At 32.9% G+C, this 72,089-nt stretch overlaps 3 protein-coding genes and 1 non-coding gene across 4 annotated transcripts; 2 read left to right on the top strand and 2 right to left on the bottom strand.

The window, feature by feature from the left end:
* Positions 1 to 21,473: 21,473 nt before the first annotated feature.
* LOC25483543 (homeobox-leucine zipper protein HOX11) lies at positions 21,474 to 23,801 on the bottom strand. The gene is made up of 4 exons (XM_013612237.3): positions 23,281 to 23,801; positions 22,627 to 22,925; positions 22,449 to 22,528; positions 21,474 to 22,037 (listed from the first exon to the last, which is right to left on the bottom strand). The coding sequence occupies exons 1-4, from the start codon at positions 23,513 to 23,515 to the stop codon at positions 21,761 to 21,763; spliced, it is 891 nt and encodes a 296-aa protein (XP_013467691.1). The 5' UTR covers positions 23,516 to 23,801; the 3' UTR covers positions 21,474 to 21,760.
* Positions 23,802 to 48,042: 24,241 nt separating this feature from the next.
* On the top strand, positions 48,043 to 48,869 carry LOC25483540 (agamous-like MADS-box protein AGL29). Its single transcript, XM_013612234.3, has one exon. The coding sequence runs from the start codon at positions 48,202 to 48,204 to the stop codon at positions 48,709 to 48,711; it is 510 nt and encodes a 169-aa protein (XP_013467688.1). The 5' UTR covers positions 48,043 to 48,201; the 3' UTR covers positions 48,712 to 48,869.
* Positions 48,870 to 62,305: 13,436 nt separating this feature from the next.
* Positions 62,306 to 62,848, top strand: LOC120578220 (agamous-like MADS-box protein AGL29). Its single transcript, XM_039830626.1, has one exon. It carries the CDS (start codon positions 62,306 to 62,308, stop codon positions 62,846 to 62,848), a length of 543 nt encoding a protein of 180 aa, XP_039686560.1.
* Positions 62,849 to 69,086: 6,238 nt separating this feature from the next.
* On the bottom strand, positions 69,087 to 69,193 carry LOC112419590 (small nucleolar RNA R71). Its single transcript, XR_005643962.1, has one exon. It is a non-coding gene; the product is annotated as a small nucleolar RNA R71 (small nucleolar RNA).
* Between the last annotated feature and the right edge of the window lie 2,896 nt (positions 69,194 to 72,089).

The following is a 72,089-nucleotide window of genomic DNA, read 5'->3' as shown; positions in this document are numbered from 1 at the left end:
TTCAAAACCTTATAAAATAAGACAGTAACATAATACAGAAACAAAAGAAATATATTTATGCAAAACTTACAAAAGTTTAGAAGCACAGATACCAGAGGATTCGATCGAAACTTAATGCACAGCTATGGCATCCGGGTAGAGTGCAGATAAAACATTTAGGGAAACGTCGTGGTTATCCTTGCGGATTGAAACGTGGATAAAAAGTTTGTCGATTGTTTGGTGACAGTAATAGTTTGTCGATTGTTTGGTGACAGTAATGACCTACTAAATCCTTCTTATCCTCTCCGTTAATGAATGCAATTTCTTATTGTTATTTTAGGGTTTATTTAATTAATTTTTGTAATTATTCCTCAGCCAAGTGATCCTCCTTCTCCGTTTGAGAAGGTTTATCACTTGATTCCTGCTATCACACACACGTATGGAAAAGAATTTATCGACATCCGTGTCTTGAGGTTGTTCGATACATCCATGATTAACACAAAATTCAGGAAAGCTTTTCTTTTTAGGTTCAAGTTGGCGGACCCTTCCTCCCTTCATTGAACTCATTTCCACCTCCTTTCTTAAGTCAACCAACTTGGCTTAAGAAAGGAGATGGGAATGAGTTCAATGAAGGGGAGGAAGGGTCCGCCAACTTGACCTAGTAAGAAAAGTTTTCCTGAATTGTGTTAATATCGAACAACCCAAGACACGAATGTCGATAGATTCTTTTTCCATACGTGCGTGTGATAGCAGTAATCAAGTGATAAACCTTCTCAAAAGGAAAAGGTGGATCATTTCGCTGAGAAATAATTACAAAAATTAATTAAATAAATCTTAAAATAACAATAAGAAATTGCATTCATTAACGGAGAAAATAAGAAGGATTTAGTAGGTCATTACTGTCACCAAACAATCGACAAACTTTTTATCCATGTTTCAATCCGCAAGGATAACCACGACGTTTTTCTAAATGTTTTATGTGCACTCTACCGGATGCCATAGCTGTGCATTCAGTTTCGATCGAATACTCTGACATCTGTCTTCTAAACTTTTGTAAGTTTCACATAAATATATTTCTTTTGTTCCTGTATTATGTTACAGTCTTATTTTACTAAGGTTTTGAATATACTATTACAGGGACTTGGATGATAACACACGAGAGATAACTACAACAATCAACAACAGCTCACCGAGCTCGAATTCGGCTTCATAATTACAAACAACACAACAAATCCAGATCTAGTGCAGGCTTCACATGAAGAAATAAAAGAAGAAGAAGGGACTTGAAGTTTTCCGATGGTTTTTATCTCCAGATCTTAACAGATCCGAAAGAGGTAACCGTTTTTCTTCCTTCGTTCTATCTTCACTTGTGTTTCAAAAATATTTCAAAACTTGCATTCTAGATCTAGGTTTGTATGTGGTTTGTTTTGAAAATCTAAGCCCGGATTTGAATGAGGAAGAGGTAGAGGAAGCTTTTGATAAAAAAAAAATTCGAAAAAGGTAAAAAAATATAACTGCGGCATGGCGGCGCTTCGGCCAACCACCGCGCCGGAGGAGCTCCGGCCACCTCCTTCTCCGTCGCACCTGGTTTTAGAGAGAGGGAAGAGCAGAATGTTTTTTAGAGAGACGATTTTGAGTGAAAAATGAAGAAAAAAACCAGTGCAGCCCTTTTATAAAAGGTAATTGCACTTTTGGACCCCTATCTTTTCAAAAGTTGCGGTTATGGACCTCTAACTAATTTAAATACAAAATAGCCCCCTATGTTTTGATTATTTGGCAGTTTTGGACCCCTAAGGCAAAAAAAAATAAAAAAAAATGACACGTGGCACCTCACTTAAGGTGCCACGTCAGTGTTGACCGAGTCAACAATGGACTGGGGGTCCAAAACTGCCAAAAAATCAAAACATAGGGGGCTGTTTTGTATTTAAATTAGTTAGGGGTCCATAACCGCAACTTTTGGAAAGATAGGGGTCCAAAAGTGCAATTAAGCCTTTATAAAATTGTAACCGGTTCGGTTCGTCTGTGAACCGATCCAGGCTTGAACCGGACCGGTTCACTCTTCTTAAGCCCACCGGATCTGTTACTAGGCCTAGGCCCATTCCTGCTTGTTTGTCTTCCTTGCAATTTTGCTGTTTAAACCCCCCAGTAATGCTGTCTGCATCTCCCTTTCCTGAATACTCGTTTTTTACTAGTGACCATTTTAAAATTTAACCCTATGTTATTTTTAAACTCATAAATTTTTCACTATGTGTCACGCATTCTTAAAAACCTTAACCCTTATAACATGCATCGTGTAGTTAATTTCGGCTTTAATGTTTGTTTTCAAAACTTGCATTCCATGCATTTTTTTTAATATATACCTAATGTCATGCATTTTTAGTTGGTATTTGTTTTCGTATGTGATGTTCTTTTAAACCTGTTTGGTTCATGATCTAGTATTTCGGTATGTTTTATTTTTGCATCATCTCTAATATAATCTCATGCATCTTCAAATTTTTGTCATCCAATTTATCTTCATCCTCTTTAGTGTGTATAATAGGGATTGAATGTAACACGTGCATTTTTCTTTTCCGCATTTTATTATATCACGTCGTTGCGCTTAGTTTTTTTAGTTTGCGTTTAACTTAGAAAAATCATTTTTTCAAAATAATCAAATATGTCAAAACTTTAAAAATATTTTCTTGATAAACCTTGGTTTGTAATCCAAGTGTTTTCCTTTTTATTTTCTTAATCAAATGCTTAATTGAATTAATATTCATATTAGATTTGATTTTCTTGCAATTAAAATTAACCAACCTCACCTTGTTTTTTTTTTCTCATGCCTTGAGGCCTCTTATCTCTTCTTAAAACCATTTTCAAAAATATTAAAATCAATCTAACCCACCAAAAAGAATTTTTTTAGGTGAACTACATTGGTTTTGATCCCTTTTCTTTAAGGGTATGTAGGCAAAGGAGTTAATCCTTCCAAATCAAATAAAAATAACCAAAAACATACTTCTTCTCCGCCCATTCTTTCGCATAGTAGATTTTTTAGGTAATAATTTTCAAATAAGCAAATCAATTTAGCACAAGATAAATTAGGTAAGAGGTTCATATGAAATATCATAGACGCTTAGGGTGCTAGCACCTTCCCTTCGCGTAATCAACCCCCGAATCCAAAGTCTTAAGGGTTTTTACTCATTTTTTCCCTTTCCACGAATAAAAATCGAGAGTTCAAAGATTATCGATTCAAATCAATTAATGGTTTGATATCCGAAAATCACGAGCACAACCATAAATCCCTAAAGTCTTGATGTGGTAGGCCTTTTATTCTTATTATCATTTAATGTTGTGTAAATGATATTGCAAAAAGATAGTGATGATAACAACACTTAACATTCCCATTAAGAGATGGGACCTACGTGAAGTATTAGATGAAATATTTGTAGGATTCTATCATTTTAACGACACATAAAATAGTGGATCTACATGAAAAAAATTATCAATTTTCACTTCCGGTGGTAGGCCTATAATCCATATATTATCATAACTTATTCTTATTATAATAAGGTTCTCTTTGAAAAATTGTGGATAATTTAACCAACACATAATAAAAATTAGCTATATTAGTAAATATGCAAGTTTCACCCATAAACTACTATAACTCCACTTGCAAGTTTTTTTGTTTGTAAACTAGGGCGGATGCTAGGGTGGATGAGTGAAGTAGGTCATCCACGGTGGACGAGTAATGTGAACCGTCGGATAAGTGATGTTACGATACACTATCAGTAGAATATACATCTCTCTCTCCATCATCTATCTATGTTTCTGCTCCCTTTCTTCCAATTTATTTTAGTTACCAACTTTGGAATTTGAATCTTCCCTTTCTAAGATCTTATGTTACTATCATTATAAAAATATAAAAAGTTTTAATTTTTCATACCTCCAAATTGTCCATTAAAAAATATATTGGAATTCCTACCATGAATCCTTGTTGTAGAATCCCAACTAAAACCTATTGACTTCTGTGTTTTCTTCAATTAAGTTCAGTGATTCAACAATGATGAGTATCTTGTCCGGATCAAGTTATTCTAGATCAATCAATAGTCATGGATAATATGATCAAGTATTTATCTGTGATGGGAAGAGAGGGAATGTAAAGAGGATTTGGTTATGGTGTAGAAGGAAGAAAGGAACGGGTAAAGCATGGAAAGATGACAGAGATGGTGGAAAGAGAGAGAAAAGAAATGTATAACCTACTGATGGTGCATCATAACATCACTCATCCAACAGTTCACATCACTCATCCACCGTGGATGACCTACTTCACTCATCCACCCTAGCATCCGCCGTAAACTAGCTACCCTATGTGATAACACACGAAATACGTTGTCTAAGTAGCTTAATTTTCTTTTATTTTAGGATCATTTGTTTTGCATGATTACTGAATTTCCAATTCATTCAATTTCGTAGTGCTGCTGCCAAGTTGAAATTGTTGTTCCAATTTCATTCCTGGTTGGTGCGATTAACGAGAGTTTTTCTAACCCAATTCCAATCATTCAATTTTCTACCGCCGCGGCTGTTAGGTTTATTAGAGTATTATTCTTTTGCTATTTCTTAATATGAATTCATCGAAAATAGGTTTATATTGTTATGTCTGAGTAGTTTACATTGAGTCGAGAATGTGAAGGTCATCACACCAATGATACTCTGATGAATCGTATGTTATATAATTGAAACGAGAAATGTATTTTTAGTCTGAAATTTCTAAAAAAAAATAAATCAAATTAAAAGCTTCGCTACGAAAATAGGAACATAGAGATATTGTTTATGCGGCGAAAGAGCGGCAACGATATTGGACTCTAGAAAATTCGGAAATTAATTTTTAAATACAACGAAAGAGCGGCAACGATATTTTGCTCATGGACGGACCCATTATTGAACCATGTGTGGCTAAAGCCACACACCCATTTCCCAATTATAATAAAATAAATAAATAAAACACACATCTATACCAGAACACTTCTCTCTCGCGAAATAAATAGGTACAACACATTTACTATAATTTATAAGTTTTTGAAGTTGGTTTTGCTCTTACCGGTAGCAATTGCAACTGTTGAAAGTGTTTTTTAGCTATGAAAGTTGTGAATAGTCAACTTCGTAACAAAATGAGTGTTGTGTGACTAAATAATTATCTTAAAACTTATATAGAAAGAAATGTTCTTTTAATATTTAGCAATTATGTTATTTTAACTCATTTTCAACAAATGAATATGTACTTGCAGTGAATACAATATCTGAAACTAGGGTTTAGTATGTTTTTGTCACGCCCTGAGAATGATCTCAAGAGGGGTATTTATAGCCTTTCGTGGGCTTGAAATTATGTGACTTAGGCCCCAAGTAACTTGGGCCTAGGTTTAGAGCGTTTCAGATGTTTCTAGAAGCCTTCTGAGGCAGTGCTCTTAGAGGGACGCGCCTAAGGTCATTTGGACCCTTTTGGAGGACGTTGTGCCCTTAATTATATATTGACGCTCCACAACCCCCCAAGCACAAGTCTTGGGACAAGGCGAAGTGATTAATTATGAATTCGATGGTCCACAGTCCCCCCCAAGCACGAGTCTTAGGACAAGGTGAAGCGGTTAGTTGTAATGTTGCTTTTTGATATTGGAGTATGGGCGATATCTGTATTGTACAATACCTTCGGCGAGTTCATTGGTGTATGGCATGGGTGTGCCCTTTGCGGCACTACAGTACTCTGTATCTCTATTTAATGTAATATTTATTGGCGAGCTTTCAAGGTGCCCGAGTACTCTTATCTGTAACTTAATACTTGTGCTTTTTTCTTTCCTATCATCATCCTGCTTTGTTTTTCTAATGTTTCGTACTTCGTGCTTGATTAAATAATTTTTTTGTTGATTTCTTTTGGAAAGGATTTGTTTGTGGGAGGTTTCTTGAGACCCCTTTTTGGGAATACCTCATTACGAGTATTTTTGCGACCCTTTTTAGGGAAGACCTCGCTATGAGGTTTTTGGCGTCCATTTTTAATGAAGACTTCGTTGTAGGAAGTTTTTTTCGCCTTTTAGCTTTTAGCTTTTCTTTTTAGCATTTTATCTTTGGTTTTTCTTCTTAGCTTTTTCATCTTTAGCTCGTCTTTCAGCGTCAACTCTTCTTGGCCTTTTGGCCTTAGTTCACCTTTTGGTGCTAGCTTTCTTGGCTTTTTGGCCTTAGTTCTTCTTGACCTTTTGGTCTTAGTTCGCATGTAGCGTTATATCTTCTTGACCATGTGGGTCTTAGTTCTTCTGTGTTTTGGGCTTAGTTTGCTTGTGGCATTATATCTTCTTGACCCTGTGGGTCTTAGTTCTTCTTGACCTTTTGGTCTTAGTTCATCTGTGGCGTTATGTCTTCTTGATCCTGTGGGTCTTAGTTCTTCTTCACCTTTTAGTTCGCATGTTTAGCTTTTGTAGCTTTGCTTTCTTGAAAGTCAAGTAGGGAAGACAAGAGAATGATATTTTTGAGAAAGTAGGGTGTCTCGTTAAAAAACTGCAAAACAAATTTCAATGTTCGAAAAAGGTTAGGATAATTCCCCGTTTCATCTTCATGTTCTTAATGGCGGGACAATTGATTCCATATGCATTTCGTTTTTCACCTCTAAATTATGGCGTATTGTTTAGTGAGTTCTCTCCTTTTGTCAATTTCACCCTTGACTGACTTGTTTCCATCCCAAACTTGATTTATCTGAAATATAACAATACTTCTATACTTCCAAAGTAATCATAAAGAAAGGAGTACAGGTCGTATTTAATCATATTTTAGTTTGATCCTAGCTATTTCTTGTCATTCTTCTATTAATTCGTCCAAATCTTTTACTTTTTTCTTGCTCTTGCCGACACATTCTTTTATGTTATACACCTGCTCTGAACTCGGAACTAGATCACCTACTATATTATTTCTGATTCCTCCTCATGCTCATATTAAATATGAACTACCTCGTCCATATTTTAACTTGGCTTAAATATGCAATCCGTCCCTGTAATTTGGACGCGTTTTGATTTTCGTCCTTGTAAAAAAAAAAAATTAAAAACATCCCTGCAAATTTTTTTGTTTTAAAAAGGTCCCTGGCCCCACTTTTTTGCTGACATGGGATGGCTTTGGCCACGTGGTAGTTGCTGACTGTGCAACTTTTGCCACGTGGCAGTCCACGTCATTAATTTTTTTTTTAAAAAAATCTGAAAATTATTTTTTAAAATTAAAAAAACTGAAAATAAATTAAAAAATCATAAAAAAATTCCAATTTTTTTTTTGAAATATGAAGAAAAAAATTGGAAATTAGTGTTTTTAAAATCTAGAAATAAATTTTTGAAAAATAAAATTAAAAATTATATAATCTCAAAATTTATAACTTTTGAAAATATAATTTAATTTTCAGAATTAAAAAAAAATGAATTTTTGAAAATTTAATTTTCAGTTTTTTTAAATTTAAAGAAAATGAATTTTCAGAATTTTGAAAAAATTATATTTTTTTAACTAAAAATCGAAAATTTAATTTTCAATTTTGAATTTTATTATCAGAATTTTTTAATCTAAAAAAATGAATTTTCAGAATTTTGAAGAAGAAAATTAATTAAAAATCAAAAAATTTAATTTTCAGTTTTTTTTCCGAATTTTTTAATTTTTTATATTTATATATCGGATTTTTTAATTTAAAAAATGAATTTTTAGAATTTTGAAAAAAAATAAACAAAAATTAATTATGTGGCATGCCACGTCAGTGCCATGTGGCAAAAGTTGCACAGTCAGCAACGGCCACGTGGCCAAAACCATGCCATTTCAACTGAATAGTGGAGCCAGGGACCTTTTTAAAACAAAAAAATTTACAGGGACGGATTGCATATTTAAGTCTTTTTCGTTATCCTAATCATTGCGCCGTTAATCCAATATTTAAGTTTTTACTAAGGAGGCAGTTCAATTCGCAAAGTAAACGGTACATGAAAGGGGTTTCCTGAAAAGAGAGGTGAATCATTTGGACCACTTAAATACCAAAGTTTTCCTTGCTATAATCCCTCTTATATGACCTTTTAACAATGATACACCTTGTGCTCTACTCATCTTTCTTTTTCTGTGAAATTTCAACTAACCTACACGCTTCATTTTTTACTCTTTTTTCTACTCATTTGCCTATCGGAATAAATGCAAAATATTGTTGCTAGAAATATGGACCAGCGAGAAATAATAGCAAGTAAATTAAGTCAAAGCTAAATGTCCATATTTTATCCAAAACTGATTATCCACATATTCCATTATGTATATATACACCAAAAATAATTCCAAAACAAATGATATCACTTAAATCGTATGACCAGAAGTTTGATAAAATAATATGGATAGCTAGCTGTGATACTAGCATACTAGTCGAGATACCCATGCTACAGCATGGGTAGCGCGGCTTCGCTGCACGGCCGCGGCTCCGCCGCGTGTCGCGTTTCGGCTGCTCTTGGCATAGTGATTTTTTTTAACCATGGTGAAAATATGTAAAGTATTTAAAGCAGGGCCGCCTCTGGGGAGGTGCAAAACAGCTCTACAGAGCGCCTCCCCAATTTTGGGGCCCAAAATATTTTTTTTTAATATATAACACGCATTGAAATTTTAATATATAGGCATAGCATATAAATTCTTACAAATCAAATGTTGTTGCTTAGCGGTTAATTGTAGTAGTGTAGTGCTTTTTGTCTGCGGTTCAACTTCCATATAAGGCAAATGTCATTTTTTTTAATTGTATTATTCTTTTATCTCTTTTGGGCATAATTAAATGGATTTGAGGTCTATATGTCATCAATACTTTATCTTCTCCTTCCAATTCAATTCACTTCTTCCGCAAAAGTGTAACAACAAACATTATAATTATTCTATAAATAAATAAAACAATATGTCCTTTTTTTTTTAAAAAAAATTGTATTTTTTAGGGGCCTATTAAACAAATTTATATTAAATTTTAGTATTGATATTAAAAAAGCTAATAAATAAAAATAATCATAGTTTTTATTTACTAATACGTTTTAGTGTGAAAAATACTAATAAGCATCTTGTGAAAAATCATAATTAATGTATTATATAACATTGTTATCATCTACCAAAAAAAAAAATCATTGTTATCGTAAAATATATTTCATAAATAAACATATGCTAACATATTCCCGTAAAAAAAAATATAATGAGATATATTTTTGTTAACATATAGTCCATACACGCATATATATTTTATCAATATATATAGTTCTCATTAGATTTCGAAAATAAGAATATACTAATATAATCCCGTAAAACAAACATATACTCATATATATTTTTATTAATATATATTTAAATAGAGATATTAAAAAATACTAATTTTCTTTTGAAAGATTAAAAAATACTAATCATCGTATAAGATAAAAAGTGGTTCATACAACACAAATAGTCAAAAATAACCTTGAAAGTGTGAAGAGGAAAATTTACTGAAAGATTGGGCATGGATAAAAACGTAAAAATGGTAGTAACTTGCTATCATATATTGTAATAAGTAGATGCTCGTACCGGAGGAAATAAACACATCATGATATTTTGTTGAGAGCTAGTATTTAATTTTATCAAAAGAAAGATACTTAACTAATGAAGGGAATTACTATATGCTTACCGAGAAGTCAAAGTTTTAGTAGGCTAATTCTACCATATATACTTGACTACTAGTTAGTAGGATAGTAAAACAAACATATTTCCTAACTAAATATTTTGTTTGTCTTTTGGATCGTTAATGATGAAATTAGTTTGTTAATGTTGATTATAGTTAGTTTGACTGCAACGTGGTAGTTTAGGATTGAAATGACACTATTGAAATTTAACTATTATTGTTGAATAGTTAAAAAATGACACAATGTCAGTATGAAAAAAATCACTGTTTTTTTTTTTTTCTTTCTAAAATGTTGTACAGATGTCTCAGAGGCCTGACAGAATGAGGGGACTTTGTTTTGTAGAATTCTCAGGCCAAAAATATTAATATACATACTTGAACAAGTCACGTTAGCACTTTAAATCAATTATCAAACCCTAAAAGCAATCATGGTTCAGAATCAACGTTTGAATCAGTATTCCAAATTGGTTTCGAATGATATCCAATCTAATAAAATAAAAACCGATTAATCAGAAGCCAAAAATAGAAATCCCATGAGTGGTTTTAATTTTGAAACCAAATCAAAAGCAATATAGATCAGTATTGAATTTTGATAATGGAACTTACAACAAAACAAAACAATTTTTATATCAAATACGACTTAAAAAATCTGTCCATGAGAAAGCTAAATCAAAGACAAAATATTAACCCACTCCATGGACAAACAGACCGTGAAGCATAATGATTAAAGGAAAGATAAAGGAACTCTACCACCTTAAGAGGTGCACCGATTGATGATGTTCTATGGTTGAATGAGTCTCGGTTTTACGGGCCCATCGTTTTGGAGACGGCCGGAGATATTTTTTGTTTAATGAGTGCAAGTGCAGTGAGAGTACAATAACTGAAAAATTAGGGTTTAGTCTGTTTTTGTCATGCCCTGAGAACGATCTCAAGAGGGGTATTTATAGCCTTTCGTGAGCTTGTAATGATGTGAATTAGGCCCTAAGTAACTTGGGTCGTAAGTCAGGTTTAGAGCGTTCTAGATGTTTCTAGAAGCCTTCTGAGGCAGCGCCTTTAGAGGAGCGCCTAAGGCCATTTGGACCATTTTTGTGGGTGATGTGCCCTTAATTATATATTGACGGTCCATGATAAAAGACAATTTTCATTGTAAGCGTATTGCATCAAACAATGTTATTTCTTATATTTAATATAGTTTGCATTATTGTTTATTTGAAATTTTAGCCACACATATACCGAATGCCTAGATCCTCTCCTTTTTGCTTAGCAAATTATGGCGGTTTAATAACTCCATGAGAACAACCGATAATTTCTTCAAAATGAAGAAAAGAAATTTTCTTACCGAATTTCCATTTACCCAGCTAGTGTGGTCTTATGTTCGATTCTCCTCGGAATTAATTTAGAGAGAGAGAGAGAGAGAGAGAGAGAGAGAGAGAGAGAGATGATGTATCAAGTGAGAGGAGATTTTATGGTGAAAGATGAGAGGGTTAAATCATGACTCTTTGATCAATCTTTGCGGTGGTATTTAATTTTTTTATATTGCAGCTAATCTTTTCACCCCTGTCTTCTTACGTCTTCGCTTGACTGTTGCAATTTTTTTTTTCCTTTCTTTCACGAATTTGATTTTTCAAGATTTTAAAGCTATTTGAATCATCGAAATGTTGATTCAAAACATGAATCATGAAACAACTGAAGCTCAAATGAGAAACATGAAGATTTTAAACAAGAATGACATTTGGATATTTCCCTTTGTGATGGTGAAATGATTTTGGATCTAAAGCCCACAACCTCTCTTGTATCGACAAAAAGAGGGGCGAATGATACAAAAACTCTGTTGTGAGTTGTAATGGGAATAGGAAGAAAGGAGCAAGTGGAATGATGGAGAACGGGAAAAGAGATGGAGGGGCGAATAATACAGACGGGAGAGATCAAACATGTACAAACTTCATCTCAACCGTTAATATTGATTCAAGGGTTATAATTTAACCCTCTCATCTCTTATAATAAAAAATCTCTCACTTGATATGTCCTCGTATGTGTGTGTGTGTGTGATATTAACGTGTGTTCTTAGAGATAAAGCCCCCCCCCCCCCCCCCCACCCACCAAAGAAACCATGACCTGATCATAGCCTCTTGCGTTCGGCCTAACCCAAGTAAAACACCTACCAATAAAACGTTAAAAAAATCTCATCTAAGATAAAAAAGATCCTCAAATTCACGAATTTCGAACCTTTCCCTACACTATATTCTTCAGAAATACCCATCCATTTAGAATGATGCAATGAAGCAGCACGAAATTAAAATCCCCAACTAAATATCATAATTAAGTTCACGAATTTCCAATATGACTTGAACTATATATGTTATTGAGAAATTGTGTAGGAACGAACCTAACTATCATTCTTACAAACAATAAATTAAAACATGACATGTCATTTTTTTTTTCTTTTAACCATGATTGGTGGTGGTGAATACTAACTGCAAATAATGGTTGAGAGAGAGGAGTAGCAGTTATTTTTCATTTCTTAAATTATTTCCAAATTATTTTAAAATAAAAAAATGACGTGTCATGTTTTAATTTATTGTTTGTAAGAATGATATGTTAGGTTCGTTCCTACACAAGAATTTCTCTATGTTATTTATCCCAACTCCTTGGTTTATGCCAAGAGGGTCGACTCCGAGGCCTTGAAGATGTTATTCTTCAAGTCATATTTTGCAGACCTTTTTTTTAACTTTGATTCAATGCTTTTGTTTTTTTAATATGCAAACGTTCCAAATGAGTTACTATTCTATTGGTACAATATTTGGTTGCGTTTGTTTTATTGCATATGTTCGATTATGCTTCTTGTAATCCTACGGTTATGCTACTTTTTCACCAAGTCTTTTAAATGAGATTCAAATTGTTGTTATTGGTTGTGTGATTTGCTATGGTTTCGCTACATGTGTTTATTGGTCCCTGTTGGTTGTGTTTGAAGCCAAACCCAGGAGTTAGGTTTAGCTAGGTTAGCATTGTTTTTAGTGGTAGTTAGTTTTTAAGGGACTAAATTGATCTAGTTTAAGGGACTAAATTTACAATAAATTAGATCTTTCAGGGATTAATTAGATCTAGTTAAAGAACTATTTTGACATTAAGTAATATCTTCTTTTCGGAATCAAATTGAGATTAATTATATTTTGATTATTTAATATTCCTGTCATTTAAGTCTCTGCCAAATCAGCTGCATATGTGGCATTTACTTAGTTTAAAGGAATTATTGTTGAATCCTCAAATAGAGAAGAGTTTGTTGAAGTTACTCTCAAAACCTATGAAACATTTACTAAGGTACGAACATCATACACGAAAATGATCATAATAAATTGTCGGTGTCTAATAATGTTTCGAACTGACCGGTAAATGCTACATAACTCAAAGCAACCTAAGTTTTTGTTTTCTAAGAAAATATTATTATAAGATAGTTTCATAGGGAAAGGAATGACAAATATTTGTGGGAGGAGGAGCAGTGTGAAAGGAAGGGAGTAAAATCTCATATCAGCTTTTTTTTTTTTTTTAAAAATATAGTAATTTAAAGGAATGACAATATGGCATCACCTTTCAAAAAAAAAAAAAAAATATGGCATCATCATCATACACTAATTTAAAGGTTAAAAATTTCAACATACATATTCAACTTTCAAACAAATCACAATAAATATAAAAGAGTAAGTTAGCAAACATACTCCCATTTGCTTTTGATAAAAAACTCCATTGTGTCTTTAACAAACATTACTTTGATAAAAGGGTATTTCTGTAATTTGATTTTTCTAATATTTTTTTGTTTAAAACATTGTCTTTTTATTAACGTTTAATAGGTTTATGTTGTAAAAAAATCGTTTTAAGGTTTAATAAGTTTATGTCTCGTCAACATAGCTCAGTTGGTAGGACAATGCATTGTTATATGCAGGGGCCGGGTTCGAACTCCAACACTCCACTTATTCACCTTATAAGGTGAATTCTAGCCACTAGACTATTTGACAAAAAAAAAAAGTTTATGTCGTAAAAAATCGGTAAGAGCAGAACTGAAGATGAAATTGCCCTTGTTGTTTTTTATCTTTTTGTATCAAAGTTCTTTTTTTTTTTTTACTATCTTGTTGTTGTTCTTTATTTTTTTAAGTTGTTTTATTTTTACAATGAATAAAAGTTATTGTAGTTGGTCTTTCTTTATTTTCTTGCGACAAAAAATATAATACTGTGATAATAAAATTAACTGAAATTATAGACACACTCGTGTGCAAATTATTTTCACCGTGCATTTATCCTCCGACACTGCGTCGTGGAAATTCTGATCGGTGAAAATGTGAAAGCATAATTTCTAAAACAATTTCCTAGTTGCGTAAAAAAGAGTTATTTAGTTAGTAAAAATTGTTCTTGCTCTAATTCTCTAATGTTCTCATTATTTATAACCACCAATTAAGTTTGTTTCTCGTTTAATCTTTTCAACATGCTTACTATATGTATCCTTAAATGAAAATTGCTTTTTTGACAATGAATATTTTCTATTAACACAAGTAAATGACGCTTTTACCTCCAGCGGCAGTTAACAACCGTTAGGCCATGCGCCGACAGCTAACTGCCGCTGGCTTACAGCGGTTGTTAAATGCCGTTGCTTTTTGTTATATGAACAGAACAACATAGGAGTTTCCAAAACTTCATTGTTACGTTTTTTGCTTCCATAGGTGCGAATTTCACAAAGCATAAGCCATTCCAAGCCAATTTCAAGCACAAAATCAAGTAAGTTTTTTGAATTCTATTGCATTGCTATTTTGTGATTGATTTGTTAGTTTTTTTTTTTGTTAAATTGCGATTATAGAGGTTTATTGATTTTATGATGTTATGATAGTTTAGGTTGTTTGAATTGTTAGGTTTAGGTTAGAATTGTTTAGATTGTTAGAATTGTAGAATTGTTATGAAATTATGGTAGAATTTTTAGGATTAGATGAATTGTTGTATAATCGTTGCGATTAGTTTATATTTGTTATGAAATTTTGTTGTTATGAATTTGTGATAGAATTGTTACGATTAATTACGGTATAATTTTTAGGATTAGTTTAGGTTTTGATGAATTATTGTAGAATTGTTACGACATGATGTAGGTTTTGATCGCCGATTTGTTTATGTAGATATGTTTCAAAATCAGGGAAACGTTGAGGTGAACAAAAAGGAGGGTGACGACAAGAAGAATGAAAAATCGTCGATGACATGGCACGGAATCACATGTGATGGATCCGTCAAAAAGAATGATTTGAAGGTGCTGGTGTATAATCATTCGAGGTTGAGGAGGAGCGGGAGGACATGCTATTTTGGTCCTCAACCAAAAGCAGGTGCCCCAGGGATTGTCGAGGACAACCCAATTGACTTGTGTGATGAGGAAGATGATTGAATGTAATGGGTTGTAATATCTAATTGTTTTGGATCTTTTTTTTATGTTTTTTATGGTACATTTTGCTTGATGAATAAATAAATAAATTCGAAAAGTGAATAAATAAGATAATTATTGTTTCATTCAAAACAACATGTATTATGCATATTCAACTATATATGTTATCACATTACATTGCATTACATTACATTCCGGAATGTACCTTCCAATTGCAACAATTATCTTACCCTTGAATGGAGCAAATTCAAACTTGCTAAACAGCAGGACTCCAGCATGCGATGAACATCTTGAATGATGGTATTCAAGTGTCAAAAGACTGAGCTGCATTCCTTGACACTTGGATACCATTATTCAAGATGCTCATCGAATGTTGGATTCCTGTCGTTTAACAAGTTTGAATTACCCCATTCAAAGGAAAACAATTGTTGCAGTTGGACGTTTGTACCTCCCAACTACAACAATTGTGTTACCTTTGAATGGGGTAAATTCAAACTTGCCAAGCAGCACGACTCCAATATACGACCGACATTTCCAATGTTCCATTAAAAAATTAAATTCTTGTTAGGTTTGGTTTAAATGACGGTATTCAGGTGTCAAAAGAATGAGGTCCATTCCTTGACACTTCAATATCTTCATTTAAATCGGCCTAACAAGACTTTAATCTTTTGACAAGAAAAATGGGAATGCCGGTCGAATATTGTAGTCATGCCGTTTGGCAAGTTTGAATTACCCAATTCAAAGGAAGACAATTGTTGTAGCTGGAAGGTGCATTCATTCGGTACCTAATGACGATCTTCTGGAGGAATCAAACTTTTGATGATATCTTCAGTTTATCTCAGCAACGTTACCCGCATATCGATCCACTCGAACATAATGTGCTCCAAAAACATGCTCGTCACGTTTTCGTCGTTCGTTAATTCAACCCAAGTGAATGATACTCTCCCCTCGTCGAGCGTTGGACGTTTATACCGAACGTGTTTCACCTTCCTTGTGTCTTTGGGGTTGACTCCTTGGTTGAATTCAATCAGTTCATCCCTGAGACCTCTTAATGTTACACCAAGGCACCGAACCTTCAATCTCTGAGGTTCTCCGCCGTTGAATTGTGCATGAACGTCGATCCACCCAACCATTATTTCAAATCTACACAATTAGAAATTAAAAATAATCAATGAAAAACTCATTCAAACACTTGTAGTGAAAATTTGACATAAACCCTAAAAATCCTAAACAAACCCTAAAAATTTTATAAAATAAAAAAAATATATAAATTTAAGCAATATAACTTCATTATAACAGGTATTCATAATATATGTTAATAGCATTTCAGATCTAAAACATAACTATATTAAAAACAAGGCTTAATTGCACTTTTGGACCCCTATCTTTCCAAAAGTTGCGGTTATGGACCCCTAACTAATTTAAATACAAAACAGCCCCCTATGTTTTGATTCTTTGGCAGTTTTGGACCCCTAAGGCAAAAAAAAATAATTTTTGACACGTGGCACCTCGCTTAGGGTGCCACGTCAGCGTTGACCGAGTCAACAATTGACTAGGGGTCCAAAACTGCCAAAGAATCAAACATAGGGGGCTGTTTTGTATTTAAATTAGTTAGGGGTCCATAACCGCAACTTTTGAAAAGATAGGGGTCCAAAAGTGCAATTAAGCCTAAAAACAAATATTCAAACCCAAAAAAAAATATAAAATTCGAAAAATAAAATAAAATTCAAGCAATATAACTTCATTATAACAGGTATTCATAATATATGTTAATAGCATTTCAGATCTACAACATAACTATATTAAAAACAAAAGTTCAAAATTTAATAATTAAACAACAACTAAAATTATAAACATATAAACACATATACTAACTAAAATGTATGACAATAACATAAATGATAACTTACTGGTGATTTAGTGGAGGAAATTTTGGATGATTTAGTAGAGTTTTTTTAGAGAGAGAGAGAGAGAGTGAAAATTTGAGAGAAAGATGGTGATGGTGATGATGAAGTGAGTGTCTGGATTATGGTACTGACTTTGAATATATCACGAACACAACGGCAGTTAACAACCGCTGGAAGCCAGCGGCAGTTAACTGTTGGTGCATGGCCTAACGGTTGTTAACTGCCGTTGGAGGTAAAAGCATCATTTACTTGTATCAATAAGAAGTATTATATGTCAAAAAAGCAATTTTCTCCATAAATTAGTCACTACTCTCTTGTAACTACACAGCCTACTAGTTACACCTCCTTTTCTACCCAGTTTTACTAATGTATTATTGTTTGCACCCTACTTCATAATTATTGCTAAAAATGCTATTTTCTTCCCAAATATTATTTTCTTCCACTCTTAAACCAGCTAACTAACCCATCCACTTTTGTAAAAAAAGAAAAAAAAAACTAACTAACCCATCCACTTCTACATTACCTATTCTGCCAATAAATGTGAATAATTAAATTACCGACGTCAAACAAACTAATAATAATAATAATAATAATAATAATAATAATAATAATAATAATAATAAAAAAAAATTAATATTAAAAATTAGAGTGTTACAATGACCTATTATGCCTTGTAGTATTCACGACCCTACACCCCTTAGAATGCGGATAATCTTAGTGTGATCAGTAGGTGCAGCTCAAGAGTTGGAAGGACGTAACATTTCCAGGACGAACTCATCACTTAGAGTGCGGATTCGTCTCGATGAATATTTTTAAAATATTAAATTTTCATAATTTTTTTAGTATAGAATTGAAGATATCAACGATAAAACATGTATTATTACGTGTGTCGGAGTCAACTAAGTTATCTAATATAGGACGCAGGAAGTATTTGTTATTGATTAAAGAAAACAATTCTCCGGTCTACATTATAAGAGAATTTTAGTTTTTTTTTTAAAATTTATTCAATAAATAACATATAAGAGGAAAACAAAATTCTCTGATCTATTGATACTTGCGGATTTAAGCTCATAAACTTCATAACAGACGATTCAAATATTTTAACAAATTTTCTCATATAATATAATGAAATACCATTAAGTTTTCAAAGTTTTACTACATCACATATTAATTACAAATCAATGGGATATAAAAATTTCTTTATTCCAGTATTTGCACATAAAATCCGCAATGTTCACAATATAAATATTTTAAATAAATACCTCATTAATGTCTTAAAAATTAGAGATTTTCTTGGTTTGTGTTCTGAACAAAGTAGATTCCTTGTATCCACATGATTTATTCTTTGTTTATTTCATGGTTGAGCATATGTGGTTGAACTAAAACTGTCATTTCTGAGCGTTTCTGGAGTTGGAAATAAGGAGATATGACTAAAACTGCAAAAAATATATAGTTTATGAGCGATTTTGTTCGATTTAAAAGAGATAGGACCAATTTCGTGAGTTGGTCAAAATGCAATGATCAAAAGTGTAATTAAGCCAAAATTTAATTATGCATATATAAGCATGTAAAATTCAGAAAGGACACGTTGCAAATATTTCACGTATTTTTTTTTATATAAAATAAATATTTTATAATAATATTACATGATTATTGATATTTAAAAAACAATACTAGTAATATATATTTTTTTATTTTTGAATATCAACTATAAAATGGATTTGTGCAAATTCATTAATCAAGCCTACCTACTATAAGTTTGGTATTAGCTTGAGGAGACGTAAATTGATTGGTTTAGCGTAATCTAGTACCCAAAAGGAAGAACCCTAGCTACATAACATAGCTGAGATCCTTAAGATTATAGACCTGCGGAAAGATCTACCAAAGATGCTGTGTTTATTTTGTATCCAACATCCAATTCAATGTGCCAGTTCCTATCGAAAACAGAAAAGTTTATGTTTTTGTAAACTTTGTTTATCTTATTTTTTTTCTAGTTAAAATAATTTTAACTTATAATTAATGAAATTGCTACTCTTTCTGTTACGTACCATGCATAATGAATTCATGGTTAAAAATCTAACATGCATGCTGTTATTGACTCATAAAAAAACTAAAAATAAATAGTTTTATGTTTTTTTATAAATAAAAAATTACTAATATGCATGCTGTTATTGACTGGGCACTGGGTCTGTACCCCTCAATATTTGGGTCGAAATTAAAGAAAGTAATATGAGTTGATTGGACGTTAACATTGCAACAGAACGGCGAACACCGTTTTAATGCTGCTTTGCTTTGTCATTTCAATTAAAACCATTTATGATTTAACAGTACATGTTCAGGTTGTAAGTAAAATCCTGCAATATTGAACAACTAGCTTGTCTAAGAATTCTGATCAGGTGCTAACCAGTTATGTTTGTAACAATGATTATCAATTCCATTGAATAAAATAATATAATATGTTTAGTAAATGTTACTAGTAAAAGTCTCATGTAAAATTGAGAAAATTGAATTTAAGTGGTTACACTTGCATCAACCATGAATTGCTTAACTATGTATATTATGGAAGAGATAATCCATATTTCTAACGTGTTAAGGTTTTTGATGAAATTTGATGTCTCTCTTATGCTCTTAGAATATTTTGGTCAGTTGTTGCTTTTGACAATCCTGGAAAACCTTAAATAAGTGGTAACAAAACTCTGATTTAGTCTCGTGAAGAGCGGGAGTGAATCATAGAGCATTAAATCGGTGTTATTCCTACATCTTTAGACTCTCTAAAAATCCTCAGTATGAGTGTATACATGAAAAAAGTTTCGTCTTTCAAATAAGTTTTGTAAAATTTGAATAAACTTCAACAACGTTTAAGATGTGTTAAAGTCTATCTAAACATTATAAAATCATATACTACGATTCATCGCTCTTTAGTCATTTAAATATGAGAATTTTCACTTTATAATGCTATGTTTGTTTCTGCGGTGAACGAGGCATACATGCATATTTTGCCTGAAGTCACAATTTTGAGTTTTAATTGACCATTAAGACACGATATTTGTGCTCCTACCACCAAACTAAACAGCCACAAATACATTGTTTAAACATGCGTCTCTAAGTTATTTGGCCGTGAAAATAACAAAGCTACAAAATATAACATTAATGCAAACGTTCGTTTTTTCACGTCCCATCGCTACAACAAACATATGCTAAATCGATTTTACAATGAGTTAACCACAACATAAATTCAATTATAAAATTGATAAGAAACCGAAAAAGATCAGATGTATATTTTGACTAGGGATTAATCAATCCAATGAATTTGAACAACATTTATGCAAAATCTAATCTACTTAAGTGAACTCCTTGAACATCATAGCCCCCCATCAAGAGGTGTGGAAATCTCATTTTATAGATCTTGACAGCAGAATAGTAACTTTAATAGGTAGTGTAGTAGTATCATCATCACAGATCTTTATAAATTTTATTGATGTACCCTGGCAGAGAGACAAAGTTTGATAATCTGTACGTAAGAGATGGACTTAATTTCCAAAATTAACTGAAGTGACCCCTTTTTCAATCAAGAAGCCATCACCAACATAATTATGTTCTCATGTTTTTGTGTTTTTTAAATGATAGTACTAGCATAGAAATTTTTTCAAATTAATACTTCCTTCATCCCATAATACATGATACAGTTGACCATATTACGCATGTCAATGCATAATTTTGAGTTTAAATATCTTGAATAATATATTTAAAAAATTATGAAAATTTCATATTTTAAAAATACTAATCGAGACGAATATAACAAAATCTTATATGATATTATTTATCTTTGTATATTAGTAGAAAAATATGGTCAAACTAAGTTAGGTCAAATTTACAAATTTTCAAATGGGTCATTTGCTGGACGGAGGGATTAGTATTTTTTATTTCTTTTATTGTAGTTTTTTAAATCTGTTTTGATGACAAAATATGTCTAACCTCTTGAAAAATATATTAAACTATATACCACTTTTTTTTTTCCAAGACAACTGTCATAAAATGAATTTGAACCATACACCACTATTTCTTTTTTGCACCCCCAGTGTTTTGTATTTTCTATTATTTCCGTTTTAACATATTTATTTTTGTTTCCAAAGGGTTTTCTATATGCACCCATTTGATTGAAAAAAACATAAAAAAAAATTTGTAATCATTTGATCCATTCATTTGTCGTAATTGTTTACTACAACGATTATGTTATCTCCTTGTGAATAACATAAAATGAACACCAATTCAAAATACTGAAAATGTGTTTTAAAATGTTTCTGCATAAATTTCATTTGCAAAAAATTATCCAAATCTTTTTCTTTTTGGGAGTTTATTTACACCAAAAAGAAAGAAAAAAAAAATACTATACTAGTGGTTTAGCAAATTAGTAGTACTATTGGTCCATCATTAGAGCATGAAGACTTTAGAAGACTTTAGACTAATCCCATAGCATCAATTAATACCACTATGCTCTTTTGGTCAAAAAGAGTAACACAAACAAATATACCAATAAAATAAAACAAACCAAATGTTTCATTTCACTCTACCACCAAAATGATGCACAAAAAAAGATCATTCTTCCAACCCAGAAAGTAACTCAAAATGATTAGAATGAAATGAAAAAAAAATAAAAATTAACAAGTCTAAGTCAAAATCAAAATTATATACACACGGAAAATAAGTCAGTGAAACTAATTAACACTTTGTCACACCCTCTATGATATTATCTATCATATATATTATCTGAAAACCAAATAAAAAAGAAAATTTTCCATGTGATCATATAAGATTATAAGGTCATGAAGAAATCTGATGGGCTTGGGCTTGGGCTTGAGCATTAGAGAATCTTGACTTGTTGGTGTTTGTTTGGTTGTTGCAAGGGTTTGTAGCTACACGTTCACAAGAAGGACACATAGTGAGAGTGGTAGCTGGAAGTTGCATGTAGAATGGTTGAGTAGTTTTCAAAGCTCTAAGCTCTTGAAGTTCCTTTTGTAATCTTCTATTCTCTTCTGTTAATGTCTCACAACATCTCTTCAAATACTCACAATCCACTTCTGTTTGCTTTAACTTTGTCCTACAAAATCACAAATTCCAAACCAAAACTTTAATAAAAAATAGTCTCTGCTCAGGTGGTAGCAACATGCATTGTTATATGCAGGGGTTGTGGTTCAAACTCCGGACACCCCACACGTTCAAAAGAATTCAAGTATTACAATTTTTTTATCTTATGGTTTTGGTTTAGTTCAAACAAAATTTATTCATATTAGAATACTACTTGATTTTAATTCCTCAAAATAGACTCTAAAATAAAATATTAGAAAAATTCATTTATTTTAATATGAACAGACAAAATGTCATATATTTATGAGGGCTAAAATAAAATAATATTTTTAATGATTAAAAGCATAAAAACAATATTTTTAAGGGTATGAAAAACATTTCAACCTAAAAAATTTAAACAAAAATATTGAAGGATAAGACTCACCTTGCTCTTCTATTTTGAAACCAAACTTCAACTTGACGAGGACTAAGATTCAACTGTTTTGCAAGTGCAAGTTTTTGCTTCTACAAACAAATAAATAAACATGATTAATTAACAAATAAACCTTAATTAATTAAAAAAGAAGAAACAAGTAAGTAAATAACAAAAATAAGAAATTTACAGGATTAAGAGTGGTGTGTTCTTTGAAACTTTCTTCAAGAAAAGCAGATTGATCTTTAGAGAGTCTTAGTTTCTTCCTAGTTGACCCATTTTCATCATCATCACTTCCTCTTTCAGCTTCACCTTCATTTTCTCTCTTATTTCTTCCTCCATATTCAGCATTGTTATTATTCCTCATACTGAAATCCATTGCAAATGGTGACACAGAACTGCTGGGGGATGACAATGAGGTGCCGTCGTCGACGTCTTCCGTCGTCGCCGCCGGGAAACGGTTCACGTCTAGCTCCCTCACCGGTCCACCTGATGATAACAAAAACAAAAAATGATTGAGTATATACAACTTTAAATATATTTCTAAATTTTTTGAATAACAAAATGAATTCATGCGCAACTGCAAAGACTAATATCTCGAAGTAACGGAGAGAGATCCATTAAAAAAGTTGACCTTTCTTAACAAATAGTATGTAGAACCTTGTACAAAATCTTGGGTGCAAATTCAAACCCACAATTTTCAAGCACTTTAAAACAAAAACAAAAAAGATAAAATTAAATCTATAAAAACAAAATAAAATTAAACAAATTTATCTAGATATTGAACAAAATATATTAAACCATTTAAAGGAAAGAAAAAGATATATAGTAAATAGAAAATTACATGGTTGGGTGAGCCAAGGAATGGGAAGGTGAGAAGAAGGGTGAGGAGATCTAAGAACAGGAGTGAAAGGAAGAAGGTCTAGTTGAATAGGTGGATCTGAAGAACCTCTTTTTTCTTCTTCTGAGGTTTTTCCTTGTTGTGTTGAGAAGAAACTTGGTAATGGATCTTTGTTGGGTTTGTCAAGAAAAGAGAGAGGTAATTTTGGTGTGTCACCTAAGCTCAAAGCAAGTTCCATTTTAGAGCACAATGTTGTTTGTGATAGTATGAAGTTGTTGGTAGAAAAAGAATGAGAGTGCAAATAGAAATGAAGTTATGAAACTCTTTACACAAGAAAAAGAAGAAGGGGAATAATGGGATTTTATTTGTGATGTTTGAAAGGATTTGGGAGGAGTAAAGATTGACCGACAAACACAGGTTGACAAAGGCACGTGAATGAATTAAATACTAGTATGAGTATATAATAATTATTACAACCATTCTCTCAGTTCTCACACCTTTTTCCCCATCCACCACCTCCTAAACAAGGGAATAAAAATATCCACGAGGGAGACCCCTCCTTATTTATGTACTATGACTATTGTCTTTAAAAATTCATATATATAATATGTATATATTTTTATAAGCAAATAAATACGTGTCTCAAGCATATTTCAGTTGATAGGAAAATGCATTGTTATATGTAGAAGTCGGAGTTCGAATCCTAGACATCTGACTTTTTTATTGTGATGGTCGGAGTTTGAACTTCAAACCTTGCATATTTTATGCATTGTCCAAATCAGCTGAGTTAAGCTCACGAGGACTTATTCACCTTTTAAAAAAAAACATGAATTCTAGCTACTAAACCACTAAAGAGAAAAAATGTATATGAATATTTAAGAATTTTCTATTAGGGGAGCATTTTATATTTCAATTTTTAAGAATTTATGCATCTGATTTTATGGAAACTGAAAAGTTCAATTAAAAGTATATCAAGTTATATCACTATAGTTAACATAGTTAGAATTAGATATATCATATCATATTTTAGAGTAATCTAAAATGGTGAGGTATATGTAAGTATTCTGATATTTAAGTCAGTATAAGTGCAAAAAAGAGAGGTATACAAAATATAGAAGTTGTGTACTTTATGTTGGTTATGGTACTATTTTTTCCTTCATCATAATTTGGGATTTGATTATTTAGCTCTTTCAATATTTTCTTTTTTCTTTTGAGAGGACACTCTTGATCTTTCTCCTTATGTTAGCTCTTTTAAAACAAGAGTAACTAAAACTATTTAGTTTAACAAAATCTGTAATTGACATATAGTAAATGTCATTTATAGAAATAAAACTAAAACATAAGTACCTTTTTTAAGGGAACTCTTGTAACATGGGTAAGTAAAACTATGTTGTTTAACAAAATCTATAAATGACATATAAGAGAATCCACAATGAAGACATCTATTTTTAGGTTCTTAAATAGGTCTTACGTATACACATCGATCACTCATTTATAATTTTTTAATAATAGTACTTAATAAGCACTCAATCACTCCAACCCAGATCTCACACACAGTTCTTAAATGAGACTCACTGATCAAATATCAATAACTTTATATTATTATATTTCAATTTTTTAATATTAAAAAAGTACGGATCCCGCTTAAAAGTAGGGTCCTAAGTAAGACACGGGTTTTATAAAACCTTGAAAAAGATTTTCTCCATTGAAAATATCTAATAGACACCGAATCTTAAATAGTTAAGACCTTCCAATAGAGATGGTCTACCAATACTTTCATATAAATTTGGCGTGCCGTATCAAATGATTAAAGAAAAATCAAATGGCTATCTAGTGCTATGTTATTATAGAATTTTTCTCTATCAATAAAAAATAGTAGAATTTTTCTCTTTGAATTTTTTTCTATCAATTTGACGATGTAGATATTTGAAGAATAATAACAAAGAAAAATAATCACATGGGTCAGAAAAGATCGGCTGGAGCTTCTAGTATTATTTTCATAGTACGGTTTCTTGGGTAAGATACGATTATAAGTCTTATTTCCATTTTAAATTTCATGGGTTGGTGAAGCTGATGTGGATCATAATAAGATTATACAAGAACCTAAATTTGAAAATTGCTTAATAGAAAAGTAGTATGAAGAAAATCGGTGTGTAGAAGAATTTTCCATTCGGGTGTAAAGCTATACATGGTGACGCATTCAAGAGAAGTGGTGGTATTAGTAATTAAAATTAATTTTTGGTCTAACATGGATTAGTAAATTGATCTTGTATCATGGACAAATTTGTTTTCTAATATTTTTGAACATATTTTACATCATTAACATTTTCGAGAGTGTTGAGAGCAACATACAGTTACATTGAATAATACTTAGATGACATTGTAGTTGATGATATTGGTCAATCATAATATCACAAATGTTAAAAAATAACAAGAAACATTATAAAAAAAAAATTACTTGTGACATTGTGGTTGATGTGGTTGGTCGATGTCATCAAAGTCATCAACCACAATGTCACTCAAGTGCTACCCATGTTTCATGACAACAATAGATAGAGACATCAAATATGTATATTTTTCCTGTTTTTTACCGAAGCAAAGTTAACTATTATTATTAATCAAACAATGTTCAATACAAGAAAGGATAAAAATAAAAATTACGGTAGCTAACTCAAGAATACGTCATCCTAGCTCAAGTATGAGCAACCATGCTCGCTTGTCTTCTAACAAATTTCATCTTAAAGTAGAAAAACAAAGATAACTCACAAATAATAATAAAAACAATAACATACAATTTTGAATCACCATCCGAGGACATCACATATGTATCTTAAATCTTAAAACATCAGATATACGAATCATCTCATTTATACACCATTTATACAACATAGAATTGAACTAAAATTAGTATTGTCAATTTTGAATACAGTCTAATTAAACGATTTGAACAACCTTTTTATGTGATAATTTGTTGGACAACCACATTATACAAAGAAATTTAGGTAGTAACACAAATATCAAAGCAATAGAGAGTAAAAGTAAAAAAACAATGTGTGTATGAGAAAGAAAATTATCAAAAAAGTTGTCAATTCAAATATCATTTCTCTTAAACAAAATGGTTGCTCTCAAATCCAATAAATGCTTATGCAATTTGTTGCTCACCAAACAAGACACAAAATAATTAAGAGGTTGCACCAAACAAAACAGGGTCCAAATAACATCATGATGACAAGGAGAAGAAAATGATATATCATCCTATAAGATATGTCTGGGATAATTAACCTGCTCCAATTGTCTTATTGATTAGCAAGTATATATGTTGTTTTTATCATCTATCGTCGCCATCATACTCATTCTTATTCTCATTATGCATGACAATATGATAAGAATGATTATTTGTCTTTGGGTACCAATTTGAAGAAGAATCATGTGGGATTGTGGGATATAGTATTTATTAAGGCATGATAAAAACAGTTGAACAGTCCTGTTTCAATGTTTTTTGTTTTTTGCTTGTATCAAAAGTTATTAATTTAGGGAAAATGGTTTTGTGCAGTTTCCAAGTTGAACAAAAAAACAAATAGGTTATATAAATGTCTGACCAGTTGAAGTGAAATGACTCTGGTAGCTTCCAGCTGGAGATTTTAAGCTACAAAACAAAGATACTAACTAGCTAGTATGTATTTTTCATTAGGACAAGATTGTTAATTAAAGAATTAATTAACGATTTTCATTATTATTTTTAAATAATAATGTAAATAACTCCTTATATAATAATATAAATCATGATAGAAAACAATAAAAAAATCCTAATTGCTTTTAAGAAAATTGTATACTTGGAAGTTTCACATTTGAAAATCCATTAACAAATTTAAAGTTGTAACTTGTGAAAATCTAGAAGGAATGGATTTAACGAAAGGGTTACAATAGTCACCACACATCATGTATATTTCGAGAGCTTATCATAAAAGTTTGCCCAATATATTTAAATCTTTAAAAATATTTTATTCATGCATCAAATGATTTTTTTATACACAAAAGATTCTACTAATTTGATTAAATGATACTCAAACTCAAACGTACAAAAAAGAATCAAGTCAAATACATTGAAAACAAGATAGTGGAATTAATTTTTTTTTATTATTTCTTCATTTTCTACAAATAAATCAAGACCATGCTGTACGATTAGTTCTATCAATTACCTTTGCAATAACCTTCTCATTAAAAAGAACGTTATTGCGCTTCAACCAAATGCATCATACCATAGCTAACCAAATTAGACTAGACAATTTTCTACCAATCCTCCCTTTGCAAAACCTCTCAATAGTAAAAAAATTATCAACAAATTCATCTCCCACCCTGTTGCATTCAAATCCATTAGATGAAGAGTTTATGATTTAAATATCACATTAAACATTTTTAAAATAAAATGCATAGTGTCCTAATATATATTATTGTTGTTGTTTTGTTATTGTTGTTTGTAGTGTCAATTAGATCGACAAACCGACCACGTTTTACTATTCCGAGAAAAGTTTTATGCTTTTAATCTAGCTTTGCAATTGTTTAAGTAAGCAAATAAATCATGGTTTATAAAAAGGGGAAGCTAAGGTTTCTTGTACTCTTTTGGAGCAATATTATAACTATTTCATAATGAACATGATTGAAAAACTATTGAATGGTAGTTTCGTTTAGTGTTTTATGTGTGTATATATACAATATTGACTTAACATTACTTTGACAATGTTTTTATGCTAATTCACAAACATAAATAATATCATGTAAGATGTTGTTGGATTTGTCTCGATAAATATTTTTAAAATATTAAATTTTCATAATTTTTTTTAATAGAGAATTGAAGATATGAAAGATAAAACATATGCATTGATACATATGTCGGAATCAACTAGATCATCTAATATGGGACGTAGAGAGTATAAAAAAAAAAAAAAAAAAAAATTGGTATCCAATGACATAGAGTCCATAAAATGAGGGTGATGTGGGGTATCCCCAATGAAATTGAATATTATGTATAGGTTCACCTTTTTACCCTTTGTTTATTTGAATTTGATGAAATTGAAAGAAGAAGAAAAGTTTAGTCTTAGAAGAAAAATATAACAAGTGAGTGGTCCCTTGCGCGTGTTAGAATGAAGATTTAAAAATAGGGCACACAGAGGAAATAAGGAGGGTCAGATATGTCATGCTTTTGGGATCATTGCAATAATTGAAGTCATGCAGGCTTTAATGATAAGCTGCAGAGAAAGATGTGTGAATTATTGGGTGGGACCCTTTTGCTTTCAGAAAACGAACCTTTGCCAAAAAGTGACCATCATGTAATAATTGTTGATGAAAATGGAATGGAATGTTAAAAAAGATAACATACCCCACCTAACCATGAACAAGGGTCAAGGGTCTTCTACTATCTCTTACCCTCCCAATTTCTACCTACAATCACACAAGTTTTCATTTCTCAATCATGCACGAGATTCGTGAATTAGACTAGACAAACAACAAAGGGTTGAATATTAGTACTACTTCAATATATGTCAAATCTAATTATTGTTAGATCGAGTCGTCTCAAAATAGTAGTATAAGGGTAATGTTAACCGGTGTCCGAACACTAATTAAGAAACAAATATAGTATATATTGTATTGAAAATTATCTATTTTAATTTAAAACTTTCTCTTTATGATTTTTTTAACTAGTGTCCTGAGAGCACTGGTTAACATGATCCTATAACTATTCGATCATTTTACACATTCTCAAATTGATCCCCCACTTCGTTAATAATTTAAAATAGTCACAATCTTTATCAAATATTTTTTAGATTGGTCTCCGACTCTATTAGTTTCTTTTGTATTTTAAATCATTAATGTACCAAATAAGATCCAAAAGGCATTATGTCATTAACCACTAAATAATATTCTAAAGACATTGAACTATTAACACTAAAAATACAAAACAACTAATAAAGTTAGAGACCAATCTGAGTAACGTTTGACAAACACAGAGACCATTTCGAGGTATTAATAGAGTCAGGAACCAAATTGAGAATTTGATACAAAGATAAGAACCAATTTGATGGTTTACTCTAAGAAAAATGTATAAATGAAAAAAAAATGATTTTCAATACTCTTGTCAAGTATTGATGCTATATTCATATCATGTTTGTTACTTTTTTTAATATTTAAATTTATTCTTATTTATTTGTTACATGTGTTATTTATTTTTATTGAAAATTGAGGGTATTTTTGAAAAGAAAAAAATCAGCCCAAAAAAGTTGAAATGAGTTATTTTCTTTATATATAGTACATATAAAATGAAAGATATTACACTAAATGATGAAATTAGTATTAATTAGAGTGTATAAGATAATTACTATTGCATTAGAAGTGAAGTGAATGATTTATTTTGAGACAATTTTTTCTTTTACAACCGAAACACCTACTGTTAAACGGAAGGAGTAATGTGTTGACTTATTTTCTAAGGATAAGTGTTATTGGACTCTATGTAAGTGGAACAAAAAGTAAAGTTTTATATTGAAAAAAAAAAACTTTTAAATTTTTAAGAAATTGAATATGCAAATATTCCTTTTTTTCTTACCCTAATTGCTTGCACCAACGCTTTATCTCCATTCACCTTTAATCGTTGAGATCATTACACCACAATCATTGAATTGAATTGACCATTTTAAAAACTTTGTTGTTTGACATAGGTTTAGTTAAAACTTAGCGAATTTTCAAACTCATTTTAATGAAAAATGTTAAAGAGTGTCCTTAAGATATTAGTTAAAAGGATAAACTTTTTTTTTAATAGGGAAGGACAAACTTAAAAATTTTGTATTGAGAAATGGTAAAAAATTATAGATTTGACTTTTTAAAAGTTAAAAAATTGTTGGAAAATAGTAAAAAGTGATAGACTAGACTTTTTAAAAGTTAAAAAATTGTTGAATTCAATGCAAATTTATTATTTCTAGTTTTCTTAACTGGTGTTCTAAAGAGACTGGTTAACTTAACACCATTTTAATATACACAGTCTCTTTATAAAAACACTTAACTTCATTTGACAAGTTTAATTCTTAAATTACTTGCACAAAGTAATTAAGTAGACAAAAAGAAGAGAGAATGATACGATAAGTATTATTTACTCAGCCTCTCTTGGCACTATGAGTATTGATACACTTAAGTTTGTAACTAACCAAGAAATGAATGAAAACATCATTGCAAAAATTAATAGATACATTTCAATTTTGAAAAGAAATGATTACAATCCAAGAAGGAAAGAAAACAACTTTTTACATTACTCACTCTAATTGCTCCTTAAACTTCAAGACACTTTGTGAATCATCCTCAGGTTTTTCCTCTAAGCAACAAACGTGTTTTCCCTCACAACATCAAGTGTAGTAACGCCAAAGAGCTTCTTAGGATCATAGACACCCTTCTGTTTTAGAATTTCAGCGGCAATTAGGACCGTAGAGTTCACTGGATTACTTATAATATGAATAAAAGCACTGGAGAAATTAGTTCATCATCCATCGCTCTCTTCTTCCGACGAAAAATCCATAATAGGAGAAAGATCGCGCATTATGGATTTTTCAAAAGTGCTCTCGTCTATGGTTGGTAGATTAGGATAGCTCCGAGGATTTGACCTGTACAACTTTCGTGGAAAATCGGGCGATGTCGATTCTTCATCGTGATATTAACCAGAATTCGAAGAGAGATAATCTTTCACCAGCATTTAAAAAATATAGTGCAAAACAAAATGAGTTGGATAGAAACTCATAAACTCTAATTTGACAACATCAGGGTAGATATCAAGTGAAAACGAAATTTTTAAAGAAACTAATTAAAACTGTAATAACAATTAGAAAATAATGATAATAAAAATAAAGACTAATTAATTTTACAAATCTAAATTTTGAAACTGAACTGCATATATAGATAGATAATGTTACAGTCAATTTGTTTTGTTGTGAAACAATTCATTCATTGTTTGACAAATCTGTGAAATGATTAAGATTAATGATAAAGATAACAATGGTAATATTCTAAATAATCATTAATAATTAGCAAGTAACATAACAAAAACACTTACATTTGGGGTTTTTCTGATCCAAGGTGCTGCTTTCATCACTAATCACTATGCGTCCAGACTTAGAAGCCATTATCTAATTAACAACAAAATCAATCAACAAAACATGATTAAGAAGATTTGAAGGGTTTGGTTGTTTGAGAAAGGAAGGTATTCTTTATAGTAACGAGTGAGTGACACAATGGTATACAAAGGTATTTGCTTGGAAACAACGGCACTCACTCACTCATGCATTTCAATATCCTCAACCCTTATGGTTTAAAACGGACTACCCGACCCATTTATAACTTAGACTTCTACCCGTATTTTTGGTTTTTAGGTAGTGATGGAATTTTTAAGAGGTTTATTGAATCAGGATTTTAAAAAACTATTTTAATAAAAAATATCATTAAGATTTTAAAAGACTTTGTGAGATTGTAGAGATTATGTGAATGATTTTAGAATTTAAATGATTTTAGAATTTAAAGATTTTAAATGATTTTAGAATTTTAAAGGATTTAATGAATTTTAGAGGGAAAAACAAACTTACATCAGTGAATGATAAAAATAATAAACAAATAAATTCTAGAGTTCGAATAAAGAACAATAAAATCAATAGAAAATTCTTTTACTTAGGAAGTGATTAATGTTTTTTCCTGTAAAAAAAAGAAGAGAGAGGGGTTATTTTCTAAAATAGCAATATTATAACTTCATGTTCTTCTAAGTTGGATTTCTCCACATGTCTGAACCTATACCAGTCCTCCATAAATTAGCATCTTCTCGTTTTTGCTCTTGTGTTTGAATATTGAGTTCATAATTATTGTCTTAGTGAATAGGTAACATTGAAGATGAAGATGAAGACTCGTTAGTAGGTTCATTTGGAATTTCATTGGAACAACATTCTTTGCAAAGAAATTTATGAAGTGTTGCACATGCCAACACAAGTTCTGCTTGTGTCTTAAACAAAAATGGAGGTGCTGACTTAAAAATGGTGAAACACGATTTTAAAATACCAAATATTCTCTCAATCACATTTCTTAAGGACGGATGCCGAAGATTGAATAACTCCTTTTTACTTTCAGAGTCATTACCATAACCTGCAAAATTTTGTAGATGATATCGCACACCTTAATATGGACCTAAAAATCTGCGTCGATTAGAAAATCCACAATCCATCAGAAAATATTTACCTAATTAAATTTACAATACATATAAAATAAGTACAAAAGTGAAAATAAAAAAAAAATATCATTATAGTTTAAAAATTAATTACCTAACGTGGGGCTTTTAGTCCATTTTTCCTTGTCAAAGGATCATTTAGCAACTTGGAATCATGGGCTGAACCCTCCTACCGGCTAATAACGTACTTGAACTCCAAATCAAAGTTACAAGCAGCTAATACATTTTGTGATATCTTTCCATGACAATCACGATAACCGCTTACATCTCGTCCTCTAACCAAAGCATGAATATGTGTACCATCAGTAGCTCCAATGCAATCCTAAAGATGTGTTTATCAGACAATATTTAAGGTAGTATCAGAGTCAATGCAAAGTCATATACGAAAATATAAGTTTAACCAAATTGTTAGCGAAGTAAACCTTTTTTTTTATTTTATAAGCAAAATATATTAATGACGAGCAAACTAACACAAGATGTGCAAAACCGCTCCAAAATTGCAAACAAAGTTACAAAGAGAATTGTCAACCATACAAGGTGAAACAAACACCTTAGAAACCCACCAAATAACATCAGGAGCCTATTTAACCACCAAGTTAACATTTTGAGATTTTCAGTTGTATCAGAGACAAGTCCTACCACCTGCATATGATTTTACTTGAAAGAAAGAAAAAAAAAAAAAAGAAGTCATGACTCATGACCACGATAATCGCTTTATCGGGTCTACAAACTCCGAAATGTTGATAGTTTTTCATTGATGAGAATGTCATTATGCTCCAATCAAATGCACCATGCAGATGTTAGCCAAATTATATGATCAAGTATAATTTGAATCAATAATGATCAAGTAACAAGAAAAGAGCATTGCTATTTGTTGCGAGAGCATACGACACGAAAGGCAAGAAATACACACAAAATCTGTTAAAAAGAAGTTGATTATAACCGTTCCAGAAAATTTGGGAAGGCATTCTTGCAATTCGTTTTCGTAATATTGAACATTTCTCACAAAAATAAAATTAAGAACAAGAAATAATGATTAAAAACATAACATACTTATGAGAATCCAATCACAAAGTAATTTCAAGACTGTTCTTCTAATCCTATTATAAAACTATAACCCGCTCAAACTAACAGAGGCAATCCCATTACAAAATATGAAAAGAGAATGATATTCTAATAGTTAAAAAAACACAATTTTATTCCTATAATAAAAAACACAATTTTAAACAATAGAAATTGTTTGCTAAACGAGATTAGTAAGAACAAGGAGTATAAGATAAACAATAATATAACTGACATAAGATATATCTTAACCACGCGGAAAGCCATAAGAAAAAGTGCATCATTATCGAACAAAATGATAATTGTTATCATAATCTTTGAATGTACTCCGATTGTCACAAAGAAATTCTTAATTCGTCTAGCTCTTGCTCAAACTCAACAAGCATGTCATAATCTTCGAAGGTACTCCAAGATGCCTCGGGCTCAACAGGTATGTCTCCATGATGCCCCATGCTCCAATGTATTGTTGGCGTCATGTTGGTGGAATCATTAGATACATGATCATCGTATAGACTCCAAGATGCTTCGAGCTCTAGCTGAAACTCAGCAAGCATGCCATAATCTTCGACTGGACTCCAAGATGCCTCGTGCTCAACCAGTATGTTTCCATGATGCCCTACACTCCATTGTATTGTTTGACTGGAATCATTAGATACATGCCTTGCCTTAGGTCTGGAAGGGATTTGAAGAGTAGAACTTGAATCCTCGTGACGAACCTCAACATTATTCTCACCACCATATATAGGTATAACATTCTTATCGGTAACTTCTCCCTTGCAAACGGGGCATGCTTTAGTTTGAGATGATCTTAAATGCAACCATCTATACAAGCATGGCCAACAAAACAAATGACCACAACAAGTAACCACAGGATTCTTAGCCAAATCTAAACAAATATTACAATCAAAAACACTTCCTTCACTGCCACCGCCCTTTTCAACATTCTTCCTCTTCTTTGATGTCTTATCCAATGCAACACCACCATTGCTAGTTTCAGTAATTCTATCAGAAGGTTGATCAACCAAATCAATCAAGTTCATAGTTCCATTTGCCATGACACCTGATAATTGTTCTGGACTCGGAAGCAGATTCAAATCAATATTCCATGCATTTGTAGATGTTTGTTCTCCCATCACAAATTCAAAACTTTGAATTTTCACTTTGGGGGAATGGTAGCTCAATTGGTTGAACTAACGAATTTAACAAGAGTTAAAGTCCCTGGCAAAGGAGAAATTAACATACTATCGTTATTAAAAAAACAAATAATTCAAAACTATAAAAAAAATTGGCTTAATAAAAAAAATTATTAAACAAAATTGTGTTCGGAAAAAGCCTGGTTTTATTAGTCACACAATTAAAAATAATATTGGTTTCGAATTGGCTACAAATTTGAAATAAAACTGCAAAAAAAATGGGAAAAATACATAAACCCTAGATGGTCACAAAAAAATAAATTATATAAACCCTAGCTGAATGGAAAAAATCTCGAAACCTGCGTTGAGGAAAAGCAGAAGCGCAAAAGTGAAGTGATTTGAGGTTGCAGACTAAGGCCCCGTTTGGATAAACAGCTTATATAGATGCTTATAGCATTAAAGCTTATAACATTAGAGCTTACATCATAAGCTCTTATATTTGATAAGCTATTTAAGTTTGGATATGTACACTAAAAAGTACTTACATAAATTGAAGTGTTTGGATGTGACATTATATAAGCAATTATCGAAAATTTAAATATTTTTAATTTAACAAAAAAATCAAAGAATTGAACCACAATTATCAAGATTTTTTTTTTATGAAATTAATCAAGGCGTAAAAAAATAATATTATAATATATCAATTATAATTATATATATATATATATATATATATATATATATATATATATATATATATATATATATATTAGTGTACAGTTTATTACAAAAAAAAAAAAAGTTAAGTTTGTTTTTTTTATTCAGTTTCATTTTGTTACGTAACAAAAAAAAAAAAAAAATCTTACTTTAGTAAGATAAGTATATAGCAATTTTGTTACTCATGTACCGCAAAAGATAACTAAAATTATAATTAAAATATTCCTTCAAAAAGAGTTATAATTAAAATATATGTTTTGAAAAAGTGGATCTAGAGAGAATCGAATGAGCTTATTTTGAGCTTATATAGGCTTATCTACTCCCATAAACTTTTTTTAAGGCGTTTGAATAAATCAATAAAAATAGTTTATCATAATTTCATAAGCTGCTTATGTCATACTTTAATAAGCGCAAATTTTAAGCTTCATATACAGCTTAATACGGAGCTTATGCCATTATTATGTCACGAGCCTCGATTCTAGCATTCCACTTTACTCAAAACCTATAATTTATTTATTATGTAATTATCTTTTGATGTGATGAGTAGAGAAAGGGGCCTAATTCGTTATATACTTATCTTTTTTTGAGTAACACGTAACAATCACCATTTAATATACAAATTACAAACGTAACTTAACCTTTATATTTATATTAGGGTTAATAGGTCTTTACCCCCCTGTAATATAGAGCACTTTTGGTTTTGCCCCCTGTAATTATTTTTTTTTAGATTCCGTCCTTGTAAAATGAAGATTCTTCACGATTGCCCTCTAAGCCCATTGACTCAGCAGAATCTTTGATGTGGCACCTACATGGTTTTCTTTTTATTTTATTTTTTTTTTTTGCTTGCCACGCATGAAAAACAGTTTACACGTCATTTTTATTTAAAAAAACGAAAATCATATTTTTTAAAATCTGAAAATTAATATTCAAAATTTTAAAAAATCAGAAAAAATTCAAACTATTTTTTTAAATCGAAAAAAAATTAGATTTTTTTTCAAAAAATTAAAAAACATTTAAAAATTTTTTCTGAAATAGAAAATTGTCTTATCTTTTTCGAAATTAAAAAATATTCAGATTTTTTTCGGAATAAAAAAGTTTTTTTAATTTTTTCTACAAAGAATGAAAATTCTGGAAAATATTTTAATTTTTAAAAATCTGGATATAAATATTTTTAAATTCCAACTATTTAATCTGAAATTTTTTTTGATTTTATTTAAATTTTTAAAATCTTAACTTCAGATTTTTTTCGAAAATTTTAAATTTAGAAAAAATTCTGATTTGTTTTTGATATTTTTTATAAAATCTTGAAATATTGTTCAAGAATTCAAATTTTACGAAATTTTGAAGATTTTTAAAATTCTGAATATAATTTTTTTTAATTCAAATCAAAATCTTAATTTCAGTTTTTTTTTTTTCAAAAAATTTAAAATTTGAAAATATTTCTGATTTTTTTCGAGAGTTTTATTCCTGAATTTTTATGAAATCTTTTTCCAAATTAAAAAAAATCAATTTTTTTACGAAATTAGGAATAGTAAAAAAAAAAATTCTGAAACTTAATTTTCAAAATAATTTTTATTTAGATAATATTTTAATTTTCGAAGTTTTTTTAATTTATATTTGGATATTTTAGAATCTTTTTCGTAATTATTTTATAATTTTTTCAAAAATTCGAAATATATTAAATATGAGATTTTTTTATAATTTTTTCAAAAATTCGAAATATATTAAATTTGAGATTTTTTTATAATTTTTTTCTAAATTTAAAAATAAAAATTCCTAATTATTTTAATTTTTTTTAATTTTTGAAAATTAATTTTCATATTTTTTTAATTATTAATGATGTGTAAATTGTTTTTCACGCGTGGCAAGCAAAAAAAAAATAAAAAATAAAAAGAAAAAGCCATGTAGGTGCCACATTAAAGATTCTGCAGAGTCAATGGGCTTAAGGGGCAATCGTGAAGAATCTTCATTTTACAAGGACGGAATCTAATTTTTTTTTTTTACATGGGGCAAAACCAAAAGTGCCCTATATTACAGGAGGATAAAGATCTATTAACCCTATTATTTACTCAGCCTTTCTTGGCACTATGAGTATTGATACAATTAAGTTTGTAACTAACCAAGAAATGAATGAAAACATCATTGCAAAAATTAATAGATACATTTCAATTTTGAAAAGAAAGGATTACAATCCAAGAAGGAAAGAAAACAACTTTTTACATTACTCACTCTAATTGCTCCTTAAACTTCAAGACACTTTGTGAATCATCCTCAGGTTCTTCCTCTAAGCAACAAACGTGTTTGCCCTCAAAACACCAAGTGTAGTAACGCCAAAGAGCTTCTTAGGATCATAGACACCCTTCTGTTTTAGAATTTCAGCGGCAATAGGACTGTAGAGTTCACTGGATTACTGATAATATGAATAAAAGCACTGGAGAAATTAGTTCATCATCCATCCCTCTCTTCTTCCGACAAAAAATCCATAATAGGAGCATTATGGATTTTTCAAAAATGCTCTCGTCTATGGTTGGTAAATTAGGATACCTCCGAGGATTTGACCTGTACAACTTTCGTGGAAAATCGGGCGATGTCGATTCTTCATCGTGATATTAACCAGAATTCGAAGAGAGATAATCTTTCACCAGTCATTGATTGGATCTGCACTGGATCGAAGCTGATCTGACAATCTGAACCGATCAAATACATGAGAGAAACAAGAAAGACAAATAACGTCGCACAAAGACGACGAACAAACCAACGTCACACGAAGACGACGAAATCACAAAATAAAAAACGTAACAGATGTGAAAATGACTTATTTCAATAAAAGGGAAATAGAAAAACGAGTTAGAGGGGTGATTTTGGGTCAAAAATCACCCTCAAACGAAAAGAAGAAAGGAGTGACGACTAGGGTTTGAGAAGGAGAGAAGAGAAAGAGAAAAAGGCATAAACTAACTTAGTTGATAAGGCTTGATTGTTGTTGTAACGATGGAATATTATTATATTTTATACTTGTGATGTAATACATTTTTTTAGCAATATATATAATATTATAATCTTGATTAATTTTGTGAAAAAAAAATCTTGATAATGGTGGTTTGATTATTTGATTTTTTCTTGTTAAATTAAAAATATTTTAAAATTTTATAACTGCTTATATAAGGGCAAAAGTTATGGTGCATAAGGAAATCCTTATGCTCTTAGGTATCATGCATAAACACTTCACAACCATCAGATCTAGTGTACACGTGTAATAATCCTAGACTTCTCAAACTACACCAAATCAAACTTCATTTGCTTTAAACATTTCTCTCACTAAAACATAAAGCTATCCCTCTTTCTCTACTATTTTCAAAATTCTGGAAAAGAAAACGAAGAACTCAGATGAGTCTTCATCTCTTCCGGCCACACATGATGATTCCGGCGCGGTGGTCGCCGGCCAGAGGCGGCGGCGACGCCGTGCTGGAGAACCAAACTCACCATTTTTAAAAACTAAAGCCATTTTTCAACATCCATTTTCGTTTTAAAGCCAAATCCAAACTCGGATCACGCAAAAACACAACGAGAATGAGTAGATCTAAAGATTAAAATACAAACGAATTTTTTTTTGCTTCACTTGCTGTTGAGCCGGTTCACTCCTCTTATTCCCTCGTGTTTTCTTCTTCTTCTTCTTCTTCTTCTTCTTCTTCTTCTTCTTCTTCGATCCAGTGGCGTTGTGTTGATTGCTATATGTTACTGTTTCGTCACTGTTTGTGTTCATGGTTTCAGATCTGAAGTTGTTACTGGATTCGAAATCTTTGTGATGTTTGAGGGATTTATGGCTGGGAAACTGCTGGAAACCATTAAGTACATCTAATGGTTTTGAAGTACAACTGCTGGAAACCATTAAGTACATCTAATGATTTTGGAATACAACTCACGGAAACCATTTCTTTCCTCCTCCTCCAATTGTGTCAGTCCAAAACTGAATGATGGCAATGGCTCTAGGTCCTTAGTTTTTTTCACCTGCTGGAAACCATTAAGTACATCTAATGGTTTTGGAGTACAACTCACAGAAACCATTTCCACAACAAAATGGTTTTGGCATAATTTTATACAAAACATACTATAATAAGGACATTTGTGACTGTCATTGAACCAAATCAACACTTTGAAATAATCATTGAACTAAAATGATGATTTCCGCGATTGTAGTGTTGTTTCGTTTTGTTTCGTTTGGGGGTGTAGGAAGCAATTATGTTGGGCTACCGGTTAATGGGCTGAGATTTATGCACAGTGCATAAGGATTTCCTTATCCACCATAACCGCTCCATATAAGGTCACACCCAAACACTTCAATTTATGTAAGTACTTTTTAATACACATATCCAAACATAATGAACTTATCAAGTATAAGAGCTTATGATGTAAGCTCTAATGTTATAAGCTCTAATGCTATAAGCATCTATATAAATTGTTTATCAAAACGGGGCCTAACTATATTAGAAGCTGTTGAATAAACTTTCCAAAACTCAAGTTCGTTATTGGCAAAGAGAGATACAAGGGGATATACATTAGATCATATAATGTGGTCGGCCTAGGGTAAACCTACTAAAGGCCACCAATAATTTGTTTTCATTAGTTTTTTTATAAACAAAAAAGTCTCATGCAGATAAAAAGTCTCCACCAGTTAAACTAGAAAATAAATAAATAATATCTATTAAAACTATATAAAAATTGTCCTTCATCAAACTTGCATAATACACCTTTCTTAAACCCATGACCATCTTAATTTTTATGTGTTTAATGAGCATTTTGCAAAATATAAAACCAATTTGTTTTCTCTTTTTTCTCTTTAGTATCCAATTCTCTTAAATATAGGAAGAAAACAATGCATTATGGCATAAATATAGGAAAATATTCTACTATTTTTCTTTAAAAAAATGTTTATTCTACTATTTTATGACATCTATCTACTTCTACTAACAAATATAAAAATTGTACTCCAACAAATTAATTTTCAAAATTGTCATTTCTCAAATTCACGATCACTTTTAGTTTATATGCTTAATGATCATTTGAAAAATATAAAACCAATTTGTTGTGACATTTGGTCTGACGTGGCAAATTCAATTTTACTTTCAGGGGGAGCAAACATAGAAATAGAGGTTCCACTTTGCTTCTTTAGGGGTTGGTAAACAAAACCTACACCTTTCAAGTTTTCAGACCCTTTCCCAACTTGAAGAATCTCATCTAACATATTTGAACTATGAGAAATGCTACCAACACATATTATAACACAGATTTTTCAATCCACTCTTTAATTGGTTAAAATTCACATGAGATCCACTAAATTTATATGGGACCCACATGATTTGGTGGGACCTATGTGAATTTTAACAAATTAAAGGGAGTGTGTTAGAATGTGTGTTGCTAATATTTCCTCTTAAACTATTGTTTAACATTCTAACAGATTTTGACATGTTATCATGAAAGTTAGCAAAGTTACCTCATTTGTCAGATAAAAGATAGTTGATAGGAGCGTTTCTTTTTCAATCCGCAAATTTGCAATGATTTTCTTCTGCTTATCTCCAACCTGACAAATCTCCTCACATTTAACATACAACTATTTTATGAAACAAGTTCTTCATATGATACAACTTCATCACAATATTCTTCATCAGTTTCACAGTTACAAGTGAAAGCCATCACATGGTTTGCTGTTTCATCATCATGCTCTCCTTCCAAGTCATCATCTGACCTAGAGGCTAACATACCCTTCTTTTGTTTATTAAGGAATGCGGGACATTCAACCCTGACATGACCAAAACCTTCAGACCCATGACATTGGATTCCTTCCCCTTGGTTTGGCTTTTCTTCAGTTCTGCCTTTGCATTAAAAATCAAACAACATGTTCTTGACATTATGCCTTTACTTCTTGTCCATTCTCTTCATAGCCTTGTTGAATTTCCAGCCAACAAGCACTATTGCATATGAAATGCTTTCATCAGTATGTGTTTCACATTGAACATGTTGGATATGAAAGCTATGTTTTTGTTCTTCTTCCCAGGTCTGTCATAGATTGCTAACTCAAAAGTTTGTAAAGACCCAATGACTTCATTTACCTTCATGTTGCTTATGTCTTAGGCTTCCGTAATGATTGTGACTTTCATGTCATACTTCTTGGGTAAGGATCTGAGGATTTTTCTAACTAGTTTTTCTTCTGACATCTTTTCTCCTTAGCCACATGATTTATTAGCAATATCAAGAACACTAGTGTTGGAAGTCTTCTTCTGTCTTTATTTCATTTTTGAGAATTAAGTAGACGATTATGTGCTCTGATATCTAACACTAGGGTCGCGGTGTTTTTATGTTGATATATTTCATGAAGTTGATTTTGGAAAACTATAACTTATTTTGCATGGATGTTGAGACCTTATTATGCTTTATGTGGAGTTGATGAACTATTCCGCTGGTTTAATTATGATTTTCTTTATTATGAAGGGATGAACGACTGAGTATGTGTAGCACCTATTTAAAGGAATATACTTTTTAATTAATAAATTAAAGTCGGGGTTTTAGGGTGTTACAGGGAGCGCGCCCCGAGTATGTTGTTGCACACCTTGAGTGTTCAAAAATGCACTGACGCATCTCAAGTGTCATTCCACGTGCGAGGCGCGTGCACATCCGAGAGAAAATAACTTTTTGCTGTTTTTCTCCAGTGGGTTGGAAGAAAACAACTTTTTGTTGTTTTTCTCATTCCTCATGTAGTGTAGTCCTATTTAAGTCTAATTTGCAGGGGTCTAGTTGTACAACTATGCACCGGTGGGGAAAACTATCCCCTTGAAGGTATAAATGCATCATTTTTCACATCTCATGATAAGGTAGGTCTTGGTATGTGTCTTGGAGACGAAGAAGGTAATTTTGTGCTTGCAAAAACTGTTTGGTTTTGCCCGCTATGTGACGTCAAAGTGGGTGAAGCGATGAGTTTATAAACGGAACTTGATTGGGTGGTAAATCTTTAGTTCCATAATGTAGATTTTGTGTTCGACTCTAAGAAGGTTGTCGATTCTTTTTAGGATAGGTATAGATGATGACACTGAGTTTGAATGTATAATATATGTCTTTAAGCAATTGTTTCAAAACGATTATCAAAACTTTTATTCCGAGTTTAGCCAAAGGCAGGTTAACGAGGTCGCTCATGAACTAGTAAAGGTAGCCGCCACATGTACTGCTAGCTCCCACTTATACACTAATGCACGTTCATGTATTTGGTCAATGATTGAAAATAAATAAATTGAGTTTGTTTCGTTCACAAAAAAAAGCAGATTTTTTGATTGAAAGCAATGACAGGGACTAGGGAGGGAGGGAAGAGTGAAGAATTTTTTTATTCGCTTTTTGATAGACAGAAAAAACAACAATAGTCTTTTTGTTTATAGATAGACAAAATAAGAATATTTATTGAAAACTCACACAAAATTAAAAGTACAAATGAGATTTGTGAACAAACATTTTTTTTTTTTTTGTGGTGGCCGGAGTTTGAACCACAGACTTTGCATATGTTATTATACATTGTTCCAACCAATTGAGCTAAACTCACAACGAAACGAACAATTTTATTATACACTAAATATATACTTTATTAAAAATAGCTCATGCAGCATTAAATATATATAATCAACGGTTTCCTAGAGCAATCTCTAACTTTAAAGAGCACTTATACGTAGACACACTTACGTGTCTGTACACCCTTCTACCACTCTCCAGTGGCAAAATTTAATAATAAAAAAATGTCCAATTAAGAAAAGAAAAAAATAAAATAAAATATTTTTTAAGAAAAAAACACTTGTTCCGTTTCTCTTCTTCAATCCCTTCCACAAGCCGCCATCGGTCACCGCCACCAAAATCCAAACCGGTTTCATCTCCTACCTCCGATGCCGCTTCTCTCTTTCTGTCAACACGACCACACCATCATCCTCCTCACCACCGCTTTCGACCTCCAACCATCCCAGCCACCACTATATCATCGGCCACCGCCGTTGACCTTTTTTCCTTTTTCATTTAACCTTTTTTTAATTGCGTTTTTTCAATTCCTCTATCTTCTTATTTTTTTCCAATAGTGTTATATACCTGTATAGTTGCTTGAATTTTTTCAGATCTGAAAGAAGAGAGAAGAGAGAGAGCTCCATATGAGAGTAGAGAGAGAGAGAGTGATACAGGGAGAGTCAAAATCAAAGGATGGATGCAAGCAAGGAGAGAGGCAGCGACGGCGATAGCAAGAGGGGGTTGGAGGAGGAAGAGGGCAAAGAGAGAACGAGAACAGAGTTCTCTGAGATTGAGAAAGAATGAAAAAACAGATCCAAAATTCCAATTTTACCCTTTGCTTTTTAACAAAATTACAAAGATGCCATCCACATAGGCAGGTGTACAAGAATGGTATTGAAAAGGGTATGTCTACCAATAATTTTCCAACTTTAAAGACATGGTTGTAACTTAAACAAATTGAAAGTAAAAAAGCCATGACATAACACAATAACTTTATCAGCTCTGCATAAAGTAGTAATAATAATTAGAAAAATTAGAAAACAGGGATAACTAAATAGTAATTGGCCAAGAGTGAGAATAGAAGTACTTGGATATGTTTCAACTTTCAATTAAATCAACTCATTTCATAAGAATTGTTTTTTTTGAAGGATTCATAAGAATTGTTTTAAAATACTTTTTTGTTAAGAATTTGTAATGCAAACTTCCATTCCTATGCCAATACAAGAATGCACGACATATGCAGACAGTCACATTCAAATCGCAATAATCAAGACAACAATTTTTTTTAAACGGCAAAATTTATTAATAACATGTCCTACACAAGACGAACAGAGATCGGTAGATAAAAACTACAATGAAAGACAACAATTCACTTGTAATATTAGAACTACTAGCTAAGATATTGATTCAGTTTATGTCAAAGTTAGAGGACAGCCATAACTAAACTTATGAGGGACGCGTCACAGCATATATTTAAACTACAATTAAATACAGAGCTAAGAGAAATAACTCATTGAAGCCTCGTCGGCTGCAATGCATTTGTTGTGCTCGTGTAGGAAAGATAATTCCTCCTTTATAATCTCATCGATCGGTGGCGGAGCAGGAAATTTATGGAGCCGGACAAATAATTAATCGTAAATTCACATGTAATATTATATATAAACAGTCATAAATCGAAATATTTTTTTTTTAATTTTTTTTTTCCCTAAAAAAAATCGAAATAAAAGAGGTTTATCATTTTGTCAACAAAAGTACAATTTAAAATAGGGTTATTAATTGAAATTGACCACGTAATATACGTGAAGTCTGAAAATTGACCATGTAATTAAATAACATGTATTCTGACCATGTAATTCGAGATTTTTATTATTTATAATCTGTAATATACGCGAAGTCCAAAAAAGCAATCGAGAGATTGAATTTTTTCATGATTTCCTAGAGGCTAGTTAAGAACGTTAAAATATGGCTTTAACAAAAAAAATTATAAATTTTCGACAAACGACAAATTAATTATGAATTTTTAAAGTGTCAAAAGCTCAAAAAACAAAACAATGGAAATCTCGATCTATAAATCAAATTTTGAGCTCATTATTTGCAGAGACATCTATAAAAATACATAAAAAGGATCTGTAAAGTTTCATAGCATATCGAAGTCGTTTAAATTTATTTTGATTTTTCAACTGAAACGTTCAAAATTGAAATTTTGTTCTGCGTAAGCGTATACTCATAAGTCAAATTTAGTTCCCTAATTTTGTAGGCATGACTAGAACATGATAAGAACCTTCACAATGAAATTTTGTAATTTTTAAACGAGATACAAATTAATTATAAATTGTTTAATAAATTCATAATTATAAGGGAATAAAAATTCATAATTAATTTATCCCTGGTCGAAAATTCATAGTTATGAAGAAATTTAATTTTGTGTAAATTCATAAAAATTCATAATTAATTCAGATTGCCCAAATTTTTCTTTTTGTAAATGTGTTAATGAACTTTTATGTTGAGTCTAATGTGCAACAAATCATCAATCGAGCCCGGGCAACCGCCCGAGATCGCCATACGGTAGAACCGCCCATGTCATCGATATCTTCGTTGGTTAAATTCATTTTCTGAGATGAGGCTGCCGTAGGTTGAACTAGTTTTTTTATTTGTTACGTCGTTTAGTGCCTTTCGACGATCTCCAATCCTTGAACCGCCTTTCTTTCGATATGTCTTTGGCTTGACATTGGATACAGCAGCGTCTATCAAAGCAAGCAAAGAAAAATGAGACTAGAACAGGTCAATAACATGTGAAATAGTGGCTACATTAATTGGTTTATAGCATTGTTGTTGCACACCAGAATTTGAACAAACTTCTATTTTGTGTGATTCACAATTGACACCACATGTTTTACAAATCAAAATTTTGAAACTGAACTGCATAGATAGATAGATAGATAAATAATGACCCAAAGTTCCACATCTATAGCATTTGACATCCGCTAAACTCGGCTTAGAGCCTCCACCATCTTCTCTCTTCTTTCCTTTGTCCTTGTTGTACGGTTTCCCAACTCCATGACTCTTTCCTCTCTTCTCATTCTGAGCCTTGTAGTAGTTAGCCTTAACTCTTCCAGCATCATCAAACATACGACACTTATGCACCAAAGTATCAAAATCTCGGATCTCATGAACACACATATACTGATAGATATCCGGCCTAAGCCCACTTTCAAACTTCACACACTCGACGGAAATCTCCTCCGAACGCGGCATGTACTAAAAATGCAAACACGTGTAGATTGGGAGAAGAAGGCACATGATCGAAGGCAATCTCCTCCGAACGCGGCATGAATTAAAAATGAAAATATGCGTAGAGGGGGAGAAGAAGGTGCGCGATCGAAGTAAATCTCCTCCGAACTTGGCATGAATTAAAAATGCAAACACGCATAGAGGGGGAGAAGAAGGCTCGCGATAGAAGGCAATCTTGTACGAACGCGACACGAATTAAAAATGCACAAGAGAAAATCTGAAGCATAAGGAAAGCAAAACCAATAGTCTATTACAGGACGACCGCCGCAGCAGAACATAATCTAGTACAACCAAAAAGAAAAAGAAAAAAGCTTGAAACAGAGCAGGCGAACACAGTCCCTCAAGCGGCACAAATCGATGAACCTCTTGATCAGGATAAACATTGGAACGGTTAACCTTGACAGGATCCTGAAAGAACTCCACTTGGATGAGGGCATCCTTAAAGCCCTACCCCCAACACTGTTCCGCAAGGGCCACAACCTCTTCTGCCCACTCTCATTGAAGCAAAGCCTCCACCTCCGCCGAGGTCTTGCTAACCAAAACCTGTTTCAAAGCGAGTGCTTCCTTACCCATCGGTACTTTAGCCGCATAAGTGAGGACTTCAATGTCTGCAGAAAGGAGTTTGTTGACCGCATCACGATATTGCAGTTCTTTCTCCAAAAGGGAGATCTTTTTATGAGCCTCCTCAGCTTGGACTTTCCAGGCAGCTGTCTTTGAAGATTCTTCAACCAAATTCTAACTCAAATGGTTACGCTCAACATACAGGTCTGTCACCTTCTTGTCAAAAGAAGAAAGAAATTTCTTCGCTTCTGTGGCCTCCTTTTCGGTGTCCATAAGCCTGGCAACGACATCGCTGAGCTGCTGTTGAGCCTCTTCAACCTTCCTCTTAAAAACGACGAGCTTTTGGTTAAGCTCGCGTACTTCCCTCTCGGCCACTTCCCAGGCCTCCTTCGCTGCCCAGTGGGAAACAGTGATGTCCTGAAGCTTATTCTCTCCTCCTCCCAGAGACGAGATGCCTCATCCGTTGAACTTTCAGAGACACCCCCGTGGACCATGTCATAGCCGGCCATCATGGTACACATGACGTCAATCTTGTAAGCGCTAACGGCGTTGTCTGCCACCAATATCCTCTTATGAGTAAGGTTCGTGTGATCCAACCAGACCCGGTCCCAGGGCGACATGGCTTCCATGAAACATGCTAGCCTTTGATTAAATAAATTATATGTTTGAGATTTGGTGTCAACAGAGTCAGTCTCTCTCTCTCTCTCTCTCTATATATATATATATATATATATATATATATATATATATATGTATATATATGTATATATATATATGTATATATATGTATATGTATTAGTTTGATTTAAATTTAATTTTTGATCTTATTCCTACGTTTTGTTTTGTTGTTTGTTTAGCCAATAGAACTAGTACTCTTCCCAGTGATGGTTCTATACGTATAGTGTTAATAAAAAAAATATATTGTTTGACCAAAATAGTGTCTTTGAGCGTTTGACAATAATACTCCTCTAATATCAAATAAAGATAAGATTTAGATTTCTCATTTTCCAATATTTCTAATATGTCTGCATTTTCAATATTAGTACAATTGAATTAAAAATAAAAAAATTACAATATTCTAAAATTTTAGGGGCAATTATGTAAAGTTAGAATGATAATAAAATATTTCTATAATAATTTTAATGATGATAATAATAATATATTAACCAAAAAAAAAATATAATAGTAATAATAATAATAAACATAATGATGTGCATGACTAAAAGTGTGATATTTGAAAACTAATGTTAGATACAATGAACCTTCTTCTAAAATGTTCACATAAATAGTGAGGTTGGTGTAACATATACACACAAGTTTTACAATCATTCTTCATTTCTAAACTTTTGTTTATTTTTTAGTAGGTCGTTGAATGAAACAGGTTGCGGAATCATGGGTCGTCGCAAAATTAAAATAGAGAGGGTGAAAGACTCCAACACGAGGCAGGTCACTTTCTCAAAGCGTCGGACGGGCTTATTCAAGAAAGCAAATGAATTGTCCATTTTATGCGGAGTTGAAGTCGCTATTGTTGTGTTCTCTCCAGGGAACAATCCTTATTCTTTTGGTCACCCAGGAGTTGATTTTGTTGCTGCCAAGTATTTGAAACTAAAGCCTAAACGCATGAATTCCATAGGAAACTCCTCTTCTGATTCTCCCAATATGGAAAAATTGAATCTAGAACATATTGAGGTGTTAGGACAAGTTCAAGAAGGTGAAAAGCAAGCTGAGAATCATGATGAGATTCCGAAGCAAAACAACGTGACAAAACTCCTCGAGCTTAAAGAATTGAGAGATTCATATAAAGAGCTTCAAGATTGCATAAAATTGCGTCTTAGTGATATCGAGATATCAGAATGTTTGATGCTTCTAGCTCAAGATCCAGTTGTGGGAATAAAAGAATAATCACCCAAAAAGAAAAGAAGACAAAATTTATGATTTGTAGCATGAAACCAACTTATGTTCCTTTTTTTTTTTTATGAATAGTTTATGTACCCTTGTGTCTTTAAAACCTTGTTGTGCATGTACCACCAAGTTAAAGAGAGACAAGAGAAAAAATAATATGAGTGTTGAATAAAGTGTTTTATCATGTAGTCTTATAATTTTGATGTTAAAAATGTTTTTTTTTTTTTTTTTTTTTATTTTTTTTTTTATCGTAGATATCTGTAAACATAATTAGTTTTTATATTTTCTAAAATAGTTTTAAAAATAATATAATTATTCATAGTAAACATTTAAATTAGAAGCTAATAATAAATATTAGAATAAGTAAATTTTTTAATTATATATTTTTTCCATTCCTCATTTTCAAAAGGGAATTTATTCTTTTTTTTTTTTTTTTTTTTGTTGTGGTGGTCGAGGTTTGAAGCCTAGACCTTGCATATATTATTATGCATTGTCTATACCAACTGAACTAAGCTCACGAGCAGAAAATAAATTTATTCCAGACATACAAGGAAGTCATCAAATAATTATACAAATTTAACATTAAATAACGGGTGTGTTTGACCTCTCAAAATGGTCAAAAGGTTGACCATTAATAAATTTTAATTTAGCTATAAATGAAAAACAAATTTAATGTTTTTATTAAAATGTACTAAAAATAATAAGGATCACATTTGGACCTGAGTACATATTAGACATATGCTTAATCGGTAAAATCAATTAGCAATATACAATTTAGAACTTTCTTTAAAAAAAAAAAAAAATACAATTTAGAACTAAGTGTATTTCTTTTTCTTCTCACACGTGGTTTTCTGTAACGCCCACATTAAACGTATAAGTTTAGTATGTGTATTATCTTCAGTATTGGATACATTAAAATTTACAACAAAGAGATTTCGAATGAATATTTTATACAACAATACGCGTTCGTACAATCAACAATACAATACTACTCGTCCAAAACATAGAAAATACATCCTTAAAGTCCATATCATCCTGCAGCAGGTACGAACGAGCACTTGTTGATTATCCATCCGGCTAAAAGCTTGATAAGTCCTGCTAAACCAACCTGATGATCTGAAACAAATAAGGATTGGGATGAGACATAATGTCTCAGTGAGTTCTACCTAGTCCTAGGCTATAGGTAACCTTGGGGGAAACCTATGGTCACCATGTGTCTACAATACAACCTGACGGTTGATTATACGTGTGTGGAACATGCTTACCTAGACGGTTGTGCATACCAGATCTATCTTAAGGTTCTTATTAACTTAGCTTACAGGTCTTGTCGTACATCCTACGTGTCATGACGGTCAAGGGAACCTAAGACTGCTATATCAAGATACGCTAAACGCATCAAGACCTAAACATAACTAATTCATGACACGATTCTAAACCGGACGGTCGAGGAGATCCTAAGATCGTCAACGGTGTTCTTTGTAGCCTTGTTCTATTGCATGAGCTTGTACATTTCTTGTCATAACATAACTAATCATAATCTTAATGCATGATTTATTCATATTAAGTTAGAGGTTAGCATTGAACAAACATAGTTATCTTGGTTCATTTTACGGAGTGTATCGGGTGGAGTAACCCCGAGTACAATCCCTTACTTGACCGATGAAAACCTAGCTAAGGTACATCGGACTCTCTCACTGACGTGCGAGCCTACCTTGCGGAGCGTATCCCGTTTCCCTGGCGAGAACCTCTCGTATCCCCCTTGGCGTGGATAACGGAAGGACACGACACCTACATATCTTACTTAAAGTCTTATTCATGCATAAAGGTCTTATAACTTATACTTGCTTGCTTATTTACCACGGGTCCGTAAGCTGCTACCCGATTAACGATAAATACTTACTTGCTTATTCTTAATCATACATGCTTATACCTAGTGTACTTAGGTTACATGATAGCATGGTCGTTCTCAACTATCTAAGTTGAGGTTCTATAAAATTCCCAACAATTAGAGATCATATGCTACCCAAACGTAATCCATGTTATCTTACTCTCGTGTACCATGTGTTGCCGATCAATGGTTAAATGTTTCCTCACCTATTTCCCTTTTTGAAACTTGAATAAGAAAACATTAATAATAAATAGTATTGCAAACACTAACAACATTTCTTGGCAATTCATGGCACAAAGGGGTACTAATTTCTCTAATTCATAAACTAGCATGATCATGATTCTCACATGGACACACGCACGAACCCAAGGTAGGAAAACTATCTAAAGAACTCACATGTATTTACTGAGATTTGCTTCAAGCTCCTAAGCTTCTACACCAAACCCTAGCCCATAGCTTATCACCAACAAATTTATTCCTTGGTTCAGCACAAAACTCGTATCAGTCCCCTTACTTCAAACTCTCCTCCAGGCCTCAATACTGAACCTAAAATCATGAAACCGGTACCAAAATGTCGGGCATTTCGTTAGCTAACCATAGAAACAAAGTTCACATGATTTGAAGTAACAGGGAGAGAGTTCTTACCGTTTTAGTGAAGCCCTGTCCCAAAACCCGTAAACAAATTCCAGCAGAATCTACCAACTTCAAATGCGTTTTTCGAATCCGTATCTAACCCGAATCATACAAAGTTTGTGTCCAAACTGAAGGTAAATAAGCATAGAATCCAAAATTCCAACAATTACACAATTCCTGGTTACACAGAAAAAGATATGGCTCGATTAATACATGTACTGCCATAAGAATTTTAAACCAACAATCCTTAGAATGCAGCCATAATCACTTTTAACCTCAATAACTCATGTCAGCCAACAGTCCAGCCATACAAACATCCATAACAGCCCAGTTTTATCACTAATTACAACAGCACAACTTTAAAAAAAATCAAAGCTTATTAGGGAACTCACCTCAAGACAACTTTCAATTGATGCCAAAAACTCCAAATGAGTGTCCAAAACCAAGCCTAGTTCCTAATCACCATCTAGACTATCTTGAGTACTTCTAGTACTCTTTGTACCATTTTTACCTTCAATTCTAATATATTATGTATGTCAAAACATGGCCTTACATTAGTTTAAGGCATTGACACTGATTCACACACTCTTATATATATTAGCCTTTATTTCTAGGTTTCATTATGTTCGTTATGATCATTACCACAATAAACATTGTTCCTTTTAGCAGAACTATAAAAATATCACCAATAGTTTGTACCCACTAGCATACTTTCACCAACACCTTGATGATTGTCACAAGCTAGTATTTTATTTTTTTTTAAAATACCAAATCAGAGTTGAATTCTTTATTCAAGAAGTTGGATTAGTAAAATTAATACCATAATTGCACATCAAATTCATGAAGGATTCGATCAAAGACAAGCCAAAAGCCAAAGTTATGCAATCAATCATCGATCATAAACCTATAAGACATGGAAGCAGAGGGATTCATCATCGAATGCAGCTGAATTAGAATGAAAAGATCTTAAAACCAGAGATCCGAGGAATCACATTCAACCGAACTCAAATCAAAATTAGAATGATCAGAACCTAAAACTTAACCAACAAAGCCTACATCAAACTCACAGATGAGAGACAAACACAAAAAATTTCAAGCTTGTGACATGTGGTGTTACAATTTGGCATAGGAGACCTAAAATCAGTGTGCAGCGTGTTCGATGGCTAAGATTTCAGAGTATGTGTGGTGGTTGAAATTGACGTGTGGGTGGTTAAAATTCATGTGTGCAGCAGTTCAAGTCGGCAAGAGCCGTGGTTTGAGCAAGTAATCAAATCGGAGGGTCACAGTTAGAGGAGCTTGTTTCGGTAACTGGTTGTGTATATTTGAAAGAGCGTTTTAGTTTGAAGAGTTATACCTAGTCGATAAAGGTTGATTCTATACCCATCTCAGTTGGCTTAACGGTGTGCTTGAGTAGTTGAAGTATGCTTCTCTCAAGATCTCAAATTCGATTCCACACGTGCTAATTTCGGGTTTGGTTAGTCCATGCTTTAAATGGGGCCTCGCAAGTGGACAAAGAGATTCAACCATGAGATTAGTCGGTGGGCCGGATACCAAGTTTATAAAAGAAAATCGATTGCATGCGAATGTCATTATCCATGTAGAAGAAGCTAGACAACGACACTTATAAATAACAAAGAACATTACTTTCTTTAACTACGCAAAATTCATTGTAGGTGAATCAAGATAAATTGTTATAACTATCAACAAAATACCAACCAGCAAACATATATTAAAATCTATGCACTAATAATGTAGTCATTATAAGATCATGATAAACAAGGGGTTTGAGAGTTCAAAAAGACTAAAACTACATAGAAACTCAACTATGTGTTGCATAATTATAAAGTATAAACCCTACTGGAAAAAGAAACGGAAAAATTGGCAAACAATCCTTTAGGAGCCTTCGAGACACGCCTTGCATTAGGTCTGGGAGGGATTTGCAGAGTGGTAGAACTTGAATCCTCAGCACGAACCACCTCGACGTCATTCCCACCACCATAAATTGGAGTAACAGTCTTATCAGTAACTTCACCCTTGCAGACAGGACATTCTTTAGCTAGAGAGGATCTTGTAAACGACAATGGTGATTTTGTATTCAACCATCTATACAAGCATGGCCAACAAAACAAATGGCCACAACAAGTAAGAACAGGATCCTTAGCCAATACAAAACAAATATTACAATCATAGAAACCTCTATCATTGCCACAATCCTTTTCATCAATATTCTCCTTTTTCTCTGATGTCTTACTCTTTTCCAATGCAGCAACACCAACCTTGTTAATTTTACTAGCTACTGGTACTGCAACCGCATCTCCATTGCGAGAAACACCCAAAATATGATCCCAGGTACGGGAATCATAAAAATTACTACGACCAACTCTATCAGAAGGTTGAGGAAACGAATCAATGTCCATCGGAATCGGACCGGAATCTTGTTCTTCCATCATCACAAATTGAGAAAAGAGGGATCACAAAGTAGAAATAAATATAAACCCTAACCGAGGAGAGAAGTTACTAAAACCTAAAACCTCGGCGTAGATAGAAAGCAGAACCTTGTAGCATGCGTATGCCGTATGAGTATGTGTTAAATATGTTTGTTTTGGGGAACGAGAAAAATGGGATACACCGAGATCAATTTATAATTAAAAAAGGGAACTGTACACCCGTAAATTAAGATGTACCGGTACTCTTACTTCAAAAATTTATAAATTAACTATTATTTTTATGAAATAAAAGCTATTTGTTGATATTTATATTTTAGAAAATATCATTTAATAAGAAAAAAAACATCATTTTATTGTTTATAAAAATCATATTAATTTTTTTTACATTTTATTGTAAAAAATAATTAAAATTATCTATTAAGAGTACTAAAAATTCAGAAAAATCAAATTTTATTTTGTCGATGTTTTTGATAAATAAGATTTAATTATTATAATTATAGGTGATAGAAAACAATTTTTCTCTTAAAAAAATAACACATTTAACTATTAATTTAATGATTTTGTGTACCAATACACTCGTATCTTTGGGTGTACCATAGATTTTGCCTTAAAAAAAAGGTTTTTCCTATGCAAGATTGCACAGAATAAGGGGTATTTAATGCTCCACTTTTATAGGTTTCTACACATCCTAATAATGACCCCACTTTCTTGAAAATTGATTTCTTTTTCTCCTTTCACGTTATATTCTTCTTTCTTTTTTCCGTGTTATTTTTTCTTTCTCTCATTTCTCCTCTGTTAACATTTATTTTTTTATTCTTGTTCCTTTTTTTTTTTTCACGTTTTATCTTTTCCTTCTTCTCTATTTCTTTGAAACATTTTTTCTTTTCACATCAAACTCACTCCCATAACACATGCTCCATGCAAAATCATCAATATTCCATGTAAAAATTGATGAAGATTCGGCTTATGCTACGGTGTTCAAAACTACGATGTTTCAATGATTGTGTTTAAAATGACGGTGTTCAAATTAACGGCGTTTAAAATGATGGTGTTCAAAACTACGGTGTTCAAATTGATAACAATATAACCAAATTTATAATAACAGTGTTCAAATTGAGAATACAACCAAAACTCAAAATAACAGCAAAAAAATTCATCCCAAGACTGCTAAAACATACTCAGCCTACAGTAACCAGTATAACAGGAAAAATAATAATTCCAAGACTACTAAAACATACTCAGCCTGATACTAAGACTTTAGATAAAAAAACAGGATTCAAATTTTGTTGTGCTTGATCTTCATTCTTCCTCTTCTTGGTGATTGTTGGCTGAACATAACTTTCTTTGTTCGGACAAGTTGTAACATTGTGCCCCCTTCTCTTGCAAAAAGTACAGCTTCTTGCTCTCTTTGACAATTCCATTCCTCCTTTTGATCGTTTTGTTTTGGGACGACCTTTTGTATTAGACCTTGGTGGATTTTTAATTAAGTCTACTGTATTCTCCATATTCTCAATAGGCCCTCCTTCACTAAGCATCATATTTACTTCAACCGGTCTTTGAAATTCATCACGACACCAACGTAATGGCAAGTAACTTGTTGGAATCTCAAAACAATCTTTATGAAGGAATATTGTCAATACATGAGGACAAAGAATACCCCAAAACTCAAAGTGCTTGCAACTACAACCAACCACATCACCATCCCATCAGACTTTATGCTTTTGTGAATGTTGCTCCTTGTAATATTTCACAGTAAATTCTACATGATTTTCTTCACAAATCTTGTATTGAGTTGCCCTCTCAAACTCCTCCTGAAACTTCTTGAAAGCATATTTTGAGAAAATATTGTAAACTTGCTCCTCTAAAGGGGATAAAGATCGAAGTGATGATCCCCTGTATGTATCCATGATGTAATTGTTTTTGCCCAATGTCCTCAATGGCAAGATCAACCTAAAATTTAGAATAAATTTATAGTCAAATTTACATCACAAAACATTAACAAGATGGCTAAACTAAATTATCATACATATTCTTACTTGTTTGAAAAGTTGAGTTAAACATGAACGAGATGAAGTAAAGCGTTTTAGGAATCCATTTATGCTCTCTGATCTTCCAGTTGTTGTCATGCCCCCAAAGAAATGTCCACGAAGATACGCCGGAACCCAATGTTGCTTAACTTCATACAAGCCTTTTATGTGCTTATTTGCTTCTAGATTGTACTTGGAAACAATTATAATCCATTCTTCTTCAAAATCATCAATATTGTCAAGCTTGTAAAGCTTATGAAAATCAGCACACCATGAGAAATATCTATTTCGAAGAATTGAAGTAATCCAACCACTAAATTTAGCAGTAATGTGCCATATACAAAAAGCATGTTTTGTGGATGGCATTTCAAAAGCAATAGCTTGAGTCATCCATGGATCTTGATCAGTAATGATTGTCTTTGGAGGCTTCTTCATGAGAGTAACAAAAGTCTGGGAAAAAAAAATAAATAATAACAATCATATAGAAAATACATTGGGATACTGTATAAAAAGATGAAAATAATAGTCTATAAATGTTAATAAAAAAAGAGAGAGATGTATATGAACTTACTTTCATTAACCATTGAAATGTAGACACTGTTTCATTTCGAATGAGCGCACAACCAAACAATATTGTTCTGCCGTGATTGTCGATTACAACAAAGATGCCAAAAGGCATATTATAAGTATTTACCTTGTAAGTAGTATCAAGCTCCATAACACGCATTATTTGCTTGACTGAAAGATCTGCTTCTTTTAATAGCAATATCCGCTTCTCTTCTTCCTTAGAAATTTTGCGGTAAGATGCAAGGAAGTGCACTTGATCTGAAGGTAGTAAATCATGATTGTGGTTAGATATAAATTCAATAACCTGCCACTCTTCTGGAAAAATCTCAAAGGATTTCTTCAATTTGATTGTCATGCTTGCCTTGCATCCACATCTCGAAGATGGTCTATTTCGTTGTTCTTTAGACGGATCTTGAATTTTTTTATCAGGAAATCCTCCACGGTGACAAAACAAATCTCTCCTATGCATTATCCCATTTTTATTAACAAACCTACCTTTTTTAATTGAGAACCCACTCCTTTTGGCATAATTCTCATAAAATTTGAAAGCTTCTTCCTCACTTAGAAAACATTGCCCTATAAAAGGTTCAAAATCGTTTTCAATAGTAATTGCTTCTTGTTCATTGCTACTCAACTCAACTACTCCACTTTCTGAATTACCACATGGTTCATTGTTTGGAAGATTGTTCAAATCAACCAAATTTGTGATTCTCAACCTACATAAATAAATTGAAAGCAGGAAGGTTTAAAATGTGGAGTAAAGTTGCAAAGCAATTGAAAGAACAACTAATAACAAATGTATTAACATGAAAGAACAACTAATAACAAATGTAATAACATGAAAAAACAAGTAAGAATTTACTTATGGGTTCTTTTTCACTTGCCATAATAATTGTATTAACTTTTTTTGAAAAAGCATATTATAAGGGAACAGGCAGATAAAAGAAACTACAACAATGGGAAAAGAACAAAAACAGAAAAAGGGAACATCATAAACAAAACCGAAACAGCAATGGGTATAAATGAAGAACAATTGAAACAAAGAACAAGAACAATGAAGAAGAAAAAAAAAAAGTGAAATAAAAAAAATGATTAAGGAATTAACTCACTCAGGTACAACAACCATATGAGTATAAATGGGTTGTTCTTTTTCACTTGCCATATCCTTGCATAAAGTCCTTCAAAGCAGAAGAAGAAAGTGACGTGAGAGCATAATAAGTTTTAGTTTTGGTGTGTTTTAGTGGCAGTGGAGATAAGAAACAAGAATAAAATCTGAAAAGGTGAGGAGGAAGAAGAATAAAACGTGAAAAATAATATCAAGAGGAGAGAAGGAAAAAAATCAATTTTCAAAAAAGTGGGGTCATTAATAAGATGTGGAGAACCCTATAAAAGTGGAACATTAAATAACAATGTAGAAGTTGTTTTAAAAAAAAAAAAAAAACAATGTAGAAGTTCCCTAAAAATAAAAACAATGTAAAAGCAAAGTCCATTGAAATATTAATGAGATCCCCTTTATTGAATATACTAGCATTGTGACTGCATTATGTGTCTGTCGATTCACTCTTTTTATTGATTTAGCATGACGCTCCGTCTTGGTAGGGCAATTTGTAATGATCATTGGTTGGATTTTTGGCGTAATATTTCTTGTTGGTCTTTGGTTAGACACCAATCGGATCACCACCCCTTATTAGTTTCCCAAGAGTTCTCTTCGGTTTCACATGCTACTCCTTTCAAAATTTTCAAATCTTAAACAACTCATGCTGATTGTAAACGACTTGTCAAGGAGATTTGGATGAAACCTATAGTTGGCATGGGCATGGCGTGTTTGCAGCAGAAATTGAAGCGAATTGGTGATATTGATTGACAAGTTAAGCTTGCTATTGATGAAGTTAAAAACTTCAACACTACCTTATCCATTCAGAAGGACCAACTGACCCGCTTCTTGGGCAAAACTTGCAAGCACAAATGGTTCTAACATAAGCTTTGAATTGTCAGCACCAGTTCTGGAGGGAGAGAGCTCACAGTAATAGCTTCATTCACGGGGATAGGAATTAGGAACACGTCTTACTTCCATTGTGTTGCTCAGATCAAAGCGGTATGTAAGCAAATTACAATGATTATGGATGGTGACACGGTTCTAGGGACCCCGAGGCCATTGAAGCACATATACTTGATTACTTTCGTAACATATTTGGTAATCAGAATGCTTGCACGTCCAATCTCTTGATAGCCGAGGTTATTCCTTCCTTGGTGGCACCAGAGGATAATACCATGTTACTTATTTTGTCGTTAGCCTCTAGACACCATTTTACATGCATGTGGTACCGTTTTCGGATGTCGGGGTTATTTTACCGATCAATCATATCTCAACTTGGATATTGAAATATCCTAAATCATCACTTGGATAAAATTATCCTAATCTCCACTTGGATATTGAAATATCGTACTCCAAAACTCATGAAAGCATGAACATATGACTCACTAAATCCATACTTTCATACAAAACATCACCATCATAAACTTCACTACTTTATATACATATATTCATCGTCAGCTATACACATTCACACCATCATGAATTTAACATTCTCAATAAATCATCTTTACCAAAATCATCAACACCATTTATCTCCTCAAGAAACAACAATAATTTAAAAGTAATAGTAAACGTTTCAATTAGAAGCTAATTATAAAAAATTGAATGAGTTCACTAAAAAATAAATATTTGAATAAGTAAATGATATAGTAAATCCGCAAGTGCACGGTTTACCGAAGTAGTAATAAATGAGTATCGTTCCGACAGAGAGCTATGAATTTAATTAACCTTTAACAATGATTAGAAGAGAGTTCAAGTTGAAAAGTTTGGATTTTTTTAACGGTTTAAAATAATAATAATAAAGGATTATTGGTTCGTCATGGTGACAAATCCTTCACAAACCAAACCCTAAACCTAGAACCTTATGTTGGACCTATTTTCTAGAGACAAGTTTCTCTTTAGCCTATCACATCTCCTTTCGGTGTCAGTGAGTGTGTTTCTTTAGCAACCACTTCTATTTTCATGGTTGATTAGTATTGAAATCCTTGAATCTCGAAACTTTATTGTCTCAAGGTTTGCTAGACTATTTTCATGTTTCACAATCCTTGTCTAAATTAACTTGTTCAAATATCAAAACTTCATCTTTCGATCATTCGCTTGATATTTGTGACGAATCAATAACAACTATTAAACTTCATCTTTCGATCCATCGATTAATACTTGTTATTGATTATAAGAATGGTGAAATAGATTAGAAAATAGATTTACATAAAATTAGGGTTCCAGGCTTGGTTTGGTAGGGATTAGGTCATTAGACTCATCCAACAATCTCAAGACAAAGAAGAGTCGAATCACTCATGTTCATTGTAGACATAGAAGAGAAGAAGGAGAAGAATATAAAATAAAATAATAAAAAGGAGAACTTTTATTCAAAGAAATAATTCTCGCTATTAATTTCAAAGAACAAAAGATGATTCAATATGTTTGCTAGCTACTCTATTTATAGTCTACGACAACTTAAGCCCCAAGAAATACATCAATAAAATGTTCCACAAAAAACCATGGGCTTTAGGTCAGAAATAAACTAAATTAGGTAGCTTTTCGGAGAAGCAAAAGCAGCAAAAGGAGTGTTGTGGTGGTGGCACGGGCTGTGCCTTGAAGGCACGGGCCGTGCCAAGCTCTCTAGTGGTTGGCTTTCTTGGATATGTTGGAGGCATGGGCGGTGCCTTGAAGGCACGGGCCGTGCCTGATATTTTTGCACATAATCATCATATTTTTTCCCCAAATCAGCTCTAAATCTCCTTTCTTTTGCTCCAAGATTCAATCTTTTAAATATTCGTTCCTGAAATTAAATAACTTTCAATTGAAGTAAAATAGTTCTAAAAAGGGAATAAAAACATATAAAATCTAAATAAAATAGACTCAAATAATATATTAAAAACACTAATTATTGACTCATCAGTAAACTCTTCAATTATATTTTTTCCATTACTCTTTTTCAAAAGAGAATTTATTCTAGACATATATGGAATATGAAAATTTAACTTAAAATAACGGGTGTGTTTGACCTCTAAAAAATGGTCAAAAGGTTGACTATTTCCATTTTTAGTAAAAAAATTAAATTTTATTGTAGTTATAAATGAAAAACAAATATAATGGTTTATTAAAAATACTACCCATGCTTGTGAGTAAAATCTGTCACATGCACAAGGTGGGTAGTAAAATGAGTATCCACGGGTATAATAAATGGGTATTTAACTATCCATTTTTTTATGGATACAGACACAAATTTGATGATACTCGTGCCCGCATGTATCCATACCCGATAATAAATTAAGTAAATGAAATTGTTAGTAAATGTTATAAGATTTTATTTTAATTATCATTGTTATATTGATTATTAGGATCTATATTTGTAGATTTATATGCTTTTAATTCAGTAATTGGGAAGTCAAATGAATTTAGGAAAATGATTCATAAACACCCTTTTTTCATACCACTTCTCTATACACCCTTATATGAGAGGGTATTTTTGGTAATTTTGCAAATCCTTTTTTTCAATCATGTCACTGTCTCCATTCAACGTGAAACACACACTCACACTTTCTTCCTTTTTCCTTCCTTCTCCTCACCGGCCATGAACCACCGTCGTCACCACCATCTCCGTTGTCATTGACCTCACTCAAACGTTCCCCTTCTCTCTCTCTCTCTCTCTCTCTCTCTCTCTCTCTCTCATCTCTGCATTCTCTTTATGACTTAGCTTGTTCTTTCTCATTTGAGTTTTCAGATCTGACTTGAGGGCGGCGGTGTTGATGGGGGAGAGGGTGGCGGTGTTTCCAGATCAGATTTGAGAGAGGAAGAAAGAAGGCGAAGGAGGCGAGAGAGATAGGTGGAAGATAACGGTGTTTCAAAAAACGACGGCATGGTGGCTACGATGGCGGTGATGATAGTGGCGGCGAGATGAGAGGAGGACAGTCGTGGCATAGATCTGGGTTTTTATTATTCCGGCGCCGTCACCGTCGAGATGAGAGACGAACAAAGCGGCCGTTGCCGTGGCTAGCGAGGCAGAGAAAGGAGAGAGGAAAAGTCGATGGTTGGATGTGTTGTTTTTAATTGATTAATAAAATAAATAAAAAATAAAATAAAGGCACTTAAAATGATTACTTTATATTATTTTTTTTACATGTGGAAGGTGTATATGGTGGTATGCCACCTAGGGTGGTTCACCTATCACCACTCATGAATTTATTGATGGTTGGAATGCATATGAAATTTGGATGTTTTTACTTTTATTTTACTTCAAAAATTTGTATGACTTATGTGAGAATCATGAATTTTGTATGGATTAGGTATGATTTATAAAATTTGAATAATTATGTATGGATGTTTAAAAATAGAAGTTTTTTGGTAATTAAAAAAGTTCTTCTTTGTACCAAAAAATAAATAAATTCAAATATTCATGGGTACCCGTGGATACCTCAATACCCACGGGTTACCCGTATAGTGAGTACCCACATGTGTACGAGGTGGACAGGAGTATCATATTTATCCAATGAGTCGGGGACGAGTATCATACTATTTGTACCCACAGATAACCATTACGGATGTCAAGAGAGTGTGTTTGAGTGTTTGAAAATAGCAATCCTCTCATATCAAACAAAGAGAAGATTTAGATTTCTTGTTTTCCAATACATCTCATATGTCCATTTTCGCTATTAGTACAATTAAATTAAAAATAAATAAAATATTATAATATACTAAAACTTTAGGGGCAATTATGTAAAGTTAGAATGATAATAAAATATTTCTATAATAATAATAATAACAATAATAATAATAATAATAATAATAACTAAAAATGGGATATTTTAAAATTATTGTTAATGTTTACATAAATAGTGAAGTTGGTGTAACATATACACACAACTTTTACAACCACTCTTTATTTCTAAACTTTTTTTTTGCTAGGTTGTTGTATGAAATAGGTTGCAGAATCATGGGTCGTCGCAAAATTAAAATTGAGAGGGTGAAAGACTCCAACACGAGGCAGGTCACATTCTCAAAACGTCGGACTGACTTATTTAAGAAAGCAAATGAATTGTCGATTTTGTGCGGAGCAGAAGTGGCTATTGTTGTGTTCTCTCCAGGTGATAATCCTTACTCTTTTGGTCACCCAGGAGTTGATGTTGTTGCTGGCAAGTATCTTGAACTAAAGCCTAAACGTAGGAACTCCGAAGGAAACCCCTCTTCTGATTCTTCCAATATGGAAAAATTGAATCAAGAACTTGCTGAGCTGTTGGCACAAATCCAAGAAGGTGAAAAGAAAGTTGAGACTCATGATGAGATTCTGAAGCAAAATGATGTGGCAAAACTCTCTGAGCTTAAAGAATTGAGAGATTCGTACAAAGATCTTCAAGATTGCATAAAATTGCGTCTTAGTGATATTGAGATATCAGAATGTATGATGCTTCTAGCTCAGGAGGATCCAGTGGTGGGAAGAAAAGCAAAATTGTCAAAAAAGAAAAGAAGAAAAAATTGATGATTTGTAGCATGATACATAATTTAATTTATGTTACTTTCTGTTTTTTATGAATACCTTATGTTCCCTTTTCTCTATGAAACCTTGTTGTGCATGTATCACCAAGTTAAAGAGAGACAAAGGAAAAAATAACATGAGTAAGGTGACAGACACTAATTCAAAGTATTTCCACCGATGCATTAAGACGAGTGTCTCCCGTAATGCAATTAAGGCTTTTAAGGTGGAAGGTGAGTGGATACAAAGTCCCTTGGAGATTAAGAGAGCGGTGGTGGATCATTTTCGAAGGCATGTTTCGAGTGGTGAGTGGGAGAGGCCTAGGTTGGATGGGGTGAATTTTGCTTCTATTTCCGACGAGAGGAATGGAGTGTTGATAGATCCTTTCTCTTTGTTGGAAATAGAAAAGGTTGTTAAGGAGAGTGATGGTAATAACAGCCCGGGACCGGATGGTTTTAATTTTGCTTTCTTTAAGAAATTTTGGTATCTCATTAAGAATGAGGTGAGAATTTTCTTTGATCAATTCCATGGTAATGAAGTGTTCCCTAGGAGTTTGTTGTCTTACTTTGTGACGTTGATTCCAAAGGTGAAAGGTCCGGTTTCTTTAAAGGAGTTTAGACCGATTTCGCTTTTGGGAAGATGGTATAAGTTGCTATCAAAGGTGTTGGCGGCAAGGTTAGCAAAGGTAATGAGTCCTATTATTTCGAATCCCAATCGACTTTTTTGAAAGGTAGACATCTTGCGGAAGGGGTGTTGATTGATAATGAGGTGATTGATTTAGTGAAGAGATCAAATCGAGAATATTTAATCTTAAAGGTGGATTTTGAAAAGGCTTATGATTCTGTGGATTGGGGATTTTTGGAATACATGTTGCGAAGCTGCAGTTTTTGTAATAAGTGGATTGGGTGGATGAAGTCTTGTGTGTTTGAAGGGAGTATGTCTATCCTTGTTAATGGGAGCCTAACAGAAGAAATCAATATTCAAAAGGGATTGAAACAAGGGGATCCTTTGGCTCCATTTCTTTTCCTTTTGATAGCGGAGGGATTTAGTGGGTTGATGAGGAATGCGGTGGAGCGAAATTTGTTTAAAGGTTTTGAGATTAAACCGGGGGGCATTAACATAACACATCTTCAATATGCCGATGATACTCTTTGCATAGGTGAGGCAACGGTTGATAATTTATGGACTTTGAAGGCTTTGTTGTGGAGGTTTGAGTTGGTCTCGGGTCTAAAAGTCAATTTCCACAAAAGTTGCTTGATTGGTATTATTGTGGATGCGGAATTTATGGGGATGGCGAGTAACTCTTTGAATTGTAGTGTAGGGTCAATTCCTTTTATTTATTTAGGCTTATCGGTGGGGGCGAATCCTAGAAAAGTGGAAACTTGGGAACCAATGGTGGACCAATTGAGGAGGAGGCTACTTTCTTGGGGTAATAGATACATTAGTTTGGGTGGAAGAATTGTCCCTTTAAACTCGGTGCTCAATTCTATTCCGATTTTTTATCTATCCTTTTTGAAAATGCCGGCTAAGGTGGTAAAGATGGTGGTGGCTCTCCAAAGAAATTTTCTTGGGGGGGGGGGGGAGGGGGTGGTCATAGAAAGATGTGTTGGGTAAGGTGGAGGACAGTTTGTCAATTACCTAAGGCAAAAGGAGGTTTGGGAGTTAGAGATGTGAAGTTGATGAATCTTAGCCTTCTTGCAAAATGGAAGTGGAAGCTTCATAAGGGTGATGGTTCTTTGTGGAAGAGGGTGCTTGAAGATAAATATGGAGAGAGGTTGGGGGACAAGGGGGACCGTAGTGGAGTGATTGGTAACCGTTTCGCTTCTACGTGGTGGAAAGATTTGGGTTTGCTGGAGGATAGAGGTGGGATGCATTGGTTCATATCAAAGGTGGTTAGAAAGATGCGAGATGGAATGAGTACTAGTTTTTGGAAGGATAGGTGGAGGGCCGACATTCTGCTTCAGGATCTTTTTGAGATTTCAATGCAAAAGGATAGTTGTGTAGGGGAGGTTTGTAGGGGCGAGGGGGAGAGATGGAACTTTACGTGGCGTAGAGGCCTTTTTGTGTGGGAGACGGAGCTTTTACAAAATTTAATGGGAATGTTGGAAGGGGTGGTGTTGGGAGAGGGAAGAGATACGCGGGGATGGAGGTCGGAGGAAGGGGGAGAATTTACGATGAATTCTTGCTACGAAGTTCTTGAGAGGTTGTTTTTGGTTGATAATAATATGCCTGTTACATTGGAAAAGCCGAGCTGCGTCAAAGGTGTTGGCATTTGTTTGGACTTTGTTACTTGATCATATTCCGACAAGAGCAAACTTAGCTACTGGAGGAGTTTTTAAATGCGGATGCATCGAAGAATTGTGTGTTGTGTGGAAGGAGGGAGGAATAAATGTTGCACTTATTCTTGCATTGTGATGTGGTTATGAAAGTGTGGCAAAGGGTGATGTGGTGGCTTCAATTAAATTTTATAATACCTCACAATCTTTTTTTTTTTAATTTTGAGTGTTGGTTTAATGCGGAGTCATCGAAGAAATTAAGGCGCGGTTTATGTTTCATCTGGAATGCTTCGATTTGGGTAATTTGGCGGAGGAGGAATGATATTATTTTTAACAATGGTGTGGTTGAGGTTGAAGACTTGGTGGATAGTATCAAAGTGCTCTCTTGGTATTAGAGTATGAATAAGTTGAAAATATCGTCTTGTAATTTACAAAAAAAAAAAAAAAATTGTCCCTAAATATAAGACTAATTACAAACTTAAGGAATCAATATAACAGTCGGAAGAGAGATGGTAGGAGACATTCTTATTGTGGGAATTTAACTTATTTTTATGTATCCATTGACATATCATATGGTTTTCAATTAAAGGCAAATTTAACAGAAATGATTTAGGACTTAGGAGTATATTTTATTATCATTCAATCCAACCGTCGATTTGGTAACCCGTGAAGAATAAGTTTGACACCGTGGTTTCAATTGATTTTTCATTCTAAAGTATTATAGACCTTAAAAATCATTATTGAAAAATCAACCTTAAACATTATTGCAAAATCATCATATACTATATAATAACATCATTATTTATAACTTGTTTTGCCAATGCTCTAACATGATTTGCAGACTTGACAGTAACTATGAACCATGTGATCAATAACAGGAGTAGACATTTCATTATATCAACCTTAAACATTATTTCAATTTCTTTTTTTTACCAGGACCAAAATCCAAACTCGTTATATTTGAAATGATCAAAAATATATTTTAGCCTATATAGTAGATATAGCATCAGACTATATTTTAGAGGCTATAGGTTCCGGGATATTTCCAACCCTAAAATTTGTCATTAATGATATAAAGTTCCAGACAAACTGAGATAACATTATCTATTTCTACTACCTCATCGATTCAGGAAGCTGATGAAATGTGTGCAAGTTCTATAAAATATAATGTTATCATCACATGTAATGAACGCTAGTGTCATTGCCAAGTATTTATCATTTTTGAAAAACTCACATGCAAATGAGAGAATTTAAACTCATTTGACAAGGCTCCAATTAATATAAACTTCTATTCATAATAGTATTCCTGTATAATAATGAAAAAGAATTCATTGAGCCTTAAATACAAGAAAAACACACATACACAGCAAGGAAGTTCTTGATGAAAATGAAAATGGTTGATCCAACAGAGTGCAAATCTTGCAGTTTCAAATTATGAACAAATATGATACAGAAATCTAAAGAAGTTATGCTATAATATAAATATATCAGAACTGGCCTGTCCCAAACAAGTTAGTTGGATACAAATTTTTTAATTTCTGTAGAGTGTGGCATATATATTCATTTGCCAAATTTCTTTAGTGTCCCAAATTAATACAATGTGAACCTAAGTGTTCTCAATCATAGTGAGAGAAACTCCAACTCTAAACTTTCTTTCTCCTTCGTTCATCGAGAAAGGGTGGTTATTTTAGGTCATTTTTTGACCTAGAATCACCCCTCGACATCTTTTTTCTCTTTTCTTTCAATCTAAATAAGTGGTTTTCACATATATCAAGTTTTTTCTTTTGTGTGTTTTTGTGATTTCGTCGTCTAAGTACGGCGTTGTGTTGTTCATTATCTTGTGCGACGTTTGATTTCGCTTCTTGTCGCGGTGTTCGTTTATTTCCTATTGAAAGATCGGCATCAGTCAATTACAAATTCAACCAATGATTTGGGCATCAACGTTGAAGATCCGGAAGCATGTGAATTTCGGTGACTTAGGTTTTATCATATTATTTGGAGGTATTTTGCCGTTTTATGCTATTAACTTGGGTGCTGTGAGTTTGTTCGTGATGAGTCATTTATTGTCTATTTTAATATGCTTTTTAGTTTAGTTTTATTTAGATTTTATATAATTTTATATTAGTATTATTTCCTTTTTAGGATAGTTTACTTTAAATTGCAATTTATTATATTTCAGGAAAGAATATTGGATGGATTGAATCTTGGAGTAAAAGAAAGGGATTTGGAGCAGATTGGACACAAAAATATGAAGATTGAGAGACAAAATATGTCTCCCACAAGTCCGAAGCCTGGCACGGCCCGTGCTAGCCTTGGCACGGCCGTGCCACCCTCCAGAACACCTTTTGCTGCTTTTGCTTGGATTCTGAGCTATTCTATTTTGGCGCACAATCTATCGTGGAATACTCTTGGAATATACTTGCTTAGATTTTAAGTCAAATGTGTACTATAAATAGAGTAGCTAGCCATCACAAATATTCATCTTTTCTTGGAATGCAATATGTGACAATTGTTTTCTAATAAAAGTTCATTTACTTTATTGTTATTTACTTTTATGCTTTCTCTCTTCTTCTCCTTGTCTACGATGAACGTCAGTGAGTAGACTTCTCTTGTCTTGGGATTGTTGGATAAGTCTAATGACATAATCCTAATCAAAACAACCTTTAAACCTTAATCTTTTGTAACCCTAATTTCTTATCTGAATTCACCGTCTTAACATGGATCAACCATTATCAAACTGTGGAAACGAAAGTGGAGGGTTTGATAATTGTTTATCCATTATTCCAAATATCAATTCATAAAACGAAAGTGAAGCTTTGATATTCGAACAAGTGAATTCAGACAAGGATTGCAAAGTCAGCGAAATAGGCTTTGCAATCTTTGAGACATATAGTTTCGATCTTCAAGGGAACTAATAACAATCAAGTCAGCGAAATAGGCTTGGTTGTTAGAGGAACCAAAATCTAATAGTAATCAAGTCAGCGAAATAGGCTTGGTTGCTAGAGGAACATAAGAGAAACTGTCTTGAGAAATTAGGTCTAACATAAGGTTATAAGTTTAATAGTTTGGTTTGTGAAGGACTTGTCATTAGGATGAACCAATGATTCCAAGGCTTTTTATCTTTTCTTTTATTTTCTTATAATTAAAAATCCAAACTTTTAACCTTTGAAACTTTCATCTAATCATTATTGAAAGTTAATTGAATTCATAACTCCCTGTCGGAACGATACTCTTATTTTACTACTTCGGTAAGACCGTGCACTTGCGGTTTTATCCCATCAAGTTTTTGGCGCCGCTGCCGGGGAGTTATTATAATTTGATTAACTTTTTAATAGTGGTTAGTCTAAAAAAAATAAAAAAATAAAAAAATAATAATAAAAAAAAATAGTATATATATATATATATATATATATATTTATAAAATATTTTATTTCCTTTTTCTTACCTTTTTTTTATATTTTTTTTTATATATTTATAATATATTTTATTTCCTTCTCTTATTTTATTTATATATATATATATCCCTCCCTTTCTCCTTATTTTTTATTTTCTATCTGTAACCGTTTTGATTTCAGGCATGGCTCAAAGACAATAATAATGACATGGATGAGAAACGTTCTCTCAAAGAGTATGCAATCACATCTTCAGATGAGCCGTACGATGCTATTGTGTATCCAACGGTTGAGGGTAGTAAATTTGAAATAAAGCCTGCACTTATTTACCTAGTGCAGCAAAATCAATTTTTCGGATCACCCACTGAGGATCCGAATCTTCATGTTTCAAATTTTTTAAAACTTAGTGGAACTTTGAAGGCAAACCAAGAGGCCATAAGGCTGCACCTCTTTCCTTTTTCCTTAAGGGATAGAGCTAGTGCTTGGTTTCATTCATTGACTATTGGTTCTATCACTTCATGGGACCAAATGAGGCGAGCTTTCCTGGCCCAATTCTTTCCCCTTTCTCAAACCGCTCAATTCAGGGCGAGGCTTTTTCAATACACTCAAAAAGATGGTGAATCTCTTTACGATGCGTGGGAGCGTTTCAAAGAAATGCTTAGGCTTTGCCCCCATCATGGTTTAGAGAAGTGGCTTATTATCCACACCTTTTATAATGGTCTTTCGTATACCACAAAAATCTACGTTGATGCAGCTGCAGGTGGAGCTTTGATGAATAAAACTTACACAGCAGCATATGATTTGATCGAGGGCATGGCACAAAACCACTATCAGTGGACAAGTGAGAGAGTCATCACTGCTTCTTCACCCTCTAAAAAAGAGGCAGGTATGTACAAAATTTCCTCCCTTGATCATCTAACTGCTAAGGTTGACACACTGACACAAAAATTTGATACAATGAATACTAGTGTTGTCACACCTGCTCCTGTATCACCTCCTTGTGAAGTTTGTGGTGTATTTGGCCATATTGGCATTGATTGCCAACTAGGTAGTGTTGTTAGAGGTTCTGAGCAAGTAATGCTCAATATAATCGAGGGTTTAGAAACAACCAATTTTTTTATCAAACCCCTCAAAATATTTTTGGACAACAAGCAACACCACCCAGTTATGCAAACAACCAAAGAGTCCCTCAAAAATCCAGCTTGGAACTTTTAATGGAAAATTATGTTATAAATCAATCCAAGCAGCTCCAAGAGCTTAAAAACCAAACGGGATTTTTGAATGACTCTCTTGCCAAAATCACATCCAAGGTAGACTCCATAGCAACTCACAATAAGATACTTAAAACCCAAATCTCTCAAGTGGCCCAACATGTGACTACTTCCTCTCAAACCACCGGGATCTTTCCAGGTCAAACTGAAACCAACCCCAAAGGCCATATAAGTTCTATTTTTCTTAGGGATGGTAACCAATTAAAGGACCCCGTTGTGAAAATTAAGAACAATGAGGGAGAGATAGGAAGTGATGAGCCTCAAAGTGAGAAAACTATAGGAGAAAATGAACAGCCATTTGTTTCACCACCTCATGAGCCTAAAAATCCATTAACACAAGGTTTTGTCAAATCAAAGTTAGATGACCAATTTAGAATTTTAATTGAAATACTTCCAAACAAATTGCCATCTAAACTTAAGAATCTAGAAAGTTTTCTCATACCTTGTGTCATAGGATCCAAAAGCATTGAGAAAGCCATGTGTGATTTGGGGGAGAATGCCAGGTTGACGCCACTATCCCTTTGGGAAAGATTGGGTATAGGGTAGAGAAACCTCTTGAACGTCAAGCTAATGACTGTAAAGAAGCACTTCGTGGGAGGCAACCCACGCATTTAACTGCTTTTGTTTTGTTTTGTTTTGTTTTTATTTGTTTTGTAGGTAATTGTCCGAGTATGATTCGAGAAAACGGAAATTTTTTGAAGTCAATTTATCCAGAACCTTGGCACGGCCCGTGCTCACACTGGCACGGCCGTGCCAGACCTTGCCCTCCAAAAACCATTCCACTATCCAGGAAGTTGGCACGGCCCGTGCTAAGATTGGCACGACCGTGCCCGACCCCAGGTTTGGTTTTACCTCCCCTTTCATCTTCTTCATCCCCCATTCTCAACCACAAACATCTCTCATCCTTCCATTTTTCTAAAACTTCCATAACCACAAAACCTCAAAAACTCCATATCTCCCTGAAAACTTCACCAATGCACACCATTTCTTTACCCCATCAATCACAAACACCATCCCAATCATAAGACACCATTCCAAAACAACTTTCCTCCATCCCTACCAAAAATCATCAAATTCGTAGCCCCCATTCACCTACCTAAAAACCCACAAATTCTTCACCAATTCACCCAACCCAACTCCTAACACTTACTCAAAGCCCAACCCCATCACCCAACCAACCTTTTCCACCAAAAACATTTCCCAAAACCCAACCTTCACCAAAACAAAAAAGGTCAACCAAGGTTAAGGATTAATGGCATCTAGGAAAGGTGGAGCAAGCTCTTCCGGAGGACCACAATCAAAGAAGAAAACGCAAGCCAGGAATCATGGCATAGTCTTCAAGGACACCAAGCAAAGGGACAGGTATAAAATTCTTCTCTATAAACCTTTGCATCCTTGTCGATATCCAGATCCTTATACTTTGAGTGTGCTAGGACTAAGGGATAATGTGTTTAGCTTACTAGGAAATTTAGGATGGGTTGATATGCTTAGACCTATGAAAGGTTTCGAAAATTTCACTTATGAATTCTTAAGTTCTATTGAATTTACGAAGGATAAAGTGAATTTTGACAACCCCGACCATAGAATCTCTTTCCGACTTTTGAATATGGATTATGAGATGTCTCTTGAAAATTTCTGTTTAGAGATGGACTTCGCAAATGCGGGGTTCATCCATGACTCTTGGAATCCAAATTTAAAGTCGAAAAACTATGACCCCACTCTCTTTTGGAAACACATTATCAGGTTAAGGCAATATAATCCTCGCAACAATAAGGCTAGTAACATTCACAACCCAGTACTTAGATACCTCCAGAGAGTCATGGCTTGTACCATTTGGGGTAGAAAAGAGGTAGGAACAACTAGGACGGATGAACTTTTTATGCTTTGGGCAATGCTTAGTAACAATCCCGTTAATACTTGTTTCTACCTACTTGATTACCTTTCCTCCATAGGAGCTAGACCTGATAATAGAGCTGAGATAGTAGTCGGTAGTATCATTACCTTCATCGCTAGGAAGTTTGGAGTGGGTGAGGAAGATGGGATAAATCCAATTGAGGGCAACAATAGGCTTAATATTGAAACCCTTGTTGCTATGAACTTCATTAAGATTCACCCACCCATGACTTATGCACTTCAACTTCGCATACCTCTTTTATTTCTACTTCCTAACCCATCTCGGACTAACCCCGAGGTGGAGGAAAATTTGTTGTATGTTGGTGATGGATTACAGGTACATGAAGAGCATAATCAAGGTGACGAAGAAGGTGCACACATGCACCATGAAGAGGAGCCCCATGACCATAACGAC

Source organism: Medicago truncatula, chromosome 1 (assembly GCF_003473485.1).
Source record: "Medicago truncatula cultivar Jemalong A17 chromosome 1, MtrunA17r5.0-ANR, whole genome shotgun sequence".
Lineage (NCBI taxonomy): Eukaryota > Viridiplantae > Streptophyta > Magnoliopsida > Fabales > Fabaceae > Medicago > Medicago truncatula.
Note: the sequence above shows the minus strand (reverse complement) of the source record. Positions and strands in the feature narration are given on the sequence as shown.

Coding starts and splice junctions, on each gene's coding strand:
- LOC25483543 (XM_013612237.3), bottom strand. CDS start 23,515: ATGGAACTTGCTTTGAGCTTAGGTGACACACCAAAATTACCTCTCTCT. Junction 22,529..22,626: donor AACACACCACTCTTAATCCT/GTAAATTTCTTA, acceptor ATTTGTTTGTAG/AAGCAAAAACTTGCACTTGC. Junction 22,038..22,448: donor TTTCAAAATAGAAGAGCAAG/GTGAGTCTTATC, acceptor GTGATTTTGTAG/GACAAAGTTAAAGCAAACAG.
- LOC25483540 (XM_013612234.3), top strand. CDS start 48,202: ATGGGTCGTCGCAAAATTAAAATAGAGAGGGTGAAAGACTCCAACACG.
- LOC120578220 (XM_039830626.1), top strand. CDS start 62,306: ATGGGTCGTCGCAAAATTAAAATTGAGAGGGTGAAAGACTCCAACACG.